The following is a 72,089-nucleotide window of genomic DNA, read 5'->3' on the forward strand; positions in this document are numbered from 1 at the left end:
TACAACTCCGTGATCTTTCAAAAATTATATTATAGCATTGTAAGTATTTTTTCCAAAGAACTTTTGAGATTTAAATGTATTTCTGCGCTAATTCATATTTACTGTGAATTTGTTGGTTGTGCCGGACTGAGCCCGAGGAGTAAGGGGGGTCGGTTGGATTGGATGATGGAGTTGTTAGTGTGAGACTGGTTTATGCTATGAAATTTGTTGGCTGTTTCGGATTTAAATATTGGTGTTTTGAGTTGGACGTTGGTCATGGTGAATATTGGTGATTTTTAGGAAGTGATGATATATCTTGGGATTATGAGGGTTTTAAGTTTTGAGATATTAAAATAGGTTATTTTAGAAGTTTAGGATTAAATGTCGAAATCTGTGATTGATTGAAAACTTACGGAAATTATGTTATTATTTTTTATAGGTGGCGATTTATATTCGACTCGACATTTTTGAGGAAAATTCTGATAAGCTAAGTTGTTCAGGTAAGCGGGGTTCCTATGCTAGGCCTTACACGAATTATTTGAGACTGAGATTGATTTTCTGAAAACTTTGCATATTTTTGTGGTGCAATGAGAACTTGGGAAAAAAAATAAAAACCAACCTCGGTCATTTATTTGCATACTCATGAAATCTGTACGAAAAAGAGAAAAATATGTTCTGACATGCATTGTGTAAACATGAGCTAAATTCTGTCATGTGATTTCTAAAATCTGAAAAATGAGCGATATTGAGAATATGAAAAGTTGTGCATTTATTTGAAAAGATATTCTGGCTTTTGTGTTCAGTGTGTGTAAATTGTCTGATTCTGTTTTGATACTCTGTATTATTTTGATATAACATCTGAAAACCTTTGGCATGGTGTACTGATTTTCGTATCTGACTCTGTCTCTGCTTTGCTCTGCTCTGCTCTGTTATGCTCTGCTCTTTTTGGGTTGGTACCAACTTCTCTGTCTCTGAGTGCACCCACTTTGGAAACAAAGTGGTTTTATTGTGGTCTTTCCTGTGTGCACACTCGAGGCTCCGAGAAGAATAAAGGAAAGATTTCACCTCTGTCTCTGCCTGGTTTGGCCACCGGGGTTAGCACAACCCTACCACGGGGGTGAAACATGGTCTTTGCTCTGTTTTGATTTGATGATGATACTCAGTTTATGTTATGCCAAAGTATTATGGGTTTTACGTGTCTTAAAACCATCGCTCTGTTACTTTTGAAAATATGTTCTGCTCTGCATGATAACTCTGAAAAATATTTTGTTCTGCATGCTATACTTTGTAAATGCTCATGTTTGCACGCTAGCATATGTCCTCTGCTTACTGAGTTGTTGATAACTCACCCCCTATCTTCATAATATTTTTCAGATGATGTGGAGAGTCCAACTGAGGATCTGGATTAGATTGGTGTGAATGATTAAGCTGGGAGAAGATGTTAGAAGAATGAATTCTGATGTCCTTTAGTTTTAATGTCTTTTCGATTTATTTATATTTTGGGCTTGGGTTTTAGTAAGTCTTATGAAAGTATTAGTTTGGTTTGTTACGACTACCGAGAGATTTTGGACGCCTTAGTTTATTTTGCTACAGTAATGACTTTGTAGAGTTTTCAATGTGGTTTTTTTTAGACTACATGAGATTGAGTTTTGCTAATAAAGTTTTGGAGTTTTATTTTAGTTGTGTTGGGAAACATGTTCTTAAGTGACAGGTAGTAATTCTCCAAGCCAACCGGGTTTGGTGCGTTACACAAAGAGCTATTTATAGGCATATGAGACTTCACTTTCAAATTTAAAAAGATTCACATGTCAAAGACAACATCATTCATTTTTTCAAAATTTTCAAATCAAAGTTTTGATTTTCATAATTGTCAAAGAAAACATCATTCACTTTTCAAAATATTCAAATCAAAGTTTCTTCTTCTTGAAATTGTTAAATACAACATCATTCACTTTTGAAAAGTTTCAAACAAAACATGCACATGTAAAATATGACAATCAATCATCTTTCAAAAATTCAAATTTTAAACTTTTAATTTTTAATTATTTCATGCACATGTGGAAAATACAATTTGAGCTTTATGATAAAAGATTAATTTTGAGCCTTAATCCAATTTCAAATTTTATCAAGAGATATACAAGATTACTCTAAGAGTTTCATTTGCGAGCTTGTTCCCTTTCTTGCTCATGCTTCATTCATTGATGTGTTTGGCTTCATTGTATAGACAACTTGAGCTTGAGATTCCTTTATACTTGAATTCATTTGTTATCATCAAAATATATATGTAGATATGTAATTATATGAGGCTTGAAACCTTGGATTCAACGTGCACAATTCCGAAACATAATGCCAAAAATAGCTCATGTCTACATCAGTCATGACAGAAAATTATTTTTATCTTCTTATACAGATTTCATAAGTAATGCAGATAAAATGATCGAGGTTATTTTCAGCTTTTCTTTTCATAACAAAACATGCACATTTTTCATAAAATCAATAACACGTATTCTGATATTTAAGCCTGAAATACTAAAATAACATGTTTTTCCTAAAAATCTAAAATTTCCGTAACCCTAAAATATCATCACTTCCCAAATTTATCGATTTCCACTTAACTTCTCCGACTAATACATTAAAATCTAAATTATTTCTGTAAAATAAAATGTATGGTCAACATATTTAGTCAATTAAAACTAAGCCCATGAAAAATACATCTCCACTTAATATTCACTTGACATAACTCCAACTCAATCACAAGTCTATTTAACTTCAAGCCCAACTTAAAATACATATCCAATTTTAAAATTCAAGCCCAGCCCAAGTCAAATAAGTATTCTGCCAAGACTTACCTATTAAGCGCAATAATGTAAAATCATTCAAAAGAAATCTTAAGTGCTTTACGGAAAATCACATCACAAAAGGGCTTAATGGCAATCTTCGTAAATATTAAGGAGATCATGTCTATCAGGGCTTAAAGCCTAAATGCTATTTTACAAAGACATATACCCGCTTTTGGAGAAAGAAGAAAATCCAGAGAAAAAGGCTTGACGTCAGGAGGAAGAAAAATTTTATCGAGAGAGAGAGAGGCAGCGAGCGGCAAAATACTGCCTTTTAGCAAAATAGGCTAAGGTCGAAGGTTGTGAGGGCGGTTGTAGAGCACTGAGAGAGAAAGAGAGAGAGGTGGTGAAAAGGTGGCAGCAGGTGCTCCCAATGGGGAACTGCTCTGTTTTGGCAAGCCTCTTGGGCGTGCGATGGTGGCTTGGGTGACAATGGTGTAGGGCAAAGGTTTAAGGCAGTGGGCCTAGCGGCTTCTGTCATGCGGGGGAGATCTCGGCATGTTGGGTGGCTTCTATTTGGGGCTATTCTGCTGCGAGATGGAGGTTGGGTGTGGGCTGGTGATGCAAAGGCAGCTTTGTGGAGGAGTTTTGGCTATGGTTTATCCCACGGTAGTGCAGCATCAAGGTGGCACCTCTGGTTGGTGTTATATGCGGCTGTGGAAGGAGGCGTGGAGAAACCGTTGGATGTGGGTTGCTAGACTTCATGTAGGGAGGGAAGTTCTCAACCGCGACAGCTTGATGTTGCGACTGAGGTCGTGAAGGGGGCAGTGGTGCTCGGTTTGGTTTACTAGTGGACTATGGGGAAGGTGCGGCAACCCTAACTTGGGAAAAATAAGGCTTGCATGAATATGTAGATCATGTGGGTATTTATATACACACTGAAGCCATGAACTCTAGAGGAATGGAGACGTGCATGGCATGGAGACTAATCCTTGGTTCTCACGGGCTTGGATTTTGGGCGTATAAAGTTTGGATTTTTTCCGTGAGTTATGGGCCTCGACTCAATATCTAAAAATAATAAAACTTGTCACAAATTTTTGGGGCCAATTCCCACTTGGCCCATTAAAATATTTTAACCTAATTATCAAACCCGATGAACTTCATACTTCGCCAAAATAAATTTTGAGCCCACTTGGCCTATTAAGAGATTTTAACCCAATTATCAAGCTCAATGTGCCAAAATAAATTTTGGGTCCACTTGGCCCATTAAAATATTTTAACCTAATTATCAAGCCCAATAAAATTTATATTCTGTTAAAATAAATTTTGGACCGGTAGCTTATTCCAAAATTACTTGTTAAATCTCAAGTGAGATTTTCATACATATTAACCCAAAAAAAATTTATAGAACCTGCGACTAGCTTGGACTTGGTGTTGGGCTTGGGTCTTACAAAAGTGGTTTCAAATAAATTATTCTTTGTCAACAAATCATAAAAGAATAGTCATGTGCTTCATCAACAATTATATAAAACTTTGCATCCTCAATTTCATCACGAATTTCATTCATAATCTTTCTTGTCAAAATATATAAATATCTTTTCCAAATCATGATGGGATATATTTGGCATTAAGTAGACCAAAAGTTTCATCATTTCAATAAAATTGCCTACCTTTTTTGGAATGTACACTTTCATCACAGCCTCTAAAGCCATCAGATAGCATCATCGAGGCCTTAAGCCTGTGTCATTATTCAAAACTTGAGTTTGTCGATGAGTCACTTTGTCAATATGTCTCGATTGATTCATTAAATTTTTACAAGTTTTGATAGCTGTATTGTGTAGTAAACTACAATGTTTGTGAAGTTGTTGAAGATGGAAAGCTCCACTCCAACTTCTCTAGTGTGACTGTTTTAGTTAACTTGTCGGCTAGGTTTTCCTTGGTTCCATCTTCAACCAACAGTAACAGTATATTTGGTTGGTGAACATTCAAACCACTTAGATTGAAATCGAGAATTAAGGTTATCCTTTCTAGAATACGGATATTAGTCCATACGAAATTAATATAAACCAACTTTAAGATATGGTTGAAGGCCAAAAAAAAGCCACAATTTAGACAGCAATACCAAAAGTCATGGATAGACAATTGAGGCAGTAGCACTAGCACAGTTCAAGCCTAATGCTATTCTTCTGCTGATCAATCCATATCAGGACTACTAATACAAACATTTTTTTTACCTGATGCAGAGTTCAAGAGCAAAAAGGTGTATATATAGCCAAAGGAATAACTTTTCCTTTACTTTATATGGTTCTGTAATACAATTGTGTACAGCTCCTTCGCCTCTATTTTAAGTGGCTGCCTGTTTGTAAACTTTATACAAAAATCAACACAGCTGCCAAAGTAAAGAAAAGTAAAGGATACAGAAATAGTAACAGAATTAACGACTAGCATTGTTATCGGTGTGATATAAACCCGTGGGAATGGAATCCCTTGAACCCACAATCAATTTGAAAACTCACCCAAGAAAACAAAAATCAAGTCAATGGCAAGTTTAGACCCGTCAAGGAATTCATTTCAAGAACCCATCTTGGTGCCCATCACGGTGTGTACTCTCGGATAGTGGTTGAGCTATATATATATATATATAGTTCACAACTGGAGTTAAAGGCTTGTTGATGGCAATGGGACACGCTTGCGGTATTCTGCAAGAGCCCACAATGGGTAGATGTTTCTGTATGCTGCATAGTGTAACATACAGTTCTTCATGAAGACTCCAGTGATTTCCTGCATAAAAGGGTAATAAATGGTAAGAAAGCTTTGAACTTGAGATTCATGGATAATATATACTTAATTTTCTTCTTTTAAATCCAGTGATTTCCTTCCTCCCTTTTTCTTTCTGAACTAAAATTCAAAGTTTCGGACAGTAGTGTGGCCTTGTGCATGCTGAGTGTAAAGTTTATCTTGCTAAACTATGTTTTGTAGTGCAAAAAGGAATTCCATTTTCATATATATTTTCACTTTTATTTAGAAGTATTTTTTTCTTTTTCTTTTTCTTATTTGAACCTATGTGTTCAGGAAAAAAAAAAGGAAAAAGATTATTTAAAGCAATGCCAAAGAGAGATACCTGTTGAGGAAAATCGCCATCTTCCATTTGAGAATTGATTATCAGCTTTGCTGCGCGGTGAAGGGGTGTTGGGTCTCTCTCAGCCTATTGCAAACACAAATTTAAGATCACAATATGTCAGAAAATCATGTGTAACATCATATGAGAGGTATAACGCTAAACTTGTAAACCATAAACTAACCTGTCCAGCATGAATAAGACCCATCATGGCCCATGCAGTATGTACCAAATTTGATCGGTTTCCTTCCAGAGGAACATATTCCTATGAAATCAAGAAGAGTAGTTTATCTTTTAGTCTTGTTCAAATAAGTCTACCCAGCATAAGAATTTTAAAAAGATTAGATTAAGTGTTCAAAAATTTACCTTGTTTGGGCATGATAGATAGCTCTCTCCCCAACCTCCATTATCTCTTTGTGCTTTGAGTAGAAAATCAACACCTTTGCGCATAGCTGGACAGTTGTTAAAAGTCTTGCCAGCTGCAGCCAACCCTCCAAGTGCAAACCATGAACCATATGTGAAGCAAACTCCCCAATTTCCATACCTAAGGAAACGCTCAATCATGTCATTGATCTCTCTAAAAGATGTACATAAGAACAGATAAACGTTTGAAACATATCTAATGAACCAGTCTAGGAGCATACCAAGAACCATCAGGCATTTGTATGTTTTCAAGGAACCGAGCAGCATTTTTTATGTAATTATCAATCTCTTTCTTCCTGTGTCCAGGGTACAACTTCTTAAACAAAACTAAAGCCTGGATTGCTGAGGCAGTGCACTCAACATACTCATGTTCAACGACAATGTCGGCGAAGAATTCTGTGGGATTAAGCAGCTGAGGAAAAAGCAGAAATTAATAAGGGTGGATTTATCAGCTCTAGATAAGTTCTATAGTATTTCCAAAGGAAAATTTCCAGGCCAGTAACTTGAATATTTTGAGATACTTACTTCCAACCACTCTTGGGCTCCAGCTGGCTCCCAAGCTGATAAACCACCATTTTCACTCTGCATTTAGCCATAGAATAGAGCTATTTATACGAACACAGTGAAATACTTGAGAAAGAAACTTCAAATAAGTTGAACTTTCAAAAGCCTATAAATTCGATTATTCACATCACCAGTGGATGTTAATCCTCACCTGCAGAGAGAGTATAACATTTACAGCATCGTATAATCGCTCAGGTTCCATTTTCTCACCAACAATTTCTGGTGGCATCATTGAGAAAAGAAGGCAGCACTGTGATACAGAAGAGAAGTTTATGAGGAACAGACTAAATGCAATACTCAATTTTACATTTGAACAAGGAAAATGATAAACTTACAATTAGTCTACAATTATTTTACAACTCTATTTAAAATGAAGGGTAATTACGGAAAATTGAGAATATTTTTAATAAAGTGGCACAATTACATTAGTTGATTTGAAGTGAGTACGAAAATAGGTTTGAAAGAGCTGTAGGTGTATCATCATCCTTTGAACAAAGTTAGTTAGTTACCTTCAAACCTTCTGCAGTGCAATCAGAAACTTGCCATCCATGATCTTGATCAGAGAAAGTCCATGATCCTTTAGAAATGTGGCGAAACATGCTTTTGAAGTCTCCAGAAGGATTGTCTTTGACCTTTACAGTTTTAAGTGGAAATTTAATAATTAGTATTTATTATTTTTAAAAGAAAATTGTATATTTGACTATTGTGGTGGAGATATGCTTTCAGAATAGAAGGTAAAACCTGCGATTTCTTTATGAAGTCATGCCCTCTGGCAAGTGTTGGTCCAATTTCATCAGTAAGATTACTTGCAAGCAAAGCTTGAACGGCAAAACCAGTATCCCACTCTTGACTACCAAAACTCTACATACAAACGGCAGATATCAAAATCAGCAATGATTTTTTTTTTCATTCAAGGACCCTCAGCACTTCCAAACTTAAAGCTAGAGGACCAGAGATTGGGTTATGCTCAGTTTTAATGTTTATACAACTAACTCTGGAAGGAGATTTCGGTAAGGGAATTTGCAGTAACCTGCATCTTGATTCCATCTTCAGCAACCCATATGTAATCTGGGATCCTGGCAAGATGCTTCTTGAAATAATCCCCATTTGGATCTTCAGCCCAACAAGCAAGCATACATAACACCTGTTGAGTGTAAATTGCATTAGGAGTAGTGTCATATGTATAGCCTAAATAGATAGATGCTCTCCATTGTTTGTTCTTGATTGTATAATCACATTACCTTTTCCACACATCCAATGGTAATGTATCGACTGTTCTCATCTTCATAATGAATGTGCTTCATTGTTACTTGAAGAGCCCTGTCTCTAACCAGTTTGTTAAGGGGCCAACGAGTGAGAAGGGGCTCAGTGAACAGGTATAGACTATCCCAAAGCAGATCTTGTACCCAAGGATGGGGATAGTAGATATCCTCCTGTAATAATATAGTTTTGATTAAAGAATATGTTCGCAAGTATTTTCAAAAGTATCTATAGCACATAAAACTTTCAAAACAATAGCTTTGCTCCTGTTGAGGTATGTCATCCAATTATAGGTAGTCTTTGGAGTATGGACACGTGGTACTCTCTACCTATTACAAAATGACATGTAATTAAAAAGTAGTACTTATGTAAGCAGTTTTAATGGCATGTCATCCTTTGATTGGATGAGAGTACCACAACATCCATACTCCCGGAGTACCTAATAGTTTTCCATAAAGGTAAAACATACCTTTGCACATAGATGACGCACACTCCTCCAGTTAATCTCATTGTAAGGCTCATTGTAGAGCTCCTCCCTTAATTGAAGAATGAGAGGTGTGATTGGGCCTACGAACCGTTTCCCATATAGATATGACATTGGCATGTACACCATTCGGCAGTAGCACCACATTTTTGCTGCATTTAGGAGTAAAACAGAAATGATGAATTAGGCAAGTTTTATATATTGTGAAGAGAAGAAAGTAAAACATCTAAAGTAGCAACAGATGCTTCAGAAAGAAATGAAGTTTGAGGATGTTTAATGAAGCAGTAACCAGACATCATGTACAAACCTGGGTGCATTGGGAGAAATGAAGGAAGGATCCAAAACTCCGGCGGCATCGGGTTGCTTCCAATCCACTCGAACACACCAAGTATCTACATACATGGAATGATAATGAAAATAAGCAACGTGTACTGGACCTGTGGTCGATATATATCTAAAGGGGGAGATGCATACCGAAAGCCATGTCTTTCCCCAAGAAGGAATGTGAGTAACACCACCATGATCAAGGATCCACTTTCGGGCTCTTGCACAAGCATTGTCCTGACCACCCTCGGGTCCTTCCCCGAGTATACGCATACAAATGTAGCTGAGAGTGGTGCAAAACATGGTACTGTGGCCTTCTATGTGGAATCCCCACCCACCATCTTCATTCTACATTATACATATATTTGCATCAGACTTTAAACTTAGGAACAGAAAAACTTCATACGTAAACTAATCCTAATACGTAAAGCTTCATGGAATATGTATATATATATATACCTGATGACAGTATATGTATCGAAGGATTTCCTTCTGATGCTCAGCAGGGAACACTGTGTTAAGATGCCCTGTAATGTACACACACATTACCTGCAGTTTTTTGGATTGAAAACAACAGACATTAGCAGATATGCCTAATACCATTTTCCAGTGGTACGTATTAGACAATATCATATCAGTAAAATATTGTTTGTAAACTGACATAATTTGTAAAAAAGTAATGCCTAGATACAAGTCTATGCCTATTTTTATGATATTTTTTATAATAGATTTTTACTTTTTTACAAAATGAATGTGCGCCCCGTAAATCTATACAAATCATTTTCAACTTCTAAACAGATAAGAGTGTCTGCTTCATGAAGTGATGATCATAGTGATAAATAAATAAAAGAGTCATGAGAATGGAGATTAGTGTCTGGCTCACCAAGGGGGGAAGAAAAAACAATGGGCCGGCATTTTCAGCAGGCCAATGGCCATCACTGGCCTGCAAGGCCGAGTAGAAATGGACAGCCCTCCTCAATGCGGTTGTGGCCTTTTCGTATGTGATTTCCTCTCCATCCTCTACCTTTTCTTGGGGGATTGTTTGTTGGAAGTTTTTCTCTTTGAGAAACTGCAGTCGTTTTCACAAAGAAAAAGGACTATATTATTATAAAATAATAATAATAATAAATTGAAGCATTAAAAATATAAAAAATTAGTATAATATAAGCTTCAAGATCACTTTGTACAATTACAAAAATTCTTTTTATTAGTCACTATTTATCACCTCATACCTCACATCCTATAAAAAATATCCTTATACTTTATGAAAAATATCTCTACATTCTATAAAAAAATTATAAATATAGAGTGTAAGATTGAATAGTATCTAATGCATAATAAATCCCGCAAATGCCATGATCACTGTGTTAAAAGTAAGTAAAAAATGCTAGCCGATCTCAGTTTAATATTCATAAATAAATAAGGCGCAATAGCTAGTGCAGGTTTTTTCTTGTCCAGATTGACGCAGCCCACCCAAGTCAAGTCGCTCAAATCACGTTTCTGCTTTTTTTTCTTTTTGGTACGTTGAATTGAGTTGAGTTGAGATGGTAAAATATTATTAAAATATTATTATTATTTTAAAATTTAAAAAAATGAAATTATTTATTATATTTTATATTAGGATTTGAAAAAGTTATAATGATGAATTGAGATGAGTTGAGTTGAATTTAAATTCTAAACGTATTCTAATCACCCCTAAAGTGGTCTCCTCCATCAAGAATAAAACTGCCCAGCCACCGACTAGATTCCGACAACCTGATCTAGCCGAATTTCAGGGGCCTCCGGTAGCGGCCCTCCGCCACTCCTGAGCGGCGGCAGTCAAATTGATAGTGATTACTCTATTATTCTCTTAAGACAACGAGTGCAGTAGTGACTAGAGGTAGTTCCAAAAGTTGTTCATTCTCTACATGATATATAATTGTTAAGGGATAAAAGTGACGTTTACATCACATTCTATTCAAAGATTTACTCAAAACAATGAAACATTCAAGACGTAATTTCCTAACACCAACACGTGATATATTCATCAGCCCATTTTCCTATTTTACACCCCACACTTACGTGTCATCAGATCGGGTTCATTGACCAAAAATAAAAAAAAAAAGGGTTCATTGACAAATAAAGAAAAAACAAGCCGGCTCTCTTTTCTCTCGCCCCAAACGAAATGCCCTTGCGCCCCACGATTGACTGTGGTTTCAATAACTACGTCCTGCTTGTTCCCATACAAAGAAGGAAAAGAGCAATGGTATGTAAAGTCTCCAAATGGGGACTGTATTGTAAGTTTAGTTAATTTTATCTTTAAATTTTTTCAAAATTATAATAATATCATTATTAAAAGTATTTTTTTATTCTATTCAATGAAAGACTTGCACATGTAGTTTCCAAATGAGAATTACAAATAGAATTTCTCTTATTTTAAAGAGTATATTTGTTGAGTAATGCTAACTGTAATCGTTGAATGCACAAGCGTGATGTAGTTGCTTTGAAAAAAAGTAGAATTTATTATTAAAAAATTATTATTTTTTCATATCAATATCGTATTTATTCACTTTTTTCAAAATAATTGTACGGCGTTTGCACTGATCACGACTGCAACTATCATTTCTCATATTTGTTAGGGAAAAGTTTCAAAAGATGAATTCTATCTTCGTCTTTTCTATTAAAATAAATAAATGAATTTTTACATGGAATCACTTTTTTATAAAAATCTTCAAGATTTTATATATATTCCATTATTCTATTTTAAATGCATCCTTCCTTGGGATAATGATTGCTTATGTAATTCCATAAAAAAGAAATCACAAAAGCTGACCACGCGGTGGAGATTGTAGTAGCATTCAACCAGTGCAGGCCATGGAGATCGTATGCCTCGAAGAAAACTGCTTGTATTTGGTCCATTCTCAGATTTTCAGTTGCTATGAAAGAAATGTTATGTGGTGGAGTAGTTCTTCATGATCGCTAACTTTAACGCACGCAATATTAAGTTGTAGATAGTGAAAGATGAAGAAGAATGAATAGTAGTATACGTACCTGCATTCGCCAGAGGAGATCGCCGCTAGGCTTAACCTGATATCGATTCTTGTAGAAATTTTGGCGAGCCTTTTCGACCTCATCTCGCTCTTCCTGGGTACCAGCCTCTGGATCAAACTCCCATATCTGCCTTCCCACAAAGTTGTTTGTGCTGTAGATGTATGGGTCAATTCCACCTTCTGCTATCTTCAGCCTCCACATTCTTCCTCCTGATAATTATCACTTTCCTTAGATCAAACTGCCCGCACGAAGCTTTAAATTGTTATACGTACTCTAAAAGAATGGCTCGGGTACTGTGTCTGTAGTTAGTTTTAACCTCCACTAAGGCAGCAATATCAAGGTATTACATATAGAGAGAGAGAGAGAGAGAGAGAGAGAGAGAGAGAGATGGGGTTACCTGTGAATTACAAGTTGCAGAAAACTTGGTGAAATATCGCACAGGAAATTAATTAAAAGGTAGGAAGAGGAAGGAAAAGAAGAGAAACTAACAAGGTAGGAAGAGGAAGGAAACGAAGAGCTGGACTGAGAGGTCAGGCAACAGGAATTGAACAAAACAGGCAAGAGAATGCAAAAGCGGCCTTGAAGTTGTAGAAGGCGGCCGAGTACCGGTTTTGTGATGTGAATTATAGGGTGAGAAGTCAGGAGGCTCTGATCTCTCTTTATATAGAAGAAGCTCTTACCAAACTCTCCAAGTCAATATATGAGATTTTTGTTTGGTATTCACGCTCATGATGTTTCCCAAGTCAGTCACTGTTAAACGTACGCGTACAGTTAAAACAGCAGTCCTACACCATGCATTATGAGATACCTTGTTCTAAACGTATAAAGAGATTAGCTGAGATTAGATATGAGGGTGGTTTTGTAAGATGACCTTACTTTTATAACTTATCATTAATTTAAAGAGAAATGATATTTACAGTCGCGGAATACATAAGCGCCGTACAATCTCTTTATAAAAAGTGAGTAAATAAGAACTCCCGTGAAAAAAAAAAATTAAATTTTTAATTATGAACTCCAATCCTTTTTAAAACGATTGTGTAATATTTATGTATACTACGATTGTATGTGGCATTATTCTAATTTAAAACATGATTGTATAAAATCTTGTAAAAAGAATTGTGTTTATCAATTAAATTTTGCAACATACAAGTCGATTACTTGATTTTTTAACACGTGATTACTTATTGTGGGACATATTAAAATTTTAAAAAATTAAAACATCAATCATTTTTTAATATAACTGATGTAAAAAACTTCCACATAATCAGCAGTCTTATGTTGGGTGTGTAAAAACGATGCTTCTTAATAGAGCTTTTCTCATCAATTTCCTATACAATGATGTTGTGGTAATGATCTAAAACTCGGACTCCCTCAAATTGCTTATATTATATATCTTAACCGAATAATTCTTAATGGAAAAGTAATATGCACTAAAAAATCTAAGAATAGGTATCTCTATACATTTTTAAATCGAAGAATTTTGTCTCCAAGATCTACAAGATGTTGTTTATATATAGACATTAAAAAAAACTCAAAGATCTTGTCTCCGGCCAAAACCTAAATATCTCCTAAAATATAAAAAGAAATAATATTTGCAGTTCTATAATGCATGTGCATACACGCACGCGTGTAGATTTTTCTTTTTTCTGTAAATAAAAAGCCTTGCGATTATTTTCTATATATCCTCTCTTAACATCTTTATTTCCAAGTGGGATTATTTTCCTAGTCTCTCACAATAATTTCCAGCTTCTTCCCTTGACAAAAAAACAAGTGAATTAAAAATATGAATTGCTCTTTTGTTCTTATCTAACATGATCACTCGTTACCAAATTTGATAAATATCCTCTTGTTTTTACATTTAATGCTGAAAACAGATTTGCAATTGCAATATGTGTGTGTGTGTAAGTATAAGTGTTAAATGTTAAAATAATCTCTGTAATTTGTCATTTTAATTCATTTATAATGTATATATTCTAATTTTAAAATTATTCCTCTATATAAAATACCTTCAATTAATTCCTCCATAAAAAAAATATGTGAAGGAGAAATATGATGTTGTTATTTTTTAAAGTTAATTATGTATATGTTTGTGTGTTTGGGCGCCCCTTAAAGCTATATAAAGTTCTAATTCCGTCTAAAAATCTTTAGCTCGAATCGAAACTTAAAAAATAAATAAATAAAAACTCTTTGGCCCTCTAGAAAAATGCATAAACGTATTCACCTAATTCCTTAAAATGTGAGAAGGCTCTTCTAACTACTCCATCTAAAATCTTTGGGTCTCCACAGAAATAGGAAAAATAAAGGTATCTTATTATTATTCTTTAAAATCCGAAAACTTGTTCTCTAAGAGCTAAGAAACAATATTTACATATATATGCATAAATAAATAAAATGTGACCCCAAGAGTTTCAGAAATATGAATATATAACTCATTTTAAAACCAAGAATCTTGGCCGCATCTAGGCGCCTCCTTCCCCTTCTCTTTGTCTTTCTTATAAACAGTTAAGAGCTCCAGATCTGATTTTTGCTAAAGGGAGAGGAGGTATCGGCTTACTCCTCCTCCTCCCTCTCCTTTCAGCCTCCTTCCTCCATTCACCCACTTTGTCTATCAAGATTTCTTTTACTTAGTTTTATTTTATTTTCTTCAAGGCCGAGAAAAGAAAAATCTACAACTTTCTAGCAACTCCCGAGAGACACATGCGACACAAGAAAATTCACAGGTCGAAAATTGTTTGGAGAAAAGTGGTGATTTTGCAAAAATACAGCGCATGGTTCTCACGTGCCTCCCACAGTTGCTCATGATCCTCACGCACCACATCTACTAGTGTACTAGTGGAGCTCCAAATGCATTATTTTGATTTATGATCTCATGTTTAATATGTGAATATTCCAAAATATATTCGGTAATGGATGTAAGTTTCTCTGATAAATGAATGATGATGATTTTCTTTAAAAAAAAAAAAAAAAAGGAATCTTGGCCTCTAAACTAGGAACTATATTTGTGTATGTATATAGTTTTTCTTTTCTTTTATAATTCAAAAGTCTCAACTTCTTTTAACTTAAAAGGTGTCATTGTTTAAACTCTTATCATTTGTTAGTGGGGTTTGAGTTTGGAATTTTAAAAAGTGATTTTAATAGCTTAAAAGCTCCTTTTTTTTTTTTTTAAATTATGTTTGGTAAATTATAAAAAGTGTTTTAGTACTCCACATCTTTAAAAAAAACTGAAAGTACTCCACATCTTTAAAAAACACCAATTTGAAACTTTTATTGAAAAGCTTATGTAGATAACTGTGTACATTTAAAAAAAACTACCGTAACTAACTCTATAAAGACTTTAAATACATGCGTTTGCCAAACATGACTAAACAACTTTTTAATTATAAAACTTTATAGTAAAGCTTTACGATTAAAAGTACTATACTATAAAAAACTCTATTTCATACCGCAATCTTAAACAAATACTTATTAATTATCTTGTATCCACCCCCAAGTTATCCATTCAATTGGTTTATTTTTTTTCCTATACGTGGAAGTAAACGAGAAATTATATGATGTGATTTCTTAATTAATTCATTATATTGAACATTTTCAGATTTGATAAAAAGATCTTTCCTTAGACTTTTTATCAATTATGGGCACACGAAATATCCTTGTTTTCCTTTCTCAAGATCTTTACGTTAAAATGATCACGTTTATAATTTTTGGTTCATAACTATTTCCGGCAAAGACTCATCAATATGAGTTTGCTTCCTATCAAAATATCTCCCAACATAACTTTTCGCAATCATATTTTAAAATTAGAATATTTTAATAAAATAATAATATTTTTATAAGTTATTTTATAAAAAAAAAAATTATTTAAAATATAATTATAAAAAAAATCACGAGCAATAAGCTTAAGACGACCCTAATCTTGATGCGACACTACCACGTTGTGCTACGTAATTTAATAAAAAAAAAATGATATTCAAAACAAAAAAATAGTCGGAAAACATAAAAAATAAAGACTAAAACCTAAATCCTATCTACCTTTTTTTAATAAACGATGGACGTAAAGAGTTGTTATAAAAAAGATTGTGTAATTAAAGAGTATTATTAATTGTTATAAAAAAAAAAAAAAAAAAAAAAAAAAAAAAAAAAAAAAGATTGTCTGCGTAAAGAGTACTCCTTACGCGCGTACGCATGCATGATGCATTAATCGTTTTTGGACATGTACAATATCTTATATATATTGGAATAATAAGTTGTACTATGTTGACAATGCATGCAGTTTTTGTACGGCTACATGCAATATGGACACACAGAAAATGAAATAAATAGGACTATTAAGATCCAATTGATCGAATGTCTTTATCATGTTCAATATCTGAAAACAAATAAAGGAATATTGGTCAAAATGGGCAGGCTGATCGAGCTAGTGCAGCTGATCATGAAATATCACCCGGCGACTTGTTTAGCAGGTCAACATACATGACTTGTTTTGCTTTTGGAAAATACTATTTACTTGGCATATTAATTGACTCATGATGAACTTATACCTACTTATTTATTTATTTATTTATTCACTTTTGGAATTTTGTATGAATAAAAATAAGTTATAAAATGATGAAAAAATGAATAATAATTAATTAAATAGAGAAAAGAAAATGAAAACTAAAAGCCAAAAAGAAAAATTGGTGTAAATCAGATCGATCATTTGGTACTTAATTTGTCGAGTAGCATGCCCTAATTTGTGTAGTTTTCTAATGATAATTATATATATATATATATATTTAATTTGAAAGGTCCTGCCAATTAGAGATCGAACAGTACATGTGATTATGGAATATAAGTTGTTGAACTATATAATTATATGTTGATGCAATTTTCTGTAAAGGCTGGAAGTCAATATAGTGCGCGGTCGAATGGCCCTACTACGGAGGTGCTTGGACGACCATTGAATGCTTTTTTTAAAAAAAAAAAAATAAAAATAAAAAATAAAAGGGTACCCCAAGTTTATTGATGACCCTCACTTGTGGCGGAAGAAAACCGTAGTTATAGATAGATACCTGAAGGTTACAGATAAATCATAAAGGACCAAAATCTAGACATCCAAAAAATAATAATGCAACAGTAGACAACTATCCAAGGGGCACAAATAAATCAACAACAAAGCAAGCCTTAAAAAACTAAAAAAGAGGGGACAATCCTGCAGGTAAAAAGTTAGCTCACGCTGATAAGAATAATAACAAAGAAAAAACAGGAGCAACATAACAAAGTACATAAAATGCTTGAATGCTAGTTCATAAATTAAATAATAAATTAAATACATAAAATATAAATAGAGACTCAAAGACTTAGGTAGTTAATTCGGCACTAAAATCTATATCCACGAGTTTTTTTATAACAAAATTTATTATATTTGATAATTTTAGAGTCTCTTATGACTGATTACTTAGCTGATCTCATTACAATAATAAAATTAGAAGGTAAAAGAGAGGTTGAATAAAATGACTTTGCGTTGAAGTTGTGATGATTTACGGTCTCATGACTCAGCTACCTCATCTTTACCAATTAGAGTTCTCTTTTGTTTCAAGCCTTATCTTACATTGTTAGGCGCATCCTAGAATCACTTATGGCAATCAGTACTTTGTATGATCATTTTGCAGCACGAATGCATCACTTGTGACGTATAATAAAAGTAATTTTATAATTTGACAAACCACATGAAACCACTTCAATTTATAAGATTACTTTTGTGTAATTTATTTATAGCTAAAGTATTTTTCTTTTTAATATTCTACAAATAGAGGATCCCTACGTGGAGGCTAACATTAGAACCCACGACTGCACCCTCCCTCGCCCTTAATTTGTTACTACAAATTTGTTACTACAAATTAAGGAGGAAGTAGTAGTTAAACTACAAGTCAACCCAGTTCTCAAATATGTTAAGCTAATTAAGAATAAAAGAAAGAAAAAGAAAAACGTGTAACATTTATATATATATATATATATATATCTTTATACTTTAAAGCGTCTATAAGATATGAACAGTATTCCATGTTTGACAGTTTATTTCCCATCAATGCCCCTGGTAGTCTGTGTTTTTGGTGTCTCATTCCTTTGCATGATTTCTTTTGTCTTTCAGTCACGATTTTAGTTATTCCTCATTGAGTCTCAAGCATCTGGTTGGTGCTACTGTTTTGTGGTGTGATAGCCGAGGGAATGTGGCTTGTTGATAGGAGGGATGGAGGGCAAAGACATATTGTGGTTTTCCAGCATTTGAAGAGCTTTGAGACTTGGGTGGAGGAAGAAAAAAATTCTCCCATGCTGCTTAAGGCTTGTTCTTCTCGCCACTGGTATGGAATCTTCTTGTAATTTTACTTATGCATCTTGTTTTTTTTTTTTTTTTTGGCATGTTTGTTTTCTTTCAACATCTTCAACAACAACAACTTAATTCTTCTTCGTTTTCATTTTTCCCCCATACGATTTGTTCTTCGTTTTAGATTTTCTTACTTCCTTTCCTACGTTTAAAGACCTTATTTGATTGTGGGTTTTTGGTTTGGAGAGAGAGAGAGAGAGAGTTGCCGTGAGAAATGGGTTCGTGCATGGGGGAAGGAGGAGGGGCTATGGGTGGCTAGAAGAGCATGCGGTAGTCACAGGAGGAAGAGAGCTCAGTGGTGGTGGTCCGGTGGCTTGGGGACGATGTATGGTGGCAGTTTGGTGGAGAAACCGTGTGAGACCCATTCGGCAGAGGGAGTGGCGGGGAGAAGAGCCATCTTGCACTCTCCAACCTGAAAAACTCTAAAAGAAAGACTAAAAAAAAAAACTAACTCGTAAGGTAGTTCGTTCCCTAGAGGAACCCAAGACTCCGAAAAAAACTCTCCTCCTTCGTCTGTCCAAGAGCCCTTTCATATTCTTTGTGTCCCCCTCTTTCATGAGCTTTTTGACTATTTAATTACAACTCACGGGGCTAGCTTACACGCTGAAAAGAAAACTGTTGCTTTTTTTTCCTTTTCTTTCCCTCATTGTTCGCATCTGTCTGCTGGTCATCTCTTTCTTTCTCCTAGCTTGAGTGCGTCCCAGCATGCCTTTTTATTTCTTCTTTCCCTCGAGTTTGGTTCCATGCCTAGTGCCGCACTTCCCCTTTTTCTTTATTGGTTCCCGACGTCCCATCTCCCTCACTCAGGACAAACATGCCTCGCACGTAACTCCACTGCTAGTGTGTATATATATATATATATATACAAGCTACTTTGGAGTGGCATCAAAGTCAAAGTGTCATATATATAAATATATATATATATATATATCTCCAAAAACATGTTTCATAATTTTATTAATTACTTGCCATTTAAATGATCCACATCATTTCAGTAGATATTTGACTAATTCATGTACCTAGTTACTTGCAAAATAAATACAAAGTACGCGCTAACCGACCTTGTGAAACCTAACAGGAAATTTGGATCCCATCTTAATTAATATTATTCTAATTATTTGACCTAATGAAGCATTAATTCACATGTATTATCTACTCTATTATAATAAGTGGCTATCTAATTATGAATAGTAATTTTTGTTATTTTTTGTTAACTTTTCTTGTTATTCCGTTAAGTCCATTAAGTCATGTTTTATCAAAATACTCTTAAAACATTTGACCATTGACGTATAGCTGCCTTGTAAAATTTAATGAAGGATCTTGTTTTATCAAAAGGTCCTTAAGACCCTTGACCATTTGACGTGTAGCTCTCTTGTAGAATTTAATGAATAATCATATTTTACTAAAAGACCAATAATAGCTCTGCAGCGCACATGAATTGATGTCTCTTTTCATGCCCTTTTTGTTCTGACAATATACTCATTTTCTTTTTTTTTGTTTTAATTTTTTTTTAAAATAAAAAAATAATCTTATATGAATGCAGACCAATGCTCATACTTTGCTGAAATTTAGATTTTTTTTAATCTTATTTTTTGTCTTTCTTTAACTTTGTATTTTTTTTCTAGACAAATAAGATACTGACTTTTTCACTTTTTTTTTTATTTAAATCATTATATCAGGTGCACCCCGGGGTTAAAACACTCGGGGTCGTTCTCTAGTGTGTGTGTGTGTGTATATATATATATATATATATATATATATAAAATGCAAATGAATTTCTCGGGAAATCCAAGTAATTTATAACCGAAGATACCTCAACGTGCATGCATTGCATGCGTCTAAAATGAGAAAAACTTCCAACCGGTCCATCTGCTTTTCCTCAAACAACAGCCAATCAATAAATTTGTGCCACTTGGCTATTCTATTTCTCATCCCATATACCTGTTTACAACAGATAATCTTGTAAAAGTCCCTCCCTCCCATGCAAAAAATCTCCTTCCCCTCTCCCTCTTCCACCGAAGCCCACCACATGTGATTGATGATTTTATTGTTTCAAATTGTGATTGATGATTTCAACTTGGAGGAAGGTGCGGAGGATTTCTTCGTGAAGCCAATGAAGTTACCCTTTCTGCTATTTTTTTTTTTTTTTTTTTTAATTTTGTTAAACTAGAGAGGGCAATGCTGTAAGAATCACCAATCGAGAGGATGGCCAGTGGAGTCGAGGAGGCGTGCAGATCGGGTGGAGGGTTGGGAGTCGGATCTAGTAGCGATGGCAAGCAAGGCTTCGACGAGGTGAGGGGGGGCAGTGGAGGAGGAGGGTGAGGAGGGGCAGTGGAGGGTTAGGAGTCAGATCTGAACCACTGTGGGTGGAGAGGCCAGCTTGGATGGAGATGGAGCCCTTGAAGGGTCCTGCCAATCTGCCATCAAAAGGGGCCACAATGTGGGAATTAGAGGACTGGTTCTGTTGTGGGTGATGATGATGATGGTCTTGGTGTTGCTGATGGTAGTCTTGGTGTTGCCGATGGTGGCGAGTGGTGGTAGTGTTGGTTTGCTTGTAGCTTTGCAAATATGTTAGTTCCATTTGGTGGGGGTGGGGGTAGGAGTGAGGTTTGAGGGATCTTCTTTTACTACTGCGACGGTGGTTTGGGTTTTGTGTGGTGGAGGTGGTCTGGGTTTCTCGTGGCATTCAACAAAGCACAGAGTAAAATGGAAAAAATAACGATTACGCTTGCCTAATAATTGCACAACAAATAAAAGCCCATAAGCCAAAATGGATTGAAACAAAACCAATGTGCAATATTGGTGACGACACTAGAAGCAGTGACCGAGTCACAGAGAGAGTTTGTTTCTTATACTGCAACGAGTCACGATGAATTCACAAAGGAAAAAAAAAATCCAAGAAGGCAGACCAGTCTACAAGGTCATTTTCTCCTTCCTATATATTACCGTTCCTTCTCGTTATATTTCTCCGTCTAGAAATGAATGTGATTTTCCAAGATACTTGAGGAAGTGGGAATTCTATAGAATATGCTTTAATACTCCCAACAGAGAGAGGAAGCCGGGGCACCATGAGAGAGAATTTAATGGCGCAATTTAATCAGATAAAATCATATCTATTATCTCTAATGTAAAACTTCATACATGGCATGTTGTGATTGGAGGCCGTTAAACACCCAACATCAGCCGAACAGACCCAAAGAGGAACTCGTCTAAAATATATCTAATTTCGCGCGTGTCGTAAACCTTAATTCATATATATTAATATCTAGTAATGCTAATTTAGCTAGGGTATAAGATTTCTGTGTGACAATTATATATATAGAGGTATGCCACATGATGATGTTATAGTACTTGGATTTTCTTAATGAAATTAACTTGCCCAAAAATAATATTATTAATTAATAATAATAATATGCATGCATGCTCTTACCTAGTGAGTCTCGTTCAGAAAAAGGTGTTACCTGGAAATTAATTTGATTTTTACAAATCTACTCGATTGTTTTATTTCATTATGCTATCACAATCTGATCATATCTAGTTAATTATGTGTATTAATTGTCTGAATATCTTTAGAGATTTGTTGATGGGGATCGATGCAATTATGTTCATCAGAGTACACTTTTTTTCCTTTATGTTAATTTCCAGTTACAAATTACTTGAAATGTGGGAATGCATTGGATCAAAAAGTTATATATATATATATATATATATATATGCAATGTCATAAATTTCAGTACTGTTCAGGTGGTCTATCATATATGTTTCATTTGCTGAATTTATTTTAACAAGTTGTATATTATGTTAAAATAAATTCAGCATGTTTCATGCATGAAGCCATAGATTATGAATGTCTATTTTCAACAAAATGCTAGTGACTTATAATCGGTTGAAGTGGCCAGAATTAACCCAAATTATATTTGCTGTTTGCAGAACTTAGTTTCGTATTATTTGGACGATCTCAATTTTGATGGGAAAGATACTACGTACCTTGTCATGATTGCCACTATTGCGGCGATTCTATGTGGACGCAAGAACTTTTTGCAATTCCTAGTTTTTTTCTTTTTTTTTTTTTTGCAGTGATTTCTATTTCGTTGGAAATAGATGATAGCGGCGAATAATTGTGGACACAAAAACTTTTTGCAACTCTAGTTACTTTTTGCAGCGATTTCTATTTCTCTGGAAATAGATGATAGCGGCAAATAATTGTGGCTGCAATAAGCTCATATGACTTCAAGTAGAACAATACTTGAGGTGAACTTTACAGTATTTACGATGCTATCATGCCGCTGCAATATGGTTTTTCTGACAATTTTTTATGGAATCAGAATGCACAATTGCGGTGATTTGTACCACTAGTTGCGACAAACAGAATCGCCGAAAATAGAGAATTATTTTAGCAATTTTAGACGTTCGTTGCAATAAAGCAAAAGTGAATAAACAATGGCAACTAATATGTAGTGACGTTGAATGAAAATTGTGGGAGATGGTGTTGGTGAGTACTCCTAATTATTGTATTACTTCATGATGGAAAGTGTAAAGAAATTAAAGCTACTTTTGAAAGCTTGCGTTCTTTTAAGAATGAAGACTGCAATTAGCTGTTTGAATTAGATCAAGCACTTTGATTTTGACTTCCTGCATAGTTTTACTGGATCGTGATCATGACCAACTTATAATTCTTATTGAATATAAAACTGCATGCATGTAACAATAAATAAATAAATAAATATTATCCATATTTTAAATATTTTAAACTGTGTAGTCAAGTCTTTGATTATTTCTATATATGTTGTCTTGTAATATTCTTAGGCAATTGAATATAAAGGATTTATATGCATTCATTGTACCTAGCTAACTTTGATCGATGCTGCTAATTGTAACCCTAGCTATCTTTGATCCTAGTTTTTTAATATATGAAAAATCGTACGGAAAATGAGAATAAAGTAAAATATTCAGAGGTTTGTATAAGGTCAAATTAGTTTGGCTGAAATGACATGACAAGAAGGAATTAAATACGGCAATGTGAAGGGAAGACCCATTTTTCTATACTCTAATTAATATTTTCATGTATGATTGACCCATTTGTGTCAATATTACCTCAAAATTCTTCTTTGTTTGGCACTTCCACACTATCACTACATAATTGCATGTCTTTCAAGTCTAGGGAATATGCCTAACTTGCATAATCATGCATCAATATCATTATCAGTACTCTCTCTATATCTCTCATAAATACCTGCATAAATTGTCAAAGTTCTAAACCCACATTGATGTATGTATATAATCTTATCTTAGCGTGATCTCAACGTACCTAGCTATAACCTAAATGTCACTGCATCCAGATTACTTGATCAATACAATCAACTACATATCGTGCGAATGTAGGACTAGTTTATTTGAATAATTTGATGATATTTTTCTAAGAATAATAATGTTAATATGTCCTCTAATTTTGGCTCTTCATTTTGACCGCTCATGTATTTAATTTGTTTTTACTTATTGATTAGAGAAGTGACTGTTAGTACTGTATCGATATTTCTTTTATTTTTTTAAAAGTGTTTAAATATGTTAAAAAATGTGAAAAAAAAAATAAAAGTAAAAAAAAAAGATGAATTTTGCCTCAATGGCATGCACATGATCGATCACTGCAGTCTCAGTGATACTACTGGATCGCAGCCTAGCATCACTCTTTTTCTAAGCCCAAGAACAACTTTCAAAGAATATTATTTACTCTATGTGGAAAAATGAATCGAAAAAACAGAAAGTAGCATGGATGACGCACCATGAATCGAAACAACTTTCATATATGCCTACCATTATTGATTATACCATAGCTTTGACGGACTGTCTAGTTTACTTTGGAGTGTCCAGAATCGGAGGGGCTTTTTCTCATGTTTCACAGTTTCAGACTTGTTAATATTCTTTCTACATTCACCTAACGCGTTTTTTTCTTACGTCGACGTACGTTGGAGCGTTTTGTACAGTACTGCTATCTCTGAAGAGTACCCGCCCATGAACGGAGATCATCAATTGTACGATCTGATTGTTATATTTAATTTTAAAAAAAATACCGAATTTTGGGAAAATGATAATCTACAATCTTTTTTACACAATTCTTCTGTTTTAAATAAAAATTATTTTTATAAAAATAATATTTTTTTATACTATTTTTATAAAAATAATATCATTATTTCTATATTTTTTATTTTACTTTATATTTACTTTACTGATGCGTCAAATACTATTAAGGCCCCGTTTGGAATTTGGATTAAACTGATACAACTCAGTTTAGTCTAATTTTAAGTTGAGTCTAACATACAAATAATCAATTCTCAAATCATTAAACTCATCTCAATTCAAAATATCTTTACACATGGGCCTACATCATTTTTCAACTCAACACCTCTTTATACATAGGACCCACAATATTTTTTAACTTCTCATAAATACATTTAAATTTATCTTAACATTCAAACACATCTAAATTAATCTTAAGTGCCTCACAAAACTCACTCCACCATCTCAACTCACTATTATTCATAAAGAACTCAATTTATTTCAACTCAACTCAACATTTAAATCAGGCCTAAATCAACTTCTATTTTTTTAAATAACGAATTGACCGTTAGTGGATAATGTTACATCAACATGCGGAGTATAATTTATAAAGTGGAATGAGAATATAGTAGAGAGAGTATTTTACGTCTATTTTCTTGTGTTCCTATATGACATGCCAAGATATAGAATTTGGAATACTTTGCAATAAAGAGATGCAATAATTAGTAATTAACATTGGGAGAGAAAGATTTGTTTGTTTGTTTTCTGGCTTTGTATTTGCTTATAGTTTTCTTAAGCCAACTTGTTTATATATATATATATATATATATATATATATATATATACACTTTTAAGCTAGAGCATCACTATATATAAGACAAAAACATGAATATTTCTGTGGTGCCATGCAATATTCTCGTCGTGATCATGAAATTAAGCCAGATTAAGGAACATTTTAACCGCTCATTCATTTATTTATTTAATTTTTTTTTTTACTTACTGATTAAGGAAGTGACTATTAGTATATTGATTTTTTTTTTTAAAAAAATATATAAAAATGAAAAATAAAAAAAGATAATTTTACCTAGACAACAAGCCCAACAGTCACTGCTGAATTGCAGCCTAGCATCACTCTTTTTCTAACCCCAAGAACAACTTTCAAAGGATATAGTATTTACTCTACGTGGAAAAATGAATGGAAAAAACAGAAGGTAGCATGAATGGCGCACCATGAAGCTGGTGTTATGCTGAAAAAATGACAACAAAACAAGAAAGGGAATTGTCTGTGCTCTTACTTTGACGGCCTATTTAATTCAGTAAATGCATTAATATTTCTTAATATTGCTGCTGCTTCATTGCTTTAATACCTACGATTATTGATTATACCATAGCTTTGACGGACTGTATAGTTTACTTTTTTGGTTTATCCGCATGCAACTTGTGAGTATCCAGAATCGAAGTGGCTCGTTCTGTTTCAGACTTGCTAATGTTCTTTCTACATTCACCTAACGCGTCTTTTCTTATGTCGACATGGGCGTTTTGTACAGTACTGCTAGCTATCTCTCTCTCTCTGAAGAGACTGGCCGGCTTAATGGTAAGAGCAATTACGCCATTACCTAAGGCTCTCATTTTATGTAAGATCTCTAAAAATAAAAATGAGATTATTTTAAAAATAAATAAAAAAAAAAATTATTAAATAATTTTTATAGTTTTCAATGTGTGCAAGATCCTATTGTAACACCCTACCCCAGAGGTACAAAGAGTTAACTCCAAACACCTGATTATCAACACCAACAATACTAATATATTTCCAAATCCATGAATATATACTTCCAAAACTCCAAATCAAACGTAAATATTTCAAATTAATAAACCACAAATACTTACATACCAAATCCTCAATACAACAACCCAAATAAAATATCAACTTTTCTTCATGTCCCAATTAACAAACTAGAATAAAATAGAATTGACATAAATTTCCATAAACCGTCTAAACCCATTGAAATCAACATAATAAATAAATAAAATCCAACAGCTGCACTAATACCACGAGATACCCAATAACTATCTACAGATAATCTTGTCCACAAACTCTAATATTGATTCTCATCTGAACCATCAAAGTCATCTGAAAATATTATGAAGATTAAAGGGTGAGTTATCAACAACTTAGCAAGCAAAGAGCATACACTAGCATGTAAATATGAACATTTATAAAGTTTGATAAACAAAACAACACATTTACGTTCAGAATGCAGAAACAACATATTTATTTTCAAAATGCACAAACAAAACTTGGTATAAAATATTAGAGCGAAATTTTCAAAGAAACAAACTTGTTCCCAAAAAGAAAATCATTTGGTATATCCAAACTGAAACATTATATTCATATCATCTCACATCAACACATCGGGATAAATAACATATTTAGTCCCCGTAGTAGGGTTATAAACCACCATTATACCCATGGCTGGGCCGTATACCATGTTTCACTCCCGTGGTAGGGTTATAAACCACTATTATACCCGTGATTAGGCCATATACCATGTTTCACTACTGTGGTAGGGTTATAAACCATCATTATATTCGTGGTTGGGCCGTATACCATGTTTCACCCCCCGTGGTAGGGTTATAAACCACCATTATACCTGTGATAGGGCCCTAACAGAAACAGACATAATCAGAACTCCATGCCAAAGTTTTCAGATGACACATCATATCAAAACAAAATATTGAATAGTTTCAGATTATTTCACATGTTCGAAATAAACAAAATCAAAACATCTTCATTTATTCATAGCAAAAACTTTTAGATTTTCATTTTCGCTCTTTTCGCATAGTTTAGACACAGAATGTACAAAATTAACTCATGTCTATACCAGTCATGACAGAAAATACTTTCTCTTATATAGAATTTATACATATGCAGAACAAACATCTGAGGTCATTTTCAGATTTCTTTTCAAAAATAAACATGCATATTTTCAAAGTTAACCTCATTTTATTTCTTTTATGCAAAACTAGTATATGAATCCCGCTTACCTGACTTCCGAGTATTATCTATACCTTGAGTCGGAACTCAAGTAGTAACGCCACCTAAACAAAATATATACCCAACATTTAATAAACCAATCTAGTAAGCTATTATTTATTGAGTAATAATCTAAAACAGTCTCTTTAACACAATAAATATCATAAAAATTAAATCCAAACAGTCCCCTCCTCAAACCTTTAGCATTTAGACCCCAACACAACCACTAAAATCCCCACGCAACAGCCAAACACAACTCATATAGCTCACCTCTTGGCGACATGCATTTAATCAAAAGAAAATAACCAACAACAAAAATTCCACTCCATCCTTGATTACTGCTATTCCCCATCCGCCAAGTAATTAAAATGCCACACTACCACTATATCAACTACACTTTATCCACATTTCAAAATCCAATCATGTAATACTCAAAAATACTACCAAAAGCTTCGGAAGAGACTTACCTAAAAGAGTCACAAAAGCTTCGCACCACCTCGAATCAAAGCAACCCACTGAAATCTAAGCCTAAAATTCACTGAAATCTCTAGTAAAAGAGATAGTGGGTCTGCGCAAAGAATGATTGAGGGGTCTGAGTGTGTGCACGGCAAACCAAGATAGAGTGGGTGTGTGCGTGAAAACAAACCAAAGAAAAATAGAGTAAAAGAGGGTCTCTGTGTGTGCAATAACAAAGGATAGAACAAAAAAATTAAGAGTGAGATCAATGAGTGGGAGGGATAGTTACCGATGATAGCACTCCCGATGAGAGCACTCGACAACTACACTAAGATTTCGAGACCCACGAGGAAGCTAAACAGTGCCATTACACAAAGAAAAATCACGAAACTGTCTAAGAGGCAAAGAGAAACAGAGAACGAGAGAGAGAATGATGGCTCACCATCGTGGAGACCAGCCAACGGCGACAAGATTTCAAGGGCTCACAGAACACACAACGCCAGCCAAGGATGAACCAAAAATTTATGTAAGAGGGAGATTCTGAGTAGTTCAAAATAAAATAATATTTTTTTATACTATTTTTGCATGCGTATCATTATTTCTGTACTTTTTATTTTACTTTATGTTTACTTTACTGATGTGTCAAGTACTATTAAGGCCCTGTTTGAAACTTGGATTGAACTGATATCAACTTAGTTCAGTCTAATTTTAAATTGAGTCTAACATTCAAATAATTAACTCTCAAATCATTAAACTCATCTCAACTCAAAATATCTTTACACGTGGGGCTCACATCCTTTTTCAGCTCAACACCTCTTTATATATGGGATCCACAACTTTTTTCAACTTCTCATAAATACATCTAAATTCATCTTAATATTCAAACACATTTAAATTAATCTTAGGTACCTCACTAAACCAACTCCACTATTTCAACTCACTATTATTCATAAAGATCTAAATTTATCTCATCTAAACGGGCCTAAATCAACTTCTATTTTTTTTAAATAACAAATTGACCGTTAACGGATAATGTTACATCAACATGTGCAGTATAATTTATGAGTTTTGTTATATACAAGCAGGTTTGCGTACCAATCTACGTACTAATGTTGTTGCCTTCATATTCTAAATTCAAATTAGCACTGTTTTCAATAAAATCTATTTTCTGAACAATCGTATTGAATGGGTGCGCGAATTAGTGCGTAGAATCGCTTACAATTAAATTTTTTCATAATTTATAAAGCGGAATGAGTATATTGTTGAGAGAGTATTTTACATTTCTATTTTCTTGTGTTCCTATATTACATGCCAAGATATAGAATTTGGAATACTTTGCAACAAAGCGATGCAATAATTAACATTGGGAGAGAAAGATTTGTTTGTTTGTTTTCTGGCTTTGTATTTGCTTATAATTTTCGTAAGGCCAACATGTATATATATATATATATATATATATATATACACACTTGTAAGCTACAGCATCATCTATATATAAGACAAAAACAAGAATATTTCTGTGGTGCCATGCAATATTCTCATCGTGACCATGAAATTAAGCCTGCAAACGAATCTAACTATCCAATTTCACTGATGATCTCATTATTAAGGACATGATGATGAGAGGACTAAGCCATTTTGCTGCATACTTGAAATTCTTTCCTAATTGGATCGTATTCTTCGATCTTCATTCTATTAATCTCGTGTTGTATTTTTAAAAATTGTAAATTCTGAATGTCGCGTATTAGGTTTGAGTTGAATAAATATTGTTAGAATATATTTTTTTTAATATTATTTTTGTTTTGAGATTTAAAAAATTAGAATTATTTATTTTATTTTGTATAGAAATTTGATAAAATTGTAATGATTAGATGAAATAAGTTGAGATTAACTATAAAAACAAATGAGATCCCTAATTTGGGTATTGAGAATACCTGATGTATTCTTAGAATACCACATTACTATTCTTTATTTTATTATTACTTTTCACCTATTTTTTATTATTATTTACAATTATTCAATATTCTATTATTACTTTTTCATTCTTATTTACAAAATATCTAAAAATACTTCACTTACCAAACGCATCGACAAGGATGGATTTCCAAGTTTTATGGGAAATGCTTGTTGTCCTCCATCTGAGTTTGTCCCAACTCCCAAAGAGAAATGGAGTCGATTGATTTTCAGATCAATTATTGGTGTATTGAATGCAGTGGTGGCCACTAGCAAGCCAACATTGTACGGCAGAGAAAAGTCTTTACTTGCATTGATTTAGTTAGTGGTCCATAATTGGGTATAGATAGTCTAGGGCGTGTATTCACACTGTTTGCAAGAAAAACTTAAAATTTACAAAGCCAGTGTGGCTAAACACCATTGACATGGTAGGAACTGACTTTCAAGCTAAACTTCAAATTTTGAATTTGAATTTGAATTTATTTTTATTTGACATATCTAGAGTGTGTTCTTCACGTCGACTTACAAATATAATTTTTTGTTTTGTTATAAGAAGTTACTGGCCGGAGATTATTATGACAAAAACATGAATCAGCTGGTTTAATGGCTTCATCATTTATTGTAAAATATGCAATAAGATTGAAAAAAAAAAAAGAAAAAATTGGATCGAACCCCATTGATCAATTGCATTTTAGAAAATTATTAGTAACAAAATCATAACCTGTAATCATTCATATAAAAACTTATATATAGAAGCAAATGCCTTTGTAAACAGTCCACAGGATATTGGCCTGACTTTCTGTTCTGATTTTTGTGAATAATTGTTTGACAAATCATACAGAAAACGAGCCGCCATGCTAGCAATTTCTTTGCTGGCAAAAGAGATCAGGAAATTTGTACTTGGTTTGAAAATTGACATGTAACTGCCTGCCATATTTTAAGATATCCTTTATTAGTCCCACTATGTGATTTCATCCACAGAGGACAGGAAAAAAAATCAACAAAAATTTATATGTGCAGTCACTTTTACATACTTCTTGCGTACTTTATTAATGTGATTAATTGCGTTACTTTTTTTTAATATAAAATAACTGTTTTGGCCAATCACATCAGTAGTATGCGCAAGGAGTACGTAAAAGTGACTGTATATAGCAGAACTCAAAAATCAATAGTGCTTTGCTTGAATTTTCTGATCTTCAAAATGAGAAAACCAGTTATAAAAAGAAAGAATCCCATGTGACATGGCTTAAGGGTAACTCTCTTTCAATTTCCACCATGTCCCTCATTTAACTTAACTTCAGAAGTAGCTCGTGCTAACTCTTCTATAGATTGACTTCATAGACTGCTCATTCTGCTTTCTTAAAAGAAACAATTTACTCCAAGAGTTGGAAAAAAAATAAAGGAAAATGGAAATAACTTTCCTTAATTCGGAACAATCTCACATGGAATGTATATATATACAATCTCGGAGCATAAATCACTAATAGTCATGGTCATCCGTCCGACGAGAACCCCCAAAGTCATCTCTATAGTTAAAACTTGACCGCTGGACTAACCGCATCAATGACTGCACCACCTCGGACATGGGTGGCCGAAATTCAGGCTCCAACTAACATAAATGTGAAATAGAAAACGTTAAAACACTTCCAAGATAATTAAAAAAAAAAAAAAAAACAGTCGTGAAACAAGAGGTAACACCTCAACATAGGTTGTTAATCAATCTAACGTTCTCAATACAAAGAAAAGTTTAGAGAGAGTTGAAATGACACTAAGATATCTAACCCTTGTGCAGGTTTCCTAATAAATAAGATAGCTAGACCACGTTGCAAAGTCAATATTAGCCCAAAGCCAAGCCAGACTAGGCCCTGCAGGATGAGTACAAACACCTTGGTAGTGCCATCTTTTTGCGTGCTCAAGTTGGGCTTCCCTTTCTATCTATCTTTGTGTGCAAATTCTACTTCGTTGAGAAGTGAAAATATTTTTTTATATGCCTACTATATTTTCCTGATGAACTTGTCTTTAGAGAGAATGAGAACAGCTCGGTTCTCACCTGAACACAGAGGGCAATAATATCAGCAAATCTGGAGAGTGACTTCGGAGGGTACAGTCCACGCAGGGCTGGGTCAACCATTTTTCCCAATGCATCAATGTCGTGAAGCTGCGGGGTGGCCCATCGTACAAGGCATTGCTCAGGTTTTGGTTTTGAACTGGAAAAATGAAAGGAATGACTCTAATTCAGATATGAGGACTGGATAAATGAGCTTAGTGAATGAAGTATTTGAGTCAACAATGTCACACACCTGTCCAAAGGCATCCGCCCTGTCAATAATTCCAACATGACCACCCCAAAACTATAAACATCACTTCTCACTGTGTAGGCCGAAGGTTTTGTGCACTCTGGAGCATTATATCCTACCCCAAGGTTTTGGCTAGTACGCTGAAAAGAAAAGTTAACTTCTTAGTGAATTAAATAAGTATGCATTCCTTTGCTTAAGAAATATGTCTTCTGTGAAGCCCTGATCACCCTGCAAACATCCTGCAAGCATAACTACCAGATATAGTGCAAACATCCTGCAAGCAAGAGAGGATCTGCTGTTTCCAGTCTATGATCACTTGAGAAACTCTCCAAGTTTGAATAAACCCAACAATATTGATAGATGTAATCATAAGACACCAAGCTATTGACTCTACTCGTATTCAAGAAACGTCGACCAATCTAAGTGGAGACACCTGTCGTGCTTGTAAACTATCTTTATACCTCAACAGGTATGAGACTTTGGGTCATCAACATGCACTACATCATAATAGTGTACCAGATCTGGCTAAACAGATCAGATTCGAATCATGAGCCAATTTTTTTGTTTGCTTAGCTTTTATCCCACAATACAAATCAACTTTAGGGATAATCGTTAGATTTTGGTACTTAGAATTTAAACCAAATATCCAAGCCATTGTTACGGTAAGAAAACCTAAAATATTTCAAGAAACACTGACCTGATGAAAGGTTGCCAAACCACAGTCAGAGAGATGGGGATTGAGTTCAGCATCGAACAAAATATTAGATGACTTAATGTTCTTATGAACAGACGATGGAGAACAGACCTCATGGAGGTACCTGCACACAGAAATGATGTTTGAAGCATTAATTGAAATAATTAGAAGAAGATATGTTAAAATGAAAAATTATTTTTGACTTTGAAATCAAGAACGTAAGTTAACAACTGCATAACCAACAGGAAATTGCTGTGATCAATCATCATATTCACTTCATAATGTGTGTGTGTGTGTATGTGATGCAAGCCGTTTGGACTTATACTGACAAAAAGGCTCATATTAAAAGAAAATAAATAAACCATATACATGATAATTATAAAGCAAGTTGGATGAATCCATATTATGGCACAATTAACCAAACCCATATTTAGATCAATTTGGCAAGCATATAATACCGTGTTGGTAAAATATTAAGGAATTGAAACTAAAGAATATCATGCTGTTAACGTATGTAAGTAGTTAAACTTAGGTAGATATGTTTTTTTAAGCCAATTAACCAGATATAATCTAATGTACCCTCAGAAGTTCCCGTGTTCACTCAGGTCAACTGAGGTTTCGTCTTAAACTTATGACATTGGCTTCATTTTGGTGTTTGAAGTTTTAGTTGGATCATTACATAGAGTTCAGTGCCCTTATAAACCTAAACCAGCTAGTGTAGATTCACACCACTATGCAAAATGAAGCAAACCTGAAAAAACAACGATTACATACTGGGATGAATCTAAATTCTAATCAGAAGGCTAAAATGCAATGAGGCTACCAACTAGTCATACTGTCATGTATTGTTGGTGACTGAAAAGGAAAAAGAACTACATGGTGATTGGTATGAATCATCCAAGAAACAGAAATTTATCTAAAATAACCATCTGTGCAGTTTTGATTACATGAAATATACACAGATACAGCAATTTTACAAGTACTAATTATTATATCTGCTCTTATTGACCAAAAAAATAGAAGTCATCCAAAAGGTAATATATTTGTTAACTCACTCAACAGCTCGGGCTGTGCCCAATGCGATTCTTATTCTTGTGTTCCAAGTTAGTGGCTTGCTGTAGTCATCTGACATGTGTAAGAACTCATGAAGTGAGCCATTCCTGAAATACTCATAAACTAACATGTTATGCCCCTGTTCCGAACAGTGACCGATAAGCTCAGCAATATTTGGATGGTGAAGCCTGGAGATGTTTGACACAATTTGAACAAATTCTTCCACTCGCCCTCCTTGGAAAAGTGAGGAGTCAATCTTTTTCACAGCTAAAACCTGAAAAACGTGTAAATTCAAGTACTTAAAAAGTATGAGTATGAAACTCACCTATTCCTCATTGCAATTTGAACTTAGATTTTCATTATTTAAATAATCAATCAAGAAAGTCAAATATGAGCAATAACTAACAGCATCAAGCAAAAGAATGCAGCAGTGAGTGACAGGCACATTACAAATAGGTGGATAGTTTAAAGAAGATAATAACTAACTTGTTTGCATGAGATTGGAGAACTATAGAATATAACACAAGGGAAAAAAACATAAGTTTTCAAAATGGGATTTAAGTGAATAAATCCAAAATAAATATATGAAAGTAATCCAAAAGAATTATTTACATCCATTTTCATCAATTATAACAGTATTATGATGATAATAATGAAGCAACTGTAAGAAGTTGTTGGTGACACCATATTAGAAACATCAAACCAGACCACCTGAATAACGTTTAAGAAGTTGAATGTTAAAATGAAAAATTTAAAGTTAGTGACACGGAGGCATTTTTCCTGATAATTCATTACAGATTTATGTGATGTTAAGTTAACCAGACCATCTGACAGGTAAATAGTCATAAGGAACTTGAGATCTAAAGAGTTTTATGCAAAGGGAACTGCTGTAGAGAGCTCTTCATGAATCCAAGAAAAAGAAGAAAAAAATAGTAATTGAGAGTGTGAAGATTGAATCATTAATCTGAAAGTCCGTATGATCAACTTGATGGCATTTCTCTACCCTTGGAAATCTAAATTCAGACACAAACATGTTGATGACTGTTGCAGACTGTCTACACCCATGGGAACTTTGGCACTTTGTTTTTTACAAATTTAGGGTCATGCCAGTTAGGAGCATCCCACTTTCTTTGGCACTTTCTTCTTTTCCTTGTTTTAATGAGTCAATCAATGAAATTTGACAGAAAAAATATGAGACAAGCATATTATCATTAAGATGCTAACCAAGTCAATTAAAAGTCCCAAAGACTTAGGCCTCATTTGGTTACGTAGTTCAGATGATATGAGAAGAGATGTTTTGTTGAAAGTTGAATAAAATATTGTTATAATATAATTTTTTAATATATACTTGTAAATATATATTTTTTACTATTATTTTTGTTTTGAGATTTGAAAAAGTTCAATTGTTTATATTTTGGGTGGGAGTTTGGAAAAATTGTAATAATTATATGAGATGATATGAGATGAGATAATTTGGTTTTATGTAACGAAACCAGCCTTTAGTCTACCATGGGGTAAGTTTCCTATAAGTATTTTATAAGGTCACTGCTAGTCTGGACACACAAGATTTCGTGGTCTCAAATGTGTTAATATTGGATTCTAAAAGTATTGACTCTTTCATGAATATACAGGGTAAAAGATCACAGCATTGGAATCCCATGAGTTGTCTCCCATGGTTAAACAAATCTGAACAGTCAGAACCACCATAACCATTTGTCTCCATCATAGAAGATGATATAAACATCTGTGTCTAGAATGCCCTTCAAAAACTTGATGCAAATAAACAATTTTTTCTGTCTCTGAGTTATATATCCTCATTTAATTTTCATTATTAAATAAATGAAACTTCGATGCATTCTTAAATTATTTCCATTCTTTCAGTTATCCCTTTTCCCTTTCCTCATCTACTAACAACACAACAGATTCTTTCAATGTATGAACTCTGACCCAGTGCACAACAAGCTGACCAAAAAGCCCTTTCACCTCATTCTTTTTCTTTCATGCCCGTTGAAAACAATAAGGCCTCGTTCTTTCTAGTTAAAAGAAAAAATAGGGGCAGACTGTCCATTTAAAATGGCAAAGGCCTCCGCTAAGTGCGAAGAATGTCAATGATGTATATATGGCAGTCAATGTATATATGTATAGGAGATAATTTTGTTAGGCACTAGGCTGCTGTACAGTTTCCTTACTTAGATCATTACCTTATTTACTGATTATTATTAGGCAGTAATTAAGGGATTTCTTCGCTATTTAATGAGAAGGAAACCCTCCATTGAGGGGCATTGAAACCATTTTGACATGGTATCAGAGCCCTCAATCTAAAGTCAGTCCTTCGTATTTCTGGGTGATTCGGACTATTGATTTTTTTTTGGTTGGGTTTCTCTTGTTAGACTCATTCTTGGTTTAGGGGACTAATCTAGTCAGTCCTCTCTGTTCTGGTTTCTGAGGTGCTTTCCCTTTGTCTGCGTTTCTGGTGCTGTCGGAAGTTTTTGTCATGGTGATCGGCGTTTTCTGGTGCTGTCAGAAGTTTCTGTTCTTGGTGGTCAGCATTTTCTGGTACTCTTGGGCTATCGGTGCCTCTTGGTGTTGGTATTTTTGGTGATCAGAGTTTTCTGTGGTAGTCATGTCAGGCGAAAACTCAATTGTTCGCTTTAATGGAAAGAATTATGCAAGCTGGGAATTTCAGTTCAGGATGTTTGTGAAAGGGAAGGAACTATGGGATCATTTGGATGGGTCTTCTATGGCTCCTACTGATCCCAAAGAACTTAGTTCATGGGCCAGCAAGGATGCAAAGGTTGTTTCCTGGCTACTAAGTTCTGTTGAACCACATATGGTCAACAATCTTCGTTTGTTCACTACTGCTAAGGAGATATGGGATTATTTCAAGCGAGTTTATTATCAAGACAACACTGCCCAAAAGCTTCAAGTAGAATTAGAAATTGCCAACTACAGACAAGGGAATCTTTTTATTGAACAATTCTATGCTGGATTCCTTAATTTGTGGAGTGAATATTCTGGGATAGTTTATTCTAAAGTTCCCAAGGAAGCCTTAGAAGCGCTGCAAGTTGTCCATGCTGAGAGTCAAAGAGACCAATTTCTGATGATGCTAAGACACCAGAATTTGAGACTGCGCAGGCTGGTTTGATAAACCGTAATACTGTTCCTTCCTTGGATGTGTGCTTGGGGGAATTATTATGAGAAGAGCAGCGTCTTGCCACTCAACTTGGCCTAACTCAAAACACTGCAACTTCAAAACACTGTGACTACTGAGATGGTTAATGTGGCATATGCTGCTCAAGGGAGAGGAAGATCCAAGATGCAGATACAGTGCTACAGTTGCAAGGAGTTTGGGTATATTGCAAAGCATTGCAGCAAGAAATTCTGCAATTACTGCAAAAAGGAAGGCAATATCATTAAAGACTGTCGCGTGCAACCTTAGAATAGACAAGGTCAAGCGTTTCACACTACTGTCCAGTCTAATTTAGCTGTTGTGCCCTTTGTTCCTACTCCAGGGCAGCAACCTACAACTGGTTCTTCATATACTCTGACACGGATGATTGTCTCCGCTTTCTCTGCCTTTGGCCTTCAAGGTAAGGGAAATCTACTCACCTCTCCTTGGTTGGTTGACATTGCGGCTTCCAATCATATGACTGGCAATACAGATGCTTTACATGATGTTCATAAGTATAAGGGTGACCAGCATATTCAAATAGCCAATGGTAGTACTCTTCCTATCACTGCAATTGGAAATCTGGGATCTTCTTTCAACAATGTATTTGTGTTACCAGAAATATCTACGAATTTAATTTCTGTTGGACAGCTGGTAGATAATAATTGTGAAATTCACTTTACTCATAATGGTTGTTGTGTGCAGGATCAAGCATCGGGGAAAGTGATTGCAAAGGGGCCTAAAGTGGGACGTTTATTTCCTCTACAATTTTCCATTCCTAGTTTTGATTCCTTTGCTTGTACTGTTGTCGCTAATGATAGTAATGTTTGGCATAAGAAATTGGGACATCCCAATTTTATTGTTTTGACTCATCTTATGAAACATGGTTATTTGGGGAATAAAGATTCATTTTCTAAAGTGTCTTCTGATTGTAGTTGTTGTAAACTTGGTAATAGCAAATATTGACCTTTTCCTTTACATGGCAGTCGGGCTTCCACATGTTTTGAGATTATTCATACTGATGTATGGGGTGTGAGTCCCGTACTTTCTCATGCTCAGCACAAGTATTTCGTGACCTTCATTGATGACTATAGTCGTTTCACTTGGATATATTTCCTTCGATCTAAAGCTGATGTGTTCTCCACTTTTTAGGCTTTTGTTGCTTTTGTTGAGACCCAATTTTCTGCTTGTATTAAGATACTACGCTCTGACTCTGGGGGGAAATATATGTCCAATGAGTTTCAGAATTATCTCAAAACCAAGGGTATTCTCTCCCAACGATCTTATCCTTACACTCCCCAACAAAATAGGGTCGCTGAGTGTAAGAATCGTCATCTTTTGGATGTTATTCATACTTTGTTGATTGCTTCTATGCCTCCTAGGTTTTGGGTAGAAGCCTTATCTACAGCTATTTATTTGATTAATCATCTGCCCTCTCAAAGTTTACAATTTGACTCTCCGTATTCTTGTTTGTTTGGTGTTACTCCTAAGTATAATTCTCTTCATATATTTAGTTGTCTATTATGTTCACTTGCCATCCACTGAATCTCACAAGCTTACTGCTCAGGCTGCTCAGTGTGCCTTTCTCGGGTATAGTAACGCATATAAAGGGTTTGTGTTATGAGGCGGATGCAAACAAGCTCCGTGTCTTTCGAAATGTGGTTTTCTTTGAAAACCAATATTTCTTCCAGTCTTGTGTTCTTAATGATTCTGCTTTTGTTCAACTTCCTATTTTTGATGATATGTCTTGTCCTCTTGAATGCTTTAAGCCAAGGATTGTGTACCAAAGACATTGCCCACACACTGCCCCTTAATAACACTGAACCAACGTTTGATCCCATTCCACCTGAACCTTGACGGTCCTCTCAAGTTTCACGTCCCCCATATAGGAATTGGTTCTCACATACTGCTCATCAGGCTACTCTTGATACTACCTCTATGCCCAAATCTTACTTGCAGGCTTCTACTCAAGCTTGTTGGTGGCAAGCTATGCAAGAAGAACTTCAGGCTCTTCAGGACAACCACACTTGGGACATCGTCCCATGTCCTGATGGAGTTAAACTCATTGGATGCAAATGGGTATATACCATCAAGCTATGGCCTGATGGCACTATAGAAAGTTATAAAGCTCGTTTGGTGGCTCTTAGGAATTGTCAGGAGTATGGCCTTGATTATGAGGAGACCTTTGCACCCGTGGCCAAGATGATAACTATACGAACTATTATGGTTATCGCTGCTTCTAAAGGATGGTCTCTTCGGCAGATGGACATGGAGAATGCATTCTTACATGGGGATTTGAAGGAAGAAATATATATGACTCCTCCTCCTGGTATGTTCACTCACTCCTCCACTGAGGCTTGTCGGTTGGAGCGATCTCTGTATGGATTAAGGCACGTGCATGGTTTGAGAAGTTTCATACCACTCTTCTTGATTTTCATTTTACTCAGAGTCAGTTTGGTTCTTCTCTCTTTCTTAAAAGGACTGCCACTGGACTTGTTGCACTTTTAGTATATGTGGATGATATTGTTATCACAAGGTTTGATCCTCAGTTGATTGAGCAACTACAGCAACATCTCAAGACTACCTTTCATATGAAAGATCTTGGCCCACTTCAGTATTTTCTTGGTCTCGAGGTGCATTCGTGTCCCAGTGGTATGCTTTTGCATCAGCACAAGTATACCCAAGAGATTCTCACCTTGGCTGGTCTTCAGTCTGGGAACTCAGTACTACACCTCTGGAGGTCAATTTTAAGCTTTGTTAGAAAGAGGGTGAACTATTATCTGATTCATCCTTGTATCGGCAGCTAGTAGGGAGTTTGAATTATTTGAAAATTACCCGACCAAACATTTCATTTGTTGTACAACAGGTTAGTCAGTTTATGCAGGTTCCTCGTCACTCTCATTTAGCAGTAGTATGACGGATTCTTCGATATCTTAAGGGTACATCTGGTAGAGGGTTATTATTTTCTACTAGGAACTCCTTACAGTTAATGGGTTATAGTGATGATGATTGGGCCGGTTGTGTGGATACTCGCCATTTAGTTACTGGTTGGTGCATGTTCCTTAATGATGCTCTTATTTCTTGGAAGAGTAAGAAGCAGGATCGAGTCTCGAAGTCCTTTACCGAATCTAAGTATCATGCTATGTCATCAGCATGCTCGGAGCTTGTGTGGCTTCGTGGTTTGTTGGGTGAAGTTGGTATCCCGCAGCTTACTCTTGCTCCTCTTCATGCGGATAACACAAGTGCTATTAAGATTGCTACTAATCCAATATTTCATGAGCGCACCAAGCACATTGAAGTAGATTGTCATTCCATTCGTGAAGCACTTGATCAACATGTGATTACACTTCCTCACATTTCCACCGAACACCAAACCGTTGATGTCTTTACCAAGGCCCTGTCTCGCCACTGCCATCAATCCATGATTGAAAAATTGATGATTCTTGATCAACCAACATCAATTTGAGGGGGGATGTCAACGATGTATATATGGCAGTCAATGTATATATGTATAGGAGATCATTTTGTTAGGCACTGGGCTGCTGTACAGTTTCCTTAGATCATTAACTTATTTACTGATTATTTGTAGGCTGTAATTAAGGGATTTCTTGGCTAATTAATGAGAAGGAAACCCTCCATTGAGGCGCATTGAAACCATTTTGACAAAGAATGCATGTTAGGTAACTAATTAAGGCAGCTGGTTAAGGAAAGCTCAAGTTATAAAATCACTTAGGTGTTAACTAATTATTTAAGTAGTAATGAGGTGTCAATATCAAGTTGCATCAACTGTAAATGTAGACTACGTACCATCTTTTAACTATAATACCCAAGTATCTACAGCACCATATACTTTGTTGCTATGGTAATTCCCATGAGAGAAAATCTTGAGAAGAGGGCACTTGATGTAGAAGATATGAAAGATCACTTTTAAAGGGCCTCTTTGCCTTCTTTCTAGAGCCTCTAGGGTCTCTAGAAAGACCCACGATTTGGTAAAGGGAGAAGAATATTACGGAGGCAATAAGTGGAGATTCCCTCACAGAAACCCAGATGAAGGTGGGTGGGGGGGCAGTGGGGATCTCTTTTGGTATATAAAAGTGTATAAGTTGGAAAGCCATAAATGAAAAAGTAGAAATGTAATAACCAGGCAGAAAATACCTTCCCATCAGCATATTTAGCCCGATAAACACGCCCAATAGACCCCTCACCAAGAAGCCGGCCTGTCGCAAAATTACCAGTAGCGAGCTGTAAATCTGCCAAAGAGTAAGAGATAGCTCGAACAGAGGTGCTTCGTCTTGCATTTAGACGGTTTGCAAACTCATTGTCATCATAAGATTGCTTAAAATCGGAAGGTGCATGCTTAAGACAGCTTGATGAAGAATTCTGCAAGGACTTTATATCGATTGAAGCAGATGAATCCAATGATCTGCTATTATCTATACAGTCGGAGTGGTGAAGTCCGCATTTCCCAAAGCCATTATGAGAAGGGGGAAAAAAAAGACAAACCATCTTTAAAAAAATGAGTCAACACTTACAGAAAGGTCAGACATCAAATGGTCACAAAAGCCATAGTTTTAACCAAATAACCAAAGATCAGAAACTAATCTCTCCATGGCTCTAGAGCAGAGGCCAAAACACAACGTCAGGTAGAGAGGAAATATGCAAGCCTCAAATACATGTATTTCTATTCAAAACTCCATTTGCAATTTGCAAAAGTGGGTTCATTTATTTATTATCACTCAATTACAAGTTATCTCTATGATGATTAGCATAAAACTAAGCGGGTAAATATTACTTTCTGTACCAAGGAAGGTTGAATGCGGGGGGTACTCCTATCTTCTATCATCTTTTGTACAAAGATATTACTTGACTTGCACCTTTTGCACTTATTAATAAGTTTTTATTACATAAAATATATATATATTTTTTTTAATGAAAACTCTATATAAGCGAAAAAAAAAAAAAAAAAAAAAGTCAGGACCCATTACATCATTAAGGCAACTATAGTGAAAATACCTAAAAGAACAAAAATGCAGGATATAGAAAACCACCTTTGAAGTCTTTGCGTATTCCTGTATGCAAGTCCTGGGATAATTCCCGAGATGCAAGGGGGGTAAAGGATCTACGCTGGCTAATCCTCTCTTCATCAAGGAAATGAGAAGGAGGAGGGGACTTTCTTCTTGAAAATAGAGCAATTAGAATCCCGATTACTACCAGTACGCCCAAAGCTATTCCAGCTATTGCCACTCCACTCTTGACAGATTTCCCATCATTATTTTTGGTTGAGTGTTGATTAGCATGATGTTTTGCACCAGGAGGAGGAGGAGGAGCAGGCCCAGATGACCAGGAATTGCCTCCAGTTCTTTATTATAGATAATCACAAAGTAAAAAAGAAAATTTTAATTGTTGCATCCCTAAATAAAAATAATTTGAACAGAATACTCACTCTGAGTCTATATCCTCAAGTTCCTCAGGAATCCAGCCAGTAAACTGGTTGTTTTCAACATTCCTGCCAACATCATGATAAACTAAGCATGTCAATTTCACTAACTTCAGCAGTATTTATGAAACTTTAAAAACAACTAGGTTGGATCATATTTGACCAATTGGAAGATGCACATATGGAAGTGGTAAGCACTGTATTAAATTAAAAAAGAAAACTGCACATCATTCATCTCATTGTAGAATTCTCCAATGAGTATTAACCCTTTGTCAAATATAGCATGGGCAAATCGGTGCAATACTGAAGATGTATAAAGACCATTGCAGATATAATTTCTTTTTAATCACTAGGCTAACAAAACATTCTTCAATAACACAAATCAATGTTTGACAAGAAGCTTCATATTTCATTAATTAATTTTGTGCAATCATAACCCTAAACTGGGAGCTAATTTGTAGAAAGAGAAACAAAAATAAAATTAGCCAAACAGAGGAAGCCTATGACATCATATGATTGTAGGGAGCAAAGGAATCAGAAGAACTAATAAATTGGGTCCTCTTTAGCCAGTCAGCCAGGTAGCTAAAGAAGGTACATAAAAAAATTTAAGCAATAGGCAGGCATAATTGATGGCTGCCAAACAAATAGAAGGTCCAATAACAACAATTTCAAACTCTTCATGTGAGACATATCTTAAGACCGAAACATATCTTAACACTGAACATTTCCTATCCCCTACTTCAAAGAACAAAAGGTACTTTTTATGATTTCAGTGTGGAAACAAAACCAAAAATATAAAATACCTTAAAAAGATGAACCAGAATATATTCTTGGAACTATAGAGTAAAATAAAAGAATAAACTAAAACTAAGAGGCAAAATGTCTAATAATTGAAAAAACTGAGTATTAATTCTAGTACAAATTTTCATGGAAACCTTACATTGTAGAGTAATAAAAATGAACTGGAGGTCCACTTACAAATCCTTGAGGGGAAGATCGGCTAAGACATTAATTGGACCACTGAATTGATTATTTTCCAAATTCCTGCATAAAGGTATAAGAAAGTTAGCAGCAAGAAACTCCAAAAATCTAAACTTAAAATGATTGCTCCTTACAATTTTTTGAGGCTTGAGAGTGATTGGAAACTTTGAGGCAAATTGCCTGACAGTGAGTTGTAGGAAAGATCCCTGTAAGGCAGTTCACGATACCAGCTAATTACATTTTCATGTTGGGCACTTTGCCGTAACTAAATCTAGAAAGGAATGAATGGTGAGTAGATGAATGATTGCGAGTGAGACTGGCAAAGGAGACAATCATGAAGAACCGAGTATTCTTTGCTACTAGAGTATTACAAAGGTTGTAAGTGACAAGATCATAAATGCAACTTCAGAACAAGATGTAGCCAGATCAATTTCCAGCATAATACATGATGGCCAAATCCATCCAAACGCAGAAAATCTTTTTGTTTATAAGTATTCTAACACAGAAAATCTAATGATGTCCTAGCCCATAGAAATATAAAGCCAATCTGATGAGTTCAGCAATGGTTGCACCTCCCAATCCTGCAGTCTTTCTCTATGAGGGTAAACTTCCATGTTTCTTGCGATACATAGATCTATGTAGATAAGTTTAGAGGAGTATTTTCTCCATGCCATGAAACCCCCCAAAATTATTCTCCATTTTCCATTTCTATCTTGATCACATTACTTGGGTAAAAAACTCATCATGCCACCTTAAAAATTCCTTCCAAGTACCACAATCATAATACCCAGACATATGAAAAAAATATTAAGCAATACTATCGAACCATAAAGCTGCTTGGTCTATCATAAGACTTCATTTTTTAATATTAAAACGATAATTACCACTTTCTCGATGTTACTCTCTGGCATTAGTTGGTCAATCCCACCATTTTTTGCATATGCTATATAGACAAAGATGTTTAAATTCATTACTGCTGTCCATTTTGCTGTTAGATTTGCGACGGACCCCCATAAAAATTTTCATTCTGATGTCATCTTGTACTTATTCCGATGCTGACTACAGTAGCGATACTTACCACTGGCTTTGGTATTTCATGTACTTTATCAATGCAAGAAATCGATTACAAAGAAAATTTCTTCTTTAGTTTTCTCCTATTAATTGGAATCACAAAATGATTTATTTGAACAAAATAGTCATACAATCCTAGAAAATATTGCATTTAATTCAAAGTTTTCCAAATAGTGCCACAATTATGTCATACTTCTTTTATGTAAGAAAATAATTCCGTAGCTAATGAAGGCATTTGAGATAGTAATAGAAAGAATAGCCATTTGAAAAAGTAAAATAAGATTTTGGAACGCATGAAATAGAGAGACTTAAGGGCAGAAAGCTTTCGTAAAAGCCAGAAGCCAGCTTAGTTCTTATTAAATACAAGACCGTGAATCCATAAAGCTATGCAGCAAAACAAGTGAAAGCAATACACATCCATTTTACCATTTAAAAACAAACAGGGGGGGGGGGGGGGGGGGGGGGGGGGGGGGGGGGGGGGGGGGGGGGGTGAGTGAGGCAAATTGTGCCATGTTAGCAACACTTACAACTCTTTCAGCTTTGAAAGTTTTCCAAACATATCACTCAACTGGTTATTCAGCTGATTATGACCAAGATTTCTGCATGCACCAAGAAAGAAATGAGAAACAGCTCTACAAAAGAAAATTAATTCAAAACAGGAACGAAGTTTGTTTACAGGTATTCAAGATCAGTCATCTGAGAAATTGAATATGGTACACCACCACTGAAGCCATTACGAGAAAGATCTCTGCACATTAAGCGCACAAGATCAGTATGATGGGTATTTAAGGTCAATAAAGAGAGACCTGGACTCGCTGAATATCAAAGTAACAACAAGAAACTTCTCATAAGAAAGAATGTGTTTAAAGACTACTGCCTTTTTGGAGGATGGATCATAAAATATAGAAAAACATAAATAGTTTATCTAACCAATGCATGAACATCGTATTTGACACCAAAATCCATCCCCATTTTCATCACACAAGCCACAACAATTACCAATCAAAGGACATGAATAGAGATGCAGATGATGTACAGCGATACCAACAGAAGTGCTGCTGAAAATCAATGTAATGCAGTCAATGAAGTTAGATAAGCTATTCCCCAATGTTGTGAAGGACAGTGAGAAACAAGATCAAAATATCCAAAAAGAAGGAAGAGAATAAAGAATAATACTATGAACCTATATAAACGGTATAGAGCTTCAAATGATTGCTGAAGTCGACCATAAAATCATGTTTGCAGGGCATAAGAGTGCCAAACAGGTGATGCTATGAATAAACAAAACATTTATGGCTTGAATATATTTTCTCTTGATGATAATCCATGATTACATAGAATTTTGTCTGCTGACTTACATGTGAGCTACGTTAGGAGGAAGCTGATATGGTATCTCACCCTTGAGGTTGTTGTCACTTAAATCGCTGTACTAGACAAACATACGAATGATCTTCATGTGAATTTCTTTATATAAAAAATAAGTGTAACCCAAAAGATGCCTACTTTTTTTTTTAAAAAAAAAAGCTGGGCCTCACAAGTGAGTGACGGATGTCAAGCTTGATAGCTGATAGCCCATTGATCCGGTGAGTCCAAGGCCAGATAAGTTTCTGCAAAGTTTTCCAAAGAAAGAAGGTTCAATTCAAAGATTTCAGCACATTCTGTAGAATATATTAACAGAAGTTTTCTACCGTAGGTGGATTAAGATAGATGCAGTTATTAGAAAAGGCCAAATACATTTCAGTTACAGATGAGCCTGAACATTTGATCCCTTCCCAGGAGTCACCACAAGGGTCACCCCCGCTCGATTTCCAGCCACTCAGTTGTGAAGGAGAATTTAAGCTGCTATACATCACATTGAGGGCAGAGACTGCAAACGTACAACCAGCAAAAAGATCAGGATCTTAAATTTTAATATATGTATAACTGATATTTCATTTCTTTTTGGTTAACAACATAATCAGTCTCATGGTTTTACACCGTAATCTTTTTGTTCCTTGGGTTTTCAATTTTTTCAATTGAGAGCCTTCGTCAAATTTACGTTCGAAAATATAATGCAAATTTGATACGTCAGGAAATAATAAAAAATGTAAAATAATATTAAAAAAATATAAAAATCAGTTGAAATTTTAAAAACAAATTTGAAAAACAGAATTTAAAAAAAAAAAAACTGTGATTACCAGCCAGCCCAGAGGAGCCGCCTGGGTTGGTTTAGCCAACCCAAGCTCCGCATGGGTTGTCCCAGGTTGTGCCCAAGCGCTGCCTGGGTTGCAAAACCCAGGCAACACCATTGTTCCCACTTCCCAACCTAGCAGTTGCTTGGCCCGGCCAGTTGTTAGGATGGTGCAATGCAAGAATTTGGGAGTTGCAGTGTGTTCAAGGTTGGTGCAGTGAAGAAGAATGAGAGTTGCAGTGTTGTGATTCGTCGTACGATGCAGAAGAATTGTATAAGGCATTGTATAGATAGGATCATGTCATAAGCACGTGTTCATTAATAAGAGTAATAAGTCCTTACTTACAAATAGGTAGTTACAATATTACCCTCAGTTCTAACAGAAATAACTAACTCATTTCACATGAGCAGTTGTATAAAATCCAACGGAACTCAATGGAAAAGAATCTGAAGTACTATACAGAAATCATTTTCTTGGAGGTTCTGATCCCTCGAATGATCAGAAGTCTTTCTTTCTTCTTTTCTTGCTCAAGTTTCTAGCATACTGTAACAAAGTGGCATCAGAGCAGTAGATTCTTGGTGATATTGAAGCTGTGCAATTACTGAAAATGGCAGATGATACAAGATACAAAGATTTGGAAAAGCTGATTTTGGGGTTAAGGCAATCGCAAGAGCAGCAGCAGAGGAGGGTCGAGGACCAGCAGAGAAGAGTTGAAGACCATCAAGTTGTTTTGGAAGAATTAAGTACCAAGATGGATTTGTTGTTTGCGGCTGTTAATGGAGGAAGAGTGGGTTCAAGAAATGGAAATGGTAATGGAAGTAACAGACATGAGGAAGAAAACTATGTAGTTCCTTTTAGAAGTATCAAGATTGAGTTTCCAAGGTTCAATGGTGAGAATCCAACAGGATGGATTTACAAGGCTAATCATTACTTTGCCTTGCATCCCATGCCTAATGGTCAAAAGGTTTTAATGTCTTCTTTCTATATGGATGGCAGTGCCTTAGTTTGGTTTCAAGATGCGGAGGAAACTGGCAATTTCAGCACTTGGGAAGCATTTGTGGCAGCCTTGCAACTAAGATTTGGTAATTCTTCCTATGATGATCCTATGGAAGCTATTACTAGACTTAGACAAACTGCTTCTGTTGCAGCATACAAGTCACAATTTGAGGTAATTTCTAATTGACTGAAAGCTATAAATTGAGTGGTTTCTTAAGTAGGCTAAGAGATGAAATAAGGTTACCAGTTAGAATGCTGCATCCACAGGATTTAAATTCTACTTTTGGGTTGGCTAAAACCCAAGAAGAGTACATTAATAGTACTCGAGGAAGCTTTAGAAATGTGATTGGACAGCATTCCCCTCATGTCTCACATTCTGTAGGAGGTAATGCCTCTAGGGACAAATGTGACAACAAATTCTGTTTTTAGAAGGAACCTTGTGCTGAAAACAAGGGAGGAAATTTTATAAACACTATGCCTGTTCAAAAAGTTTCTCCAGCAGAAATGAAGGAAATAATAAGAGATTAAAGACCTGTGTTATTTTTGTGAAGAAAAATGGAATCCATCTCATAAGTGTAAAAAGGCTAGAATTTACTTGATGGAAGGCATGGACCTGTGTTCAGATGTTAATGAGGATTTGCATGAGGAACTGGTGGATATTGACAGTTCTGAGGAGTTCAAGTTAGAGTGTGAGATGCCTGAGATTTCTTTGAGTGCCATAGCTGGTTCTTTAAGCCCAAGAACCATAAGGATCAAGGGAAAAGTAAAAGGGTGTTCAGTCATTATCTTGGTAGATACTGGTAGTACTCATAATTTCCTAGATCCAATGGTGGCCAAGAAAGTTGAGATGTTTGCAAACATGAAAGAACAGATTGAGGTTCGAGTTGCAAATGGGGAGAGGGTAAGAGGTGAAGGGTTGTTGCAAGGGGTTCAGTTTCAGATGCAAGGAACTGAATTTATGAGTGATTTTTTTTCTGCTTTCACTGGGTGGTTGTGATGCAGTGGCTGAGTACTTTGGGATTTGTGTTGTGGGATTTTAATAATCTCATTATGACTTTTGAGGTTGATAAAAAAACCTGTGGTATTGAAGGGTTTAAGCCCCAATACACTTGAGTTGGTGGAAGAAGTTCAGTTTTGTCAACTTACTGCAGTTGAAAGGAAGGATATCTTTTTACAGATTGTTCCTCAAGATTCCACTAAGAAGTTACAGATTTTGGATCCTAGTATTGGCAAGGTTTTGCTGAAGTTTGGAAGGGTATTTGAGGAGCCTAAAGGGTTGCCACCTAAAAGAAATAAAGATCATCAAATTATTTTGAGAGAGGGAACTCAGCCTATATCTGTAAGACCATACAGATGTCCTTTTTATCAAAAGTCTGAAATTGAAAAAATAGTGCATGAACTGTTAACTGCTAGGGTGATTCGAAATAGCCAATCTCCTTTCGGTCTTACAGATGTCCTTTTAATCAAAAGTCTGAAATTGAAAAAATAGTGCATGAACTGTTAACTGCTAGGGTGATTCGAAATAGCCAATCTCCTTTCTCTTCTCCTGTACTTCTGGTGAGGAAATCAGATGGAACATGACGTATGTGCATGGACTATAGGGCTCTCAACAAAGAAATTGTTAAAGACAAGTTTCAAATACTTGTGATAAATGAGCTTTTGGATGAACTGTTTGGGACCACAATTTTCTCAAAGTTGGACCTTAGATCAAGGTACCATCAAATCAGAGTAAGGAAAGAAGATATAGAGAAGACAGCTTTCAAAACACACCATGGGCATTATGAGTTTTTGGTTATGCCTTTTGGCTTAACCAATGTTCCAGCAACCTTTCAAGGCCTTATGAATGAGGTATTTCAGCCTTTCCTTAGGAAGTTTGTTATAGTTTTCTTTGATGACATTCTTGTCTATAGCAAAACTAAGGAAGATCATTTACAGCACTTATCTTTGGTGTTGGATACCTTAGCAAAAAACACATTATTTGCTAAGAGGAGTAAGTGTCATTTTGGCTGTGAGGAGATTGATTACTTAGGCCATTTGGTTTCTGCAGAGGGGGTTAAAGCAGATCCCTCTAAAATTAAAGTCATGATTGAATGGCCATTTCCCAAAACCATTAAGTCCTTGAGGGGTTTCCTTGGACTAATTGGTTATTACAGAAAATTTGTGAAAGGTTATTGTATTATAGCCGGCCCACTCACTGATTTGCTAAGGAAGGATTCCTTTGTATGGGGACCCGAGGCTTCGAAGGCATTTGAGGTCTTAAAGTTAGCTATGACTAATCCTCCTGTGTTAGCCATGCTTAATTTTTCTAAAGAGTTCTTGATTGAATGTGATGCATGTGGTAAAGGAGTGGGTACTGTGTTAATGCAAGATGGGAAGCCCTTGGCTTATTTGAGTCAAGCTTTGAAGGGTAAGGCATTAGATTTGTCTACCCATGAAAAAGAGCTATTGGCATTGGTGTTGGCTGTTAAAAAATGGAGGCCTTATTTCCATGGAGGCATATTTGTGATTAAAACAGACTAGAAGAGTTTGAAGTTTCTGCTAGAGCAGAAAATTGGTACTCCCTCACAACAAAAGTGGATTAGCAAGCTTCTTGGTTATGATTTCAAGATTGAATACAAGAAATGGGAGGATAATGTGATTGCTGATGCTTTTTCTAGAAGAGAGGAAGGGCCTGAATCAGATGCTATTTTGGCTGCTATAACAGTACCGGATCCTATTTGGTTGGAAGAATTAAAGTCTTCTTATTTGTTGGATAAAGAAATATCTGAGATTTGTGGGAAGTTGCAGCAGGGTTCCTTACCTACTTCTGGGTTCGAGGTTAAGAATGGCTTGCTATTCAAGAAGGGCAAATTTTTTTTGTCAGCTACATCTCCACTTAAACATCAAATTCTCCATTTTGTTCACAACAGTGTTGTGGGGGGGGTCATTCAGGGTATCAAAAGTCCTTGCAAAGGGCTAAAGCAGACTTTATATGGGCTGGTATGAGGAAAGATGTGAAGAGATTTATTGAGTGTTCACTATGTCAAAAGTGAAAATCGGAAAACCTGCTACCAGCAGGCTTATTACAACCATTGCCAATACCAACTTCTTCATGGAGTGATATCTCCATAGATTTTATTGAGGCCTTACCATCATCAAAGGGTTTTTCTGTAATCTTTGTGGTGGTGGATAGGTTCACTAAATATGCTCATTTCTTGCCATTATCTCATCCCTATACAGCTGCTACAGTTGCTCAGTTATTCATTAATCAGATTTTTAAGTTGCATGGGATGCCTAGCACTATTGTAACAGATAGGGATGTGGTGTTTACTAGCAGTTTTTGGAAGGAAATTTTCAGACTACATGGCACGAAGTTGAATTTTACCACAGCTTACCATCCTCAATCTGATGGTCAAACTGAGATGGTGAATAAGGCAGTACAACAGTATTTGAGGTGTTTTGTATTTGAGAGACCAAAACAGTGGCTTCATTGGCTACCTTGGGTAGAGTATTGGTACAAAACTTCTACACATTCTTCCACAAGAATCACTCCTTTTGAAGCTTTGTATAGCAGACCACCTCCTTCCTTGTTACAGTATGTAGCTAATATAACACAGAATCATGCTGTGGATTCTGAGCTCAGATCAAGGGAAGAAATTTTGGGAATTCTTAAAAGGAACTTGTTGGCTACTCAGTCTAGAATGAAGCAGTATTATGATAACAAGCATACTGATAGACATTTTGATGTAGGGGTATGGTCTACTTGAAGTTGCAGAAATACAGGCAGAAAAGTGTTGCAGCTACTCCTTATCCTAAGTTGGCTCCTCGATTTTGTGGGCCATCTAAGGTTTTAGAGAGAATTGGTGAAGTTGCTTTATAAGCTGGAATTGCCCCCAAATGCAGTAGTACACCCAGTTTTTCATGTTTCCAAGCTTAAGAAGCATGTGGGTCCTGATGTGAATGTGTCTCCTTCAATTCCTTTTGCTGATGTTCATGGACATGCTAGAGTGGAATCAGAATGTATTCTTGAGAGAAGAATGACACCTGTCAATAATCAGCCTTCCATTAAGCTACTTGTGAAATGAAGAGGGGCACCTAAAGAAGATTTTTCATGGGTTCCAGTGGAGCAGCTCAGATTTTAGTATCCTGACCTTGTGGGCAAGGTCTTTCGAAGGGGAGGGAATTGTTAGGATGGTGCAATGCAAGAATTTGGGAGTTGTAGTGTGTTCAAGGTTGGTGCAGTGAAGAAGAATGAGAGTTGCAGTGTTGTGATTCATCTTGTGATGTAGAAGAATTGTATAAGGCATTGTATAGATAGGATCATGTGATAAACACGTGTTCATTAATAAGAGTAATAAGTCTGTACTAGCCTTACTTACGAATAGGTAGTTACAATATTGCCCTCAGTTCTAATAGAAAAAACTAACTCATTTCACATGAGCAGTTGTATAAAATCCTACGGAACTCGATGGAAAAGAATCTGAAGTATTCTGAAGTATTATACAGAAATCATTTTCTTGGAGGTTCTGATCCCTCAAATGATTAGAAATCATTTTTTGATTAAATACCATTGGGGAGCACATGCATACTGTAACACCACTTTTTGAAAAAAAAAATATCAGTTTTTTTATTTATTTTTAAGTTTTGCATTTTTTTAATATTTTTATTTTTATTTATTTTTCACGCATAGCATGCTACATGTCCACATGTAGCATTCCACTATCAGATTTTTATTAAATTTTCTAATGAAAATCTAATGGAGGGTCTCAATTAAAAATCCGATGACAAAGATGATAAAATTAAAAATTTGAAGAGCAACAATATAACAGTGTAAAATCTAGGGATTGACTGTGTACTTTATCCTTCCTTTTGGAGAGAAGAAACTTGCTCTCAATAATCATCAATACAAATTAAAAATGAAACTCCTTCCACAGCTCCCAGAATTTACAGGATATACGAAGACAGAATCTAAGAGACAAAGCAGCAGATACATTAATGAAATGCTCTAGGTATGTACAAGAGACACATGCTTTGCATTGCACTTATTAACTTAGAAAGCATGTGCTCCCCAATGGTATTTAATCAAAAAATACACAACAATATGCAGATGGTTTGACATTAAAAAACTTGAAATAAAAATTTTCTTCTGCAACCAAAAGAATATAAAGAGAACAAAGGCCTAGGGTGTGTTTGGTTGTTGAAATCAACTCTACTCATCTCAAACCAACTATTGATGTGACTTTCTACTTCTTCAACTTTCCATACAAAAGTTAACCCATCTCAACATCTTTCATATATTCAAACACATATCTCAACCTATTTATATTCAAATACATCTCAATGAGACCCACAAGACATTACTATTCATATATCAACTCAAATCATCTGAAATCACCTCAGCATCCAAATGCAAGCCTTAGTTTTCAAATATAAAAGAAAGAAATTGAAATCCAGCAATATGGTAAAAATTATTGGCAATTATGTTAAAGAACTTTAGTTTTCACTGTAAAAGTCTTGAAATCAGCACAATATATATTCTAAGAAAGCATTAGATAGGTATTCAAGCATGCATTACTTGCGTATAAAAAACTTGCCCATAAACTAGTATTAGGTTCAGAAATCCGACAATTACTTGTTCTCTATTCTTAAAATGATGAAATATGTGAAAGATTCTCCATACTTTATGAAAGAAATCATAAATAGTTTTATTCTTGTATTAGAAGATGTGAATATGTATATATATATTTATATGTATGTATGTATGTATCATATATTGCATTGGTATGGGCCTTGAATTGTCTGTATGAGACATGAGACACTAAACCCCTCATAGGACTTATGTTGCGGGAAAATCAGTCAACAATTTCTCTCAGTAGAAAATTAAGCTATAACCGCCTACCCAAGATCATAAAGGGTAACCATGTGGTAAAACAAAAGATATATGAATAAGATGGTTAAGAACCACTGAAGGTTCTATGAGTTTGATTGCCAAAGACAAGTATTAACGTTTCCTTTCATTTTGTTAGAAGTTTTTCCTATTTGAAGACATAAGGTTAGGCTTTTTAGCTTCAATTAGCCAATAATCTCGCAAGTGGAATGTAAATATATCCACCACGACAGAACGGAGAACAAACCCACACTTCAAATTGATACGCCCTTGTATAAACTCGCTTCACTTTCCCTCTAGTGATCCACTTGAATACATAAAAGGGTACATTAATTTTTTTTCCGCATTTGGAATCACCACAGAGATTAGAAGTAAATGAAACCCAGATAACATCTCAAACATATACCCAAACTGAAATGTCAAAAAAAGAAAAAAAAAATAGGGATCTACAGAACTTACCATCCGGGGATTTTGTCTTGGAATGAACCGGAGAGGTCAGGACCCCAAAGAAAACAAACCACAAACTAACAATGTTTTTCTGGTGCATCTTTCCCACACAAAAAGGGATCAGATACCCAGAAAGAGAAAACAGGAAATATGTTTTCTTTCAACTTAAATAATTGAGTGAAGAACCCCAGAAGATTTAAGGATGAAGATGACTAAAAATCATCGTTGAATAAACAGCTCCAATGAGGCAATGATAATTTGTTTAGAGGTAATTTGGTGGGTTTTTTGGGTTGGCTGTAGTGACTAAAATTAGGCGGAGGAGGAAGAAGAAGGAATACATTGACAGCTAAAAATGGTTGAGAATGAGAGAGTGGCATCGCAACAGTCAGAGCGGAAGGTGAGGAGAAAATGAGAGCCTCCTAACGTTTTCCGGACACTTTTTTCTCTCTCTTTCTAACGTTCTATTTCCTTTGTTTTATTTCTTCGCCCGCCCTGCTTGTTTCAAGTTTTCAACTCTCAACTGATTTTGTAAGGACGTGTTTGGCGGCCCCATCAACTTTTTATTTTTGTTTATTTTCTTACAATTTTTTAAGGGATTAGCCATGAAACCCATCCCCAACATCCTTCCTCGTTCAGAGTGGGGATAAATGTCATTAGGCTGCAAGATATTGATTCGCCCTTTTAACAATGGGTAATAATACCATTATTACTCTATTACTATCTGTTTACTATCCAAATCTAAGTGACTTTATTTTTTTTCTTCAGCTCTACCTTCTATCCTTTTGTGATGGAGAGGAAGCTCCGCCTAGCTCACAATGGAGATGAGAGGTGTGAAAATGTTAGGATTTGACATTGTAGTTTTGAATTTTAAAAAGAAAACGAAATTGACAAAGAGATTTGAGTTTCAGAAGGGGTGGAGGGATAGACAGGCATGCTCCTAAAGTTAAGAGATTTGAGTCTCTGATAGTCGAACATAAAACTTATTAGAGAAAGCAGAGCAGAAGGGCAGAAAACATTAGCTTGGTAGTAAACAAGGAGTAATGAGGTGGTAAGAGTATCATTACCCTTCAACAATACTAGTGTGCCCTTATAACTCTACGTAAAATAGATAATAATTTTATAAAATTAAAATTCGTTTTTAATATTGGTATAACCAGTTTAATATTGGAATGGGATGATTCTTCATCTGCTATTGAAGCTTTAAATTCTAAAGAAAAAAATCTCACTATATTGGCCCTTAGATTTTGGAACTTCAAATGTTGGTTAGAACATTCTAGAATTATGAGATTCTTAAGATTGCACTATAAGAGATTGGGTTTTTTGAGACAAAATTTTATCTCAAAAAACCTAAATTTCCTCCCAAATTATATTTAGAGATGAAAAAATTTCGTCTCTATTTTGTCTCGAAAAGACCGTCTCAAAAAATTTTTAAAGACGAAATTGAGTGGATCCAGTAGAAACCATTTGAACGGAATTTTTTTTTTAAGACTAGCTTATTTCATCTCAATACATTGTTTGAATGAAATATTTCTCGGTTTGAACCGACACGTCCATTCAAAAAATATGAAATATTCATTCGAACTAATGACCATATTTGATTATATTCGAACGAACGGAGTATTCGAACAGATTTTATGCATTCGAACTAAGAAATTTTTCAAATGACTAGTGTTCGAACAAAAATTATGTCTGTTCAAACAGAAATTTTATTTTCAGAAATTATATCCGTTCGAATGGAGTTTTGCATATTAATATTGTTCGAACAAATATTTTATTATTTGAACGTCTGTATTTTCGGTTGTCGTTCGAATGAGTTAGTTTTTGTTCAAATGAGTCGGTTTTTGTTCGAATGGAGTTATAAATGATAATTTACCGTTCGAACAGTATAATCATATAGATCATAATTTAATTAAAAATATCATACTAATATTACACAAATTGTAATTTAAACATCAATTGTTTAAATGTTTTGAAACATCATAATATAAATGCAATTAAAGAAATGACAAATTTTAAGACTATGGTGGTGACATAGAGTTGTGGGACATCATTGACTGGAACTGTTCAAATATTTTTTTGTTATTCAACTACATCCTCTCTTCTAATCTCGCATCAAGATCCGCTGCTTGATTTAATCGAGTCAGCAACTCTTTTTTCTTGAACCTCAATTGTTCTATCTCAAGTGTTTCTTAATTTTTCGTCATTCGATCTAGCTCAAGAATAGGATGATGATGTCAATGATGGTTTGATGCAACGTCCTAAGCCCCTCAAATATCCAAAACGTGATCCAAGAACTTAAGAAAAGATCTGAGCATCGTTGACAGATGATGCATCAGAAGGATCTGCATTAGTTTTCTTAAGAGATATCATCTTGTCCTACAAAAATAAAAATATTAAAGTTAGTATAAGTAACAAAAATATTATGTGACAATGGAATTAAATAAACTTAAACTTACATAATTTGCCTCTGCTTCAGGACTGACTCAAACACCATCTCGATTTTTATGTACTTTAACATACAATTACGTCAGATTATAATCAGCAGGACTTTCTTCTTTCTGCAAAAGAAAAATCTATATTAGAACTTAAATTAGAAAAGTATATTATATGTTAATATTTAACGGACACTACAATAACTTACCATTTTGTTAGACAAATGATGAAAAGATTGAGAACCTGCAATGGTGATTTATCTTTAAATTTGATCTATTTGCTTTGTTCATAGTACTCTGTTGCTAAAAAAAATATTAGTCATACATCTATCATATACTATTAAAAAAATATAGCAGCGATATTACCTGATAAGTACGATTTTCAAACATATCATAAACCTTCTCCCATTCGTTTGGTGGAATTACTTTGAATGGATTTTAGCGTGCATCTGTTGTAGTACTGAACTTCTTATAGTGTACATGACATTGACTTTTGTACCTCCAAAATGCATTCGATATCAGTTCCTCAACCCTTAATCCATCCTCTCGTTGGCCAAAATTAAGCTCAAACTTATCCTTTCAAAAATTATAAACAATTAGTATAAATACAAAATAACTTGAAAGTAACATGTTATATACTTAGTTGCTGAGATGTAGCTTATTACCAAGTAATGCTTTTTGATGTGGTCTTTCACATATTGGAGAACTTTAGACCAAAAAGATGTAGCAATCGGTGCATACGTGCGAGTAAGCTTACCAACATAAGAAGCAAGCCACGCTGCCGAATCTCCGGAGCTACCGGTGTGATTATCAGGAATATCAACCTTGATTTTACCTACTTATCTTACTTTCTCTATGCAAACACCCATGGTAGTGCCTCTACCTCGACGCTTGCTTACAACAGTTATATATACAATAATTAAAGCATAACTTTTTAATTAAATTATTTTATGTTATAGATATATTACTTAAATTGAGCATAAAATGTGATATTTAATTTGATAAAATACCTTGTTCTGGGCCTGGTGATGTTGGCTCACTATTTATGGCAGGTAGACCACATGGGGAGTCAGTAATGGATGGGGATGGCACACGTGTCGCTTTACGTTTGGGAAGCATATCTATTTGAAATTGTAACAAATTATTATTCAAACAATTTTTCACAATATCTTTAACGCTATAATATCTTTCACGATTTCGTAAAAGACAATGTTGTTATCATCATGACTTCCTTCGACTACGACCCCACAATTTTGAGTTTTCTATATCGTTCTCTATCACTTGTGTGAAATCTATATCCACACACCAAACATCATTAGTATAGGATGGCCCACCTGGATAGACCACATGCTAAAACATACAATTCTGGTGAGATAAGGGTGCAAGTCAGTCGGTCTAGTCCGGTTCGGCGGTCCATCATTGTAAGGCCCAGTGGGTTGTGAAGCCAGTCCGTGCTTGAGGGCCTAGCCCTTTCATTTTCGGTGGGCGAACGACGTCGTTTGGAGGGATAAGCTTTTCTTTTTTCCCTCCCCCGATTTCTTTTCCTTCTCTTTCGGCATTGCAGTTACTCTGTTTAGTTCTTCCTTTTCTTTCTCCGCAACTCTCTCCGTCCCACGTTTCTTTCCTTTTTCCTTTCAGTTTCAACTTCATTTCTTGTTGTTGGCATTAGTTTGAGTTTCCGAATCCCATGCCCTAGACCTCCTCACGTGGATTTCTGTTGCTGCATTGCTTCTGGTTTCCCGAGTGTTACCGTCTGCTACACTCTGTTTTCCCTCCATTTTCGACTGGTAAGGGTTTCTTTCTCATCCAAGTTTCGGTTTCTCCTTCTGTAACCGTGCGATTTCTGCTTCTTAGGTTTGGGTTTGGTTTATCTTCATTTTGATGCAGTATCTGTTTTGGCTGTGAGATTGAGTAGCTTTTTGTGAGTTTTTCTGGTTGTTGCGTGGTGAGTATTTTTGGGTTGGTGTTTTGTCCTAGGTTTGAATTATTTGAAGTTTCATTGTAGTGGAATTGTTGGACTGGTGGTTGAGAAAATATTTAGAAGTATTAGTTTATACTTTATGTTATGGAGTTGGGAATGGAAAGAAGAGTGCTTTGTGTAGTGTAAACTGGTTATGTTGGCAAAATCTGCGTACTTCGCTCGAGCGGACTGTCGAGCGCGATTCGAGCGAACAGCCAAATGAGCATTGGCTTGAGCGGAGTGTCAAGCGAGACTCGAGCGAACCTCTCTGACTTGCCTTCACTCGAGCGGTCTGTCGAGCGAACTTGGCTCGAGCCAACTGTCAAGCCAACTTTCAGCAAACATTTTTTTTAGTTCCAAATCAGTCTCCACTTATAACCAACATACTGAGTTTAGTATAGAATATTTTGGGTCGAAGTGTGGGCTTTCCGGATTGTTATTTGGCTAGTTAAGTTTGATTAAACTCGTTGAATTATAGTCTAGAGTTTGAGTCTTGAGTTGTTTAAGACCAATTGTGTATTGTTGGACTTTAATATTTAGTTTATATTATCTTATGAATAGGTGGCGAGACGGATAGAGACCGTATTCAAGTCATAGATAATACGCTGCAGGAGTCAGGTAAGTGGGGTTCCTATACTAGGTTTTATACAAGTTAATAAGACTGAGGCTGATTTTATGAAAAACTTGCATATTTTGTGTATGTTGGGAACTTGTGAAAATAAAGATCAACCTCGGTCACTCATCTGCATTATTCATGAAATCTGTGTGAAAAAGGAAAAATATGTTTTGGCATGCATTGTGTGGACATGAGCTAAATTCTGTCATGTGGTTTCTGAAATCTGGAAAAAGAGCGATATTGAGGATATGAAAAGTTGTGCATTTATTTAGAAAGATGTTCTGGCTTTTGTGTTCAGCGTGTGTAACTGTCTGATTCTGTTTTGGTACTCTGTATTATTTTGTTATAACATTTGAAAACCTTTGGCATGGTGTACTGGTTTTCGTATCTGACTCTGTCTCTGCTTTGCTCTGTTATGCTCTGCTCTGTTTGGGTTGGTACCAACTTCTCTGTCTCTGAGTGCAGCCACTTTGGAAACAAAGTGGTTTTATTATGGTCTTTCCTGTGTGCACACTCGGGGCTCCGAGAAGAATAAAGGAAAGATTTCACCTCTGTCTCTGCCTGGTTTGGCCACCGGGGTTAGCACAATCCTACCACGGGGGTGAAACATGGTCTCTGCTCTGTTTTGATTTGATGATGATACTCAGTTTATGTTATGCCAAAGTACCGTGGGTTTTACTTGTTTTAAAACCATCGCTCTGTTATTTTGAAAATAAGTTCTGTTCTGCATGATAACTCTGGAAAAATATTTTGTTCTGCATACTCTCCTTGATAAATGCTCATATTTGCACGCTAGCATATGATTTTTACTTACTGAGGTGTTGATAACTCACCCCCTATCATTATAATATTTTTTTCAGATGATGTGGTAAGTCCAAATGAGGACCTGGATTAGAATGCTGTTGTGTCTAAGCTGAGGAGATGTTGGTAGAAGAAGGACTTCTGGTGTTCTTAGTCTTGATATCTTTGAGTTTTATTTATGTCTTGAGTTTAGTAAGATTTATGAAATATTTAGTTGGTTTGTTATGATTATCGGGAAGTTATGGACCCCTTTGATTTATTATTATTGCATTAAAGATTGTGTGGAGTTTGTAATGAGATTATTGAGAAGATTTGAGATTGATTTCATTTATGAAGTTTTTGGAGTTTATTCTTTGGATGTGTTGGGAGATATGTTTATGAGTGACAAGTAGAAATTCTCCAAGCCACCTGGGTTTGGGGTGTTACAATCATTTTTCCAGACCAGATCGAACCGAACACCCTTAGGGAAGCGAGCTACCGGTCTGGTCGGTCCATTCGGTTTGGCCTAATTATTTTTCTTTTTTTTTTAAATCAATTAATAAAAAAATTTATTTAAAATACTAAATTAAATTAAATGACTTATTAATGTAGATTATGTAACAAACTCAATAAAAAAATATTTTATATGATAAATGATAATAAATTAGATGAAAATTACATTATTAATTTATATAATTACTATATAATTAACTAATTGATATTATATATTGGTTAATTGATAGAATATTAACAAGTGTTAATAACATATTTAAAATTTTATATTGTTAATAGTGAAAGTTTAGATGAAGATATAGATAAAATATTGCTAATTTATAGAATATTAACAAGTATTAATAACATATTTAAAATTTTATATTGTAAATTGTACATTTATTATATAAATAATATATATAATATACTTTTTTTTTCATTTGATCTTGTCCGGTCTGATTCGATCCGGGGTGGAAAAGCCCTGGACCGTGGACCAGACCGAAACCTTTCGGTCCTTTAAAATATGGATCGAGACCGATCGTTCTCAGTCTCGGTCCAATCCGATCTGTACTGAAACGGTCGGTCCGTTCGGTCTGGATTGATCGTCTATCACCCCTATAGTGAGATTTCTTTTGAATTTTCATCTTATTTCGATACAATCTATATCAATAAATATTATTATAAAGAAAAAAAGTGAAGTTTAGTGGTATGAAGTTCGTATTATAAAATGGGGCTTAACAGTAATACCGTATGTTCAAACCATGAGGCAAATTCATTTTCGTGCGTCTTTTCTACGTCCACACGTGGACATATCACTATCCCATTTTATCTCATTCGATAGACTATCATCTATATCACATATATACTCAGTCTAAAATTAGATTTGAAGAACCAGATATGGTATTGACATTAGCTCTATTCAATGTTAAATATTGAAAATATTTCTTATGTTTAAGAATTGCATATGTGGTACAACTGTCTGTGAGACATACATCTCCATCAATTTCTTTCAAATTGATCAATTCTCTTCAAATTGATCAATAAAATCCATGCTTCCTTAATAAAACCAAAACATATATAAAACTTTTATTAATTTAAAGAGAAATTACAATGTATTCGAAGATAATAACTGAAATATAATATGATTACAAGGCAAAGAAAGAAAATTAATTATTGTATCCAAAACCATCACTAATCAAAAAATCTGTATTTTTGTTGGAGTTCACAAAGAAACCTGAAACATCCAGATTGGTGAGATCCATTCCATTTGGGGTATAAGTTGAATCTACTGGATTCTTGTGATCAGTAAAATTCATTTTGATCCACTTTTCCTTTTCTTTAATGGAGACTTGATATAGGTCTACCAAATATTTTGGTGTACGACAAGTACGTGACTAATGTCCATTCATACCACATCTAAAACATTTATCCTCATAGTTCTTCTCAGGCTTATTCTATGAGCCTTTATTTTCATCATTTTTTGTCTCAATGTTGTTCCACTTCCGGTGGTATACTGAGTTTTTCTTTGAGTGATTTTGAGTACGGTCTTCTTGATTTATATAGTTTTACTTACCACGATCATGTTCTTGACCGTCAACGATTTCCTTAATGATTATGAAATGAAATTCTATTCGCTTCAGGGAATGGAGTATAACAAGTTATACGAGATTGATGATTTTTTATTAAAAACTCATTGTTCAGTTCAGCCACTAATAGACAAGATATTAGTTTAGAATATTTTGTGAACTTGCGCTCTCAATATTGTTGCTGCAGGAGCACATTCGAGACATGGAATGTGGTATATGTTTTTTCTAATATATCTTCGTCAATGACTTTCTCACCACATAATTTCAACTATGAGCATATTTTGAAAAGTGCAGAATTGTATTCAAACACTGTTTTAAAATCTTGCAACCTCAGGTGCATCCAATCATAGCGAGCCTTTGGAAGAATAATGGTCTTCTAGTACTCGTATCTCTCCCTTACACTATTCCATAAAATTAAAGGATATTTTATAATGAGGTACTCAGTTTTCAATTTTTCATACAAATAATGGCAAAGAAAAATCATTGTTTTAGCACGATCCTGCAGGGACATTTCATTCTTTTCTTGGATAGTATTTCTAAAGTTCATTGCATCAAGATGAATTTCAACATCTAAAATCTAAGACAAGTAATTGTTTCTAAAAACGTCGAGAGTAACAAATTCTAATTTTATAATATTCGACATTATCTATAACAAATATATTAAAAATCGAATAAGTAAATATTATAAGATCTAGAATATGCAAGAATAACAAACTTTATGAAGTCATATGACTTGCATTGATAATAAAATATTTTACTTCAAAGAGTATTGCATAAAATATAAGTTATAGCATTATTTGAAAATATGAACATACCATGATGATTATAAAATAACATTATAAAATTATGGAATGACTTACTCAGAGTAATCTCACATATAGCTTTCAATGTTAAATAACACGATAATTGGCTAGAGTCTCGTACTGATAACGTATTGTAAAACTAAAGAAAATTAGTAAGAGAATTGAAAGACCACAATATCTAAAATTAGTTATTCAAGAATTAAATATTATTTCTTTCAACTTCCTTGTTTTGAGTTTACTATAAATGCTCCTCAATACACCATTTAATTATAGGCATGAAGGATATATGATAATATTAAATGAGTATATAAACTTAGGAAATGACAATACATGAATCAAAGAGATACATGAACATGAAAAATAGAGATACATGAATATAGAAGAATTCTAATAGTCATCTATTAAATACATTCCTTAATATTATTTTTATTTTGAGATTTGAAAAAATTGAATTGTTTATTTTATTTTATATATAAATTTAATAAAATTATAATAATTAGATGAGATAAAATAAAATGAATTGAAAGATATTGTAAAAACAAACCAGGCCGATGATTGTAGGCACGGGGCTGAGGCCGCGCGTGCTCACAGATGCATCACACATGAGAGAGAGAGATGCATTGTGCTGAAGGCTTTCACGTTAAAGTCCAGCTTCAAGAAACATCTTACACATTTAACTTAAGGCTTTCACGTTAAAGTCCACTTAATTAGGCAAGGATTAGTCTTTAAGTTCGGTTTCTGAGAGCGACCAGTACTTCAGCCTCGATTGTGTTGTTTTTTACTATTCTTGCAAGACTTTTGCGAGAACGATGCCTTGTATTCATCGTTGGAATTATCTTTTCCACAACGATGCTTGCTCAACCAATCGTATGCGTGTCGGTGTAGCTTATCCTTTTCCGGGTATAAAGTAGTACAGACTGAGCTAGCCCAGCAACTCTTGTCTGGCCATACATTAAGAGCATTCATTTGGGTCAATCTCTAAAGGGATAACACAAGCTAGCTTTGGAAAAATGTTGAGTCTCTCTTTCTATCTACTTCTTTTACTAAACCTAGCTGCTGCTTTAGCTCTAGGCGCTGATAAATACAGCAGAGATGACTTCCCACCCGACTTTGTTTTTGGTTCTGGGACCTCAGCTTACCAGGTGACTTTTTTTTTTTTTCGGAGTAAATTATTAGAAATATATAATAAGAACATAGATATTTTTCATGACTAAAAAATATAAATTAATATGAAAGGTTGAAGGTGCAGCAAGCCAAGATGGAAGGACACCTTCCATATGGGATACCTTCGCCCATGCTGGTAAGCTTTTCTTTACCATTGGTACTTGCTTTTATCTTCTATAACATATTAATGAAACTAACGTTTTTCCATTATAAATGAAGTAAATATAATTCAAATGAATATTTAAACCTTTTTCCTTTGTATTTTTTTTCCCAATAAATGGAGATTATATGCGTGCAAATATTAGTGCATGCTACCAACATAGTTTGCCTCTGGTTTTTATTTTCGCTTCTACTGGAAGACTGCATGTCAACAGATGTAATCATTTTATCTGATTCTTCTTAATTCTGTGCATGGAGCTCTAGGCTCCTTGCTCCTTAGAAATGGGAGGAAAAGATATGTATCCTGAAATCACAAATATAAGCTTAGCAGATAGACGTTTGCTGAAGTTTATCTATGTTTATATCTAATAATTTGTCTTACGAGATTGATCTTCAACTTCAAATTTCAGGGAAAATGGCTGGAGCCACTGGTGACATAGCATGTGATCAGTATCACAAATACAAGGTATAATAGCATGCAATGTGTTTCCTATGACTAAAAGCCAAGGATTAATTGCCGGCCAGTTCATCCCAATTGATTGAAAATGAATGATTGTAGTCTGCATGAGATGTTCATCCCGTGATAAGGTGTACGTGAATGAAAGTATTATCCAGGCTAGGAGAGACATTTCTTATCAGAATCATATATATATGACCATGACCAAGTAATTATATGTTCACTTTATTTGAAGCACTGGTATTAGGATAATGATCCATATATGATTAGCTACGTTGAATTGACTCTTTCAGGAGGATGTCCAACTCATGGTGGATATAGGCTTAGAGGCCTACAGATTTTCCATCTCATGGTCAAGACTTATTCCAAGTATTATCATCAATCTCTTCTGATCCTCAATTAACTAAACATGATGAAGTAAAAAGGAGTTTTTCTGCACTTTCTCACACTTGGACTAATCATTTTCTCATAATTCAGACGGAAGAGGAAGTGTCAATCCAAAGGGTTTACAGTATTACAACAATCTTATCAATGAACTAATCAGCAACGGTAACTCCCTTTTCCATCATAGTTGAAGATCCTTCAATTTTCTCAGCATTCAAGAATACTTTGAACATGAATTAAGCAAGAAAAAGTACTCCCAAAATGCTAATTTATCCATGGTTTTTTCCTGCCGATTTATGTTACTTTTTGTGAAAGTAGGAATCCAACCGCATATCACATTACACCACAGCGATCTTCCGCAGGCACTGGAAGACGAGTATGGAGGATGGGTCAGCAGAAAAATTGTGTACACTTCTCAATCTTGACTAGATCACATTTTGTATGTGTTTGTGTACACTACACACCACCAAGCATAGAACCCAGTAAGGAATGTGATTGAATCATCTCTTTCTGAATGCAGGAAAGACTTCACGGCATATGCAGATCTGTGTTTCAGGAAGTTTGGTGACAGGGTTTCTCATTGGACCACCCTAAATGAGGCCAACGTTTTCGTGCTTGGAGGCTACGATGGGGGTTATCTGCCACCTCAGCGTTGTTCTTCTCCTTTTGGGTTTAACTGCACTAAAGGCAACTCCACAACTGAGCCATATTTGGCAACTCACCATATCTTGTTGGCACATGCATCAGCTGCTAGATTGTACAAGGAAAAGTACCAGGACAAGCAGAATGGATTTATAGGAATCAACCTCTACGCTTTTGGGGCTATTCCTCTAACAAACACAACTAAAGATGCAATTGCTACGCAAAGGGCCAATGACTTCCTGATTGGTTGGTAAGTTACTTAAAACATGATTCACAAGTAAAGTTGCAGTGGTATTGTCTTTTGGAATATGTCATTTATAAATTGTTAATTTTTAATCTGATATGGTCCCAAAAGCAAGTATTCATCACACACTTTTGGAGTCATTTTCTTTTAATGTAAGGAAGAGTGCTTTTCATTTTGCATTTTTACACCATATCTAAGCTGCATTCAGAATTCATTTATTCTTCATATGCATGGCATTGCAGGTATATGGATCCCTTAGTGTACGGAGAATATCCCCATGTCATGAAAAAGAATGTAGGATCAAGACTTCCATCCTTCACAGATTTTGAATCTAATCAGGTTAAAGGTTCATTTGATTTCCTAGGACTAAATTACTACGTCACAGTTCACATCAAGGATGGCTCTGAAAAACTTGAGATGGAGGTCAGAAACTTTGATGCAGACATGGCAATAGAATTTGCTGGTATATCCATGCGTATATACTTTACTTAGCACAACACTGACCAATTTCACTGGTTATTAGATTATGTTTTACCCTGTTTCAGCTCAATCAAGCTTACTATCTAAACTCTGCTCTCTGCAGATTAAATATTTAAGACTATTTTAGTTTTTCTTCATATCCTCAATAAACTCACCCTTTACTTACCAAGCTTTAGAGATGAAAATGAATTTAGCTTAATACTTTTCCAACTGTGGCAGTTACTCAAGATGATCCATCTGAATTTGAGGTGAGATCATAAGCATAAGCATAAATTATAAAGGCAATTTTATATTTATGGATACATCAAATCTAACACTAACTAGCCTATTTGACTCAGTTTCCAATTACACCTTCGAGTTTGCAAGGACTGTTGGAGTATTTCAAGCAAGTGTATGGGAATCCTCCTATTTACATTCATGAGAATGGTCTCTCTCTCTCTCTCTCTCTCTCTCTCACACACACACACACACACACACACACACACACACACAAACACACACACCCGTTTACGCACATCCACGTCCCCCCACTCATTGACACACATGCATATAGAGCTTCTATGTATTTGTGGTCCTACTTTAAGCAGTGAGAAATAATTCAGAGTGGTGTTAGGGCTCATCTCATTATTCTAGAATTTGTAAAATCTTCAATTGTCCCAAAAGTTTAAGCTGATAGAAAAAGATAGATTTTATTATTTATTTTATATCTCAACACTCTCCCTCACTTGTGGGCTAGATTCCGCCTCAATGGATGGCCCAACACGTGAAATATTAATTAAATGGGATAGAGTGTAGAGTCAGGCTTCGAACTCAAGACCTCTACTTTGATACTATGTGAAATCACCACTTATCCCAAAAGTTTAAACTGATGGGAAGATGTAGATTTTATTATTTATTTTATATCTTAACAGAATTATGCTATGGCACATCGTTATGCTATCACATTTTGGTGTTTCAAACTAAGTTATCCAATGTAACAATCAACTAACGTTCATATCGGTTTCACCAATTAAACTATCCTTTCAAATATAGATTCATTCTAGGCAGAAGTGATCAAACAAAAATCTGATATAGAGAGAGTTAAAGCGGTCAAATAACAAACGTTAAAGCTGCTCAGAAAGTCGTTTGAATCATGCATATTTGTTGTTTTCATGCCATTTTATCTACCAAAGGGATTATTTTTCCTGTTTTGGTATAAGACATGGTGGCCATGTTCAAAACCCAGTTTTCTCATCATCCAATGTAATCATCTCTAATAGAGAAAACTCAGCTTGCTTGGAATCTTCTTGTAGGACAACGAACACCACGCAATTCATCATTGGAAGACTGGCATAGAGTGAAATACATGAAAGGATATATTGGGGGTTTGCTTGATGCACTTCGGTAAGTTCATTTTCTCATGACCTTATAATTAAATCAAATATTTGTTAGATGTAGTGGGAACTACCTTTTTCTTAATTCTCTGATCTTAAACTTTTGCAAGGAATGGATCCAATGTGAGGGGTTATTTTGCATGGTCTTTCTTGGATTTACTGGAGCTGTTGGATGGCTATCAATCGAGCTTTGGTCTTTACTACATAGATCTGGATGACCCGGATATAAGAAGACAGCCAAAGCTCTCTGCTCATTGGTACTCACATTTCTTGAAGAGAAAAGGCTTTAACTCAGATGGGTTTATAGAGCTTGAGAAGAATTTATCAGCACTTTCTTATACCTAATTCATCCAATAGATTTTTCCTTGTCTGTTGCACAATGGTGTGCCTTCTTTTCCCTTTTTCATAATAATTATAAGGTAAGCTTCATAGCTCCAGAACCAGCTGAAGAAAGCGCTTCATTGCCTTACTTTATTGTTTGCTCTAAAGTATTCATGTAATTGAACCAGTACACTGCTTAATTTCCAACAATTTATTAGCAAAAATATAATCTAAGTTTCTAAATCTTGTTCAAATTAATTTTAAGCAACTCAGTATAGGTCTCTTCTAGCCTTCTTCAGTGCCAAAACACACCCTTTAAGCTGTCCTCCTTTGAGTACTGTTTAATGTATCATGCTGTGCTGAGGGACCTTCCTTTGAGTTTTAGGCACTACAAGAGAAAAAGAAGCTCAATCAAGGATTAGGATCAATTAGAGTGAATAAAATATTCACTACTGGGTTCCAATATTTCAGCCCACCCAAGTCCACCAATGGGTTTTGGGATTTGATCAACACTTGATGCCTTGAGAGGTTCTAAAATGAAAATAACAATAAAAAAGTTAGCTCAAATGAGTATTGTTGTTATTAGTCTCATTACTTCTGTTGAATTTAAAGACTCATTTAAATAGTGAGATGAGATTAGATGGTTTTAGATGAATTGAATAAAATATTGTTAGAATACTATTTTTTAAAATATTATTATTTTAGGATTTGAAAAAGTTGAATTGTTTATTATATTTTTTATGAAAATTTAAAAAAATTGTAATGATGAGATGAAACAAGATGAGATGGGTTGAGAGTGTTTCTGTATCCAAACGGGGTCTTAAGTCTATTAAAGTACTGTTATATAAAAAAATAAATCATTTATTTATCCTCAATTCCTTAATTTAATTCATTGAATATTCTAAAATAGTAAACAATTTACTAATTGCTCTGGCCAGAAATTTTAAATATTCTGTTGATCTATTAAATTAAACTTAAGGAGATATTTTGTTCTTCTTGATCAAATCAAGAAATCTAGAAGTTCCTTCTTGATAAATCATACTCCCACTATGCTGTATGTAATTACTCAACAAACACAGAATTTTTATATAAAAAGATATCAGTTCTTAATATATCAAAGCAAACATTTGACATGTGAGTTTGCAACAATCTCATGATTAATAATTAATTACAATGAGCAGTCGTAAGTTCTAGCAGTTATTCAAATGAAACGACGATTTAATATTGAATAAAAATTTAAGTGGTTCATTCGATATATCTACACCAACATGTCAATTTGGAATCTCCATTCCTCATCATCAAAGTGACACGTTACAATCTTTCAAATAAAATGTCCAATTGTATTATAGATTGCAAATATAGTTTATGGGCTTAAAACAGAATGGTAAATGATTAATTTAATTTCTATAAAAATAAAAATTTTGATTTAATGCAAAATGTCAATGTTCGAGACGTGTTTCGCACCTTGACCAATGAGCTCAATGAACCTGCAATACAAGAAATGCGGAGGCCCGGTGAATGGGTGGCACTTCCAATACCTAAATTAGTTCTATCTCTTGAGAGAGTTGATCATAAAAAATTGTCCGAATTTTACTTGTGATTAGGCTTGTATGCCTCCTTACACAGGTGGGACCTCTACTTCCTCTGTGTTGGGGGTGTCCACCCACTGTACTAGGAAGCATGTCGTCGCATTAAATACAGCATAGCTTTCCCGGGCCATGTCGCATGTGACAGGTAGTGAAGTGCAGCCTTTGTCTGGCATTCTGTTAGGGACAAAGCCTCCCACCAAGATCTCCTGTTTGTGACCGTATTTGGTCATTTAATGCGGCACGGCTCTCCTATAGATGATTCTGGCTTAAACGTGCCCGACGTGCTTGATGTCCCATCTTTCCATTGATCCTCATCATACGCTGTTCTTGAACCCTATTCTCCTTTGCTGTTTGCTAGAGTAGTTATATTTTAGCCTTTGGGCCTTCTCGAAGTGGACCGGGCTAGAGGTAAGGATGCTCCAGTCAAAATTAGAAGAATAATGATACACAAACATGAAATTTCACAACAATATTTTGAAATGAGGATATTTTTGTAAAGTCTCATTTTAAAATTTTGTAATATGTTGTGAAATGTGATGTGTATTATTATTCTAAAAAATGACATTTTTTCACAATACTTTATACAATGATGTTTTAAATTTATGATATTTTTAAAAAATAATATTACTTTTATAAATTATTTTATAAAAATATCGTTTATTTAAAACATCAGGTGTTGTGTATAAATCATTTTTAAATTAGAAATGGGTATATTCCCAACACAACACAATGTACTATTATTATGGTCATCATCAAGCCACCGATTTGATAGAGATTAAAACTACTTTTAAGTTCATAATAAGCCATCTGGGCTGGTGCATCCCTGAATTTCAAAGAAAGCCAGTGCAAACTAGACAAGCAGCCGATTTAGAGTTTCCCCTCCTAAGATGATATATAACTACGGTGTATGGTTTCTTTTGTCGTTTAATGCATGTTTAGATAATGGCATATGATGAAAATTTTGTGAATAATAGTAAAATATTTTGAATTAAAATATTTTATTAGTTTTTGAAAATGAGATAGAGAAAGTTGAATAAAAATATTATGAAGTTAAAATATTGTTTGAATATAATTTTTGTTTGAAAATTTGAAAAAGTTTTTTTTTTATATTTTATTTGGAAGTTTAAAAAAATTGTAATGATTACGTAAGAATTAGATGAAAAATTTGAAAACTTGAAATTAAAAAATATTTGTATTTGAGTTATATTTAAAAAGAAAATAATAAAAAGTTTTGAGATAAGGTGAAATCACCTTAGTTCCCAAATAAGCCCTAAATACATCACTTTGGCAATTCCGTTTTTCATGGAAGAGAAAAACTAAAGGCCAGGAGATGGAAAGGAGGAAATGTGGGTATGGAAGTACAAGAGCAAAAATTTTGTGGGTAATCATGAAAGTTCGTGTTTTTCCATAATTTCGGAAAGTGTAATGATATTAAAAAAAAAAAAAAAAAAAAAAAAAAAAAAAAAAAAAAAAAAAAGGTGTAATGATACAGTACTAATTGTATACAAACTCCAAAAGATTGGAATAATTTTCATTATTTTGGTGGATTCGTAAATGGAAGAGAATCTCCTCATCATTATTGTCTTGCATGCAAGATGTTGAACAAGGTTTCAACAGAGAACTAAACAAAAACCTCCCCACACGAAAATATTATGTTCAATCTTTATGCTTGCATCTATGTCTTATGGGACATTTTGGGTTTTGGAAAATATTATCATTAGAAAGACACATTAAAAAAATGGTTATTGTTAACGTTGTATTTCGCACGCCTTTGGATCAGTCTCCAACAATTCAGGTCTTCAAAATGGGTCTGCAAAAGATATGGGGGAAAACGACTAGGAGAGGACGGCCTTGGGGCCGGGAGTCTCCGATGCCAAAGTTAGTAAATTCTCTTTGAAGTTTTTAAATAAATGAAAGAGTATAGAGATTAGAGAAAGTTTCTCATACCTGGGGCTTTTTATTTATATCATGGGTCTGGGGAGGTGCAGATCATGTTTGTCTCCATGGAGTTTGTGCCCCTCCTACTATTTTTGCTGTCAGAATCTTTTAATGCATCGTGGTTCAGCGACGACACAATCAATGTGGCGTGTAGCTCGGTAGTGGTGTCATTAATACAGCGTGGTTTCCAGGCCTTGCTTTTACCTCTTGTGAGCCATAAATGTTTCCATGTCAGCGGATCAAGGGTTCTCCACATTTCTTGCTGTGTTCCACACAAGTTTCCAAGTTCAGAATGCGGCCAAGCGATGTCAGGCTGATCTTGTCCTGTCAGTCACTTAGCACATTTCCTTGGTTGACACCTTATTTTAAGCATTGTCCTGGTGACCCTTAGGCTAGGTAATGGGCCGAGGCCCAATGAGCTTTGTGAAGTGGGGAAAACCCCTTACAATTACCCCACAAATTCCTCTTGGATAGGTTCGAGGGGAATTCTTCCTTTATTCCTTTAGTCCTTGCACTGCAAGACTTCTCGGCCCATTTTGTTTTGAGTTGAGCAACGGTTGGTCTCCAACTTTTGTGGCTACACTATGACGGTTATATTTCTCATTGAATGGCATCCCTTCGATTCTTTCATCATCACCACGTGTCAGGCAGTCATTTATTTCTCACGTTG

At 34.9% G+C, this 72,089-nt stretch overlaps 3 protein-coding genes and 1 long non-coding RNA gene across 6 annotated transcripts; 2 read left to right on the forward strand and 2 right to left on the reverse strand.

Annotated features, from left to right (window-relative positions):
- Positions 1-5,023: 5,023 nt before the first annotated feature.
- Positions 5,024-12,268, reverse strand: LOC121239613 (beta-amyrin synthase). 2 transcript variants are annotated; one of them, XR_005935326.1, is made up of 18 exons: positions 11,960-12,268; positions 9,813-9,998; positions 9,389-9,478; positions 9,080-9,277; positions 8,913-8,997; positions 8,591-8,757; positions 8,103-8,294; positions 7,892-8,005; positions 7,603-7,722; positions 7,371-7,493; positions 7,013-7,111; positions 6,823-6,879; positions 6,519-6,709; positions 6,241-6,418; positions 6,059-6,139; positions 5,878-5,961; positions 5,361-5,537; positions 5,024-5,217 (listed from the first exon to the last, which is right to left on the reverse strand). XR_005935326.1 is itself a non-coding variant. In XM_041136892.1 (17 exons), exons 1-17 carry the CDS (start codon positions 12,158-12,160, stop codon positions 5,415-5,417), a joined length of 2,289 nt encoding a protein of 762 aa, XP_040992826.1. In that variant the 5' UTR covers positions 12,161-12,268; the 3' UTR covers positions 5,024-5,414. The 2 variants fall into 2 exon arrangements, 1 of the variants encoding a protein (XP_040992826.1); XM_041136892.1 differs by having other exon boundaries at positions 5,024-5,537.
- A 9,341-nt stretch (positions 12,269-21,609) lies between these two features.
- On the forward strand, positions 21,610-32,560 carry LOC121240071. The gene is made up of 4 exons (XR_005935436.1): positions 21,610-21,621; positions 23,825-23,828; positions 26,128-26,136; positions 32,396-32,560. It is a non-coding gene; the product is annotated as an uncharacterized LOC121240071 (long non-coding RNA).
- LOC121240060 (protein STRUBBELIG-RECEPTOR FAMILY 5-like) lies at positions 30,979-54,499 on the reverse strand. Of its 2 annotated transcripts, XM_041137513.1 has the most exons (16): positions 54,012-54,499; positions 46,254-46,386; positions 46,055-46,126; positions 45,878-45,943; positions 45,196-45,267; positions 45,047-45,118; positions 43,583-43,654; positions 43,446-43,511; positions 42,474-42,536; positions 42,079-42,389; positions 41,186-41,463; positions 33,864-34,135; positions 32,812-32,932; positions 32,118-32,254; positions 31,868-32,024; positions 30,979-31,426 (listed from the first exon to the last, which is right to left on the reverse strand). In XM_041137513.1, the coding sequence occupies exons 1-16, from the start codon at positions 54,097-54,099 to the stop codon at positions 31,298-31,300; spliced, it is 2,109 nt and encodes a 702-aa protein (XP_040993447.1). In that variant the 5' UTR covers positions 54,100-54,499; the 3' UTR covers positions 30,979-31,297. The 2 variants fall into 2 exon arrangements, with proteins under 2 accessions (XP_040993447.1, XP_040993454.1); XM_041137520.1 differs by lacking the exon at positions 54,012-54,499 and having other exon boundaries at positions 45,878-45,948; positions 46,254-46,323.
- A 9,088-nt stretch (positions 54,500-63,587) lies between these two features.
- On the forward strand, positions 63,588-67,950 carry LOC121238732 (beta-glucosidase 11-like). The gene is made up of 12 exons (XM_041135743.1): positions 63,588-63,810; positions 63,905-63,968; positions 64,402-64,457; positions 64,742-64,817; positions 64,926-64,997; positions 65,151-65,238; positions 65,353-65,724; positions 65,961-66,181; positions 66,418-66,446; positions 66,537-66,624; positions 67,491-67,581; positions 67,682-67,950. Exons 1-12 carry the CDS (start codon positions 63,679-63,681, stop codon positions 67,914-67,916), a joined length of 1,524 nt encoding a protein of 507 aa, XP_040991677.1. The 5' UTR covers positions 63,588-63,678; the 3' UTR covers positions 67,917-67,950.
- The last annotated feature ends 4,139 nt before the right edge of the window (positions 67,951-72,089 follow it).

The sequence above is a fragment of the Juglans microcarpa x Juglans regia genome, chromosome 1D (assembly GCF_004785595.1).
Source record: "Juglans microcarpa x Juglans regia isolate MS1-56 chromosome 1D, Jm3101_v1.0, whole genome shotgun sequence".
NCBI classification, from domain to species: domain Eukaryota; kingdom Viridiplantae; phylum Streptophyta; class Magnoliopsida; order Fagales; family Juglandaceae; genus Juglans; species Juglans microcarpa x Juglans regia.

What these genes read in the sequence shown, in the direction of transcription:
- LOC121239613 (XM_041136892.1), bottom strand. Translation starts at nt 12,160, where the DNA reads ATGTGGAGGCTGAAGATAGCAGAAGGTGGAATTGACCCATACATCTAC. An exon ending in GCACTGCAGAAGGTTTGAAG is followed by an intron (nt 7,112 to 7,370) that starts GTAACTAACTAA and finishes TCTGTATCACAG; the next exon opens with TGCTGCCTTCTTTTCTCAAT. An exon ending in ATGGCGATTTTCCTCAACAG is followed by an intron (nt 5,538 to 5,877) that starts GTATCTCTCTTT and finishes CCTTTTATGCAG; the next exon opens with GAAATCACTGGAGTCTTCAT.
- LOC121240060 (XM_041137513.1), bottom strand. Translation starts at nt 54,099, where the DNA reads ATGCACCAGAAAAACATTGTTAGTTTGTGGTTTGTTTTCTTTGGGGTC. An exon ending in CAAGACAAAATCCCCGGATG is followed by an intron (nt 46,387 to 54,011) that starts GTAAGTTCTGTA and finishes GTACGTTTGCAG; the next exon opens with TCTCTGCCCTCAATGTGATG. An exon ending in GTTTGGCAACCTTTCATCAG is followed by an intron (nt 32,255 to 32,811) that starts GTCAGTGTTTCT and finishes TTTTCTTTTCAG; the next exon opens with CGTACTAGCCAAAACCTTGG.
- LOC121238732 (XM_041135743.1), top strand. Translation starts at nt 63,679, where the DNA reads ATGTTGAGTCTCTCTTTCTATCTACTTCTTTTACTAAACCTAGCTGCT. An exon ending in ATCAGTATCACAAATACAAG is followed by an intron (nt 64,458 to 64,741) that starts GTATAATAGCAT and finishes TGACTCTTTCAG; the next exon opens with GAGGATGTCCAACTCATGGT. An exon ending in GGTTTGCTTGATGCACTTCG is followed by an intron (nt 67,582 to 67,681) that starts GTAAGTTCATTT and finishes AACTTTTGCAAG; the next exon opens with GAATGGATCCAATGTGAGGG.